Source organism: Protopterus annectens, chromosome 6.part0 (genome assembly GCF_019279795.1).
Source record: "Protopterus annectens isolate FY-2018-M chromosome 6.part0, PAN1.0, whole genome shotgun sequence".
In the NCBI taxonomy this organism is placed as follows: domain Eukaryota; kingdom Metazoa; phylum Chordata; order Ceratodontiformes; family Protopteridae; genus Protopterus; species Protopterus annectens.
The window spans coordinates 1,768,212,819-1,768,284,907 of record NC_056737.1 but is presented as its reverse complement, the minus strand read 5'-3'; positions in this window follow the sequence as shown (position 1 = coordinate 1,768,284,907).

Here is a 72,089-nt window from a genome sequence, read left to right as displayed (position 1 = left end):
TATGCTCCCCTGCTAGACCATTTGCCTTCTACTGAATATAAATTTTGTATAGGCCAGATCTGTCATTCCTCTACCTAGGATGGGTAAGCTGGCATTATTCATTCATTCCTACCTTCCTCTGCTGACTTCCAGACTGCTAAATGATCCTTTATGTGTCACAGTTAAGGATTTAATCATCTGTGCCACAGAGCCAGAAGCACAAATATTTCTGTTTTATCTCCTTTTTCACTTTGGTTTCAAACACCCTATTTCCCACTTATAGTGTTCTGGTTCTTCAGGTTCCTTTACTCCTCCCACACCTGACATGCATATTTTAAGTCTGTTTCAGCAGGCTCATTTGTGTGCCTCAGCCTGCCCTTTAAAGGAACACTGCTGTAGTCATCCCTAAAAGCCACTTTACCATACTCCTCTCTGCATCCAGCTCTGACCTATAGGAATGTGTGACTAATGATGTGGAGGAGTGGCAGAAGCATCAAAGACTGAAGCACCACTCAGCCTTTATGGGCACAGAAGAACCACAGACAGATAATCTAGACGTCTGAAGGACTCTGGAACCTGTCACGCTAGAGTCATGTTGACAGAGCTACCAGTACACTAATGTAAGAAGGTTAGTACCTAATTTTTTAGCTGGCAAGTTGCCTATGTTGGAGGTTTTGCTCTTCTCTACCCTCACCACCCCTAGCAACTCAAAGTCAGGTTGCTTGCTCACTGCTGTTATAAAAAAAAAAACTAAAAAAGGCCACTGGCAGCAATAAAGTTTCACAGAACAGAAGTTTATTATTCCAAAAGAGATAATAACGTAAGCACTTTCATCTTGCTTCAATGAGCAAAACTTCTTCAGACAAAAAAACTCTTCAAAGATACAACCATTTAAACAAACAAATCTAATCACCTGACTACATTAAGTCCTAAAAGGTAAACTTCCACATAAATACAATCATGAACAACCTTCCTACATTTTAAAAATATTATATTAAAAAGTGTATAAAAAGTGTAAAAGCACACCAGTATTCAAATAAGAAAGCATTCAAATAAGAAAGTAGTGGAAAAGCATTATGACAAAATTAATTAGTTGGACTGGTCCTAATATAAAACAAGCATGTGAAACAAAAACTGTCATACATTCACATCCTCTTTTTGCACAAAAATACTAAAAATACACCTGGTTACCTTTGTAAACTCCTTAAAAGACAAGACAAGGAGCACATATCATTCAATCCTGGTGCATTATAAGCATTTAATTTTATCTGCCACAATAATTCACATATTTCCAATTTCAAAGTAAAAGGTCCTCCTTTAGGATCCTGCTCTGTCTGGCCTATCACTTTGAAACTAAAACTTTGTTGAGGGTGTTCATGGATGTGCTTGGCCAATGTATTTCCCAACCTTAGTTTCTTAATACTGTAAGTGTGCTTATAAACCCTGTCCTTAAATCTACGGTTGGTTTTACCGACGTAAAAACAAGGATAAAGTTTACAGGTGGCCAGGTAGACCACACCTCTAGATCCACAATTAAATCTTTTATTGATATAATTCTTTCTTCCTCTAACAGTAAAAGTATTCCCAACTTCCCTAAATCTGCAATAAGAGCAACTCTCACATTTATACATTCCAGGGGCTCTCACTACTGAGATCATTCCCCTCTCTAACAGGCTTTTAAGGTTAGAACCTCTTCTGTATACAATCCTGAGCCTTGACTCAACAACAGAACCCAAGTCCTCATCTGAAAATAATAAACTCCAGTTTTTATACAAGATTTGTTATATAATGGGGGCATCAATACTGAATGATGTGATAAAAGTGACCTTAAATAAATCTGACCTGCCAGATTGATTTTGCTCACTATGAAATGTCATTGTACTATTAAGATCGAGTCTAGATGTGAGAATGGGACTGAAAACACTATTGGCCCCATTATGTTGCACTTCAGTCACCAGTTCATCCAGTAATTGCAGAGGATACCCTCGTTTTGAAAACATGTCACACAATGTTTGACATTCGACCCAGAATTCTTTATCATCAGACACCATGCGGACTGCTCTCACCAACTGGCCCTTTACAACAGATCTCTTCTATTGGTAAGGGTGACTACTGGTGTAAAGAAGGAATGAGTTGGAATAAGTGGGTTTCCTGTGGATTCTTGCTTTAAAAGATTTATTGTTTTTGTCTTTATATAATTCCACATCTAAGTATGCGATACTCTCTGTACCTGAACTGTAAGTAAAAGGCAGAAATTGCATAGACTCATTCAAGTAATTCACAAACTTTGGAATGTCATCAATTTCACCTTCAAACATAATAAAAACATCATCCAAATATCTAGTATAATAATAAATGTTACCCCATATGCATTATTATTGAAAACAAAGTGTTGCTCCCAATGGGTCATCACAAAGTTGGTGAAACTAACCCCACAGTGAGAGCCCACTGTAACACCTGTCTTTTACAAATACTATTTCCCTTCAAACATGAAATAGTTGTTAGTCAAAACCAAGTCCAACAGTTCTTGCAAAAGTTCAGTTTCCCTTGCCGTACTACCCTTTTCCATCATGAAACTAGTTACCCATTCAATGCCAACATCTGCAGGTATGACAGTGGAAAGATCTTTTACATCAATCATCAGGAATATAATATGATCCTTATATTCGAGACTATTGATGTTATTCAGGAAAGACCAAGAATCTTTACAAATATGGTCAACTTGTTCGACAAATCCTTTCAACACTGTGTCCACATATTTTGCTATGGAATAGGTAATGGGATTTCTCCCATTCACAATAGGTCAAAGGGGTGGTTCTTTAAGTCTTTGTGGACTTTTGGAACTCCAAAAATAATTGGTGTAAGGGGAGCTAAACTTGACAAATGATTATATAAATCTAAGGAAATTCTAGATTCAATAAATAAATCATTTAAGAATACTTTTACTTTCTGTTGTTCTGGATTCACTTCATTCAAAGAGGCTAAAACATAATTATCAGTGTTAAGTAATTTCAACATATGATCCTTATAATCATACTCATCGAAGAATACAAGACCCCCCCTTTATCGGGTTTTACAACCCTTACATTCTGAAATTTCAAACTATTCAATCTATCCCAATCTTGCTCATTAAAATTCAATGTTTTATTCAGGAATATAGATTTACTATAATCTAATGTGTCACATAAATCTAATTCACAAACACATTTGAAAATTGATAAGGTAGGAGGTAGAGGTAGATTAAACACACTTTACACTCCTTCGGACCTAAAGGTTGGTTTCTAAACATGCTTTCTAAGTTCAATTTATGGATAAAAAGTTTTGTCAACAATTGTTCTTGCCATATTCACCCTATGATCAGGGACAACTGTTAAGCCCTTAACTAGCAAGTCAGTTAAAGGTGTGTCAATTTCTACACTAGAGTAGTTAAAGATTTTAAAGTCACGTTCACTGTTAAACACTATTTTATATGTGCTGGTGTGAACATCACTATGAAAACCAGCTAGATTATCACAAGCCGGATCAACAGTTACCTCTGTGTTGACCAATTCCATCTCGGGCCCTTCCCATTGAGTGGTCTCGGGTTGCTCGTCAAGTTCGACTGTTGGCAGCTTCCCCTGTGAAACTTTTGAGGGCTGTTGTCAAAATTAGGTTCCCGATTAGAAGGGGCACAGTCCTGGTTGTTGGAACCTTGATTACCATTGGCATTAGTATTCTTTACCCCTATAGCTCCTCCTACTAAGTCTTTCCTTTATTTCTTTTTGCCTTATACCTATAACTCCTCTCCTCCAACCCTTTCTTCTACTATTACTTTATAACTGCCCTTACCTCTCTACTTGTAAATATGATCCCATACTTACCCACCATGTTGATATTCTTAGCATTACTCTCTACCTCCCTTTATTCTTCTTACCTTCTTACCTTCATCGAACACCCACTTAATAACCGGCCAGACTATATAAATAAACATATATCTAGCATCCACACTTCTCTTACCTCATTCTTAAATTCTACTTCCACCCCTAGCTTTCACCTTCCTAAATTCCATAGGCAATCTCACCTCACCTATGCCTTACCCTCTCATAAAAAAATGAAACAACTAACCCTTCTTAAAAGCAACTTCACATACAGACCAAATACTCCTACCTTACAAGATGGTGACATCCACCCCAACCCTGGCCCTACACATCCCTCCCCAAAAGTATCTAGGCCTAACTTCAATAACACCCTACTCATAGGACATCTAAATATACGAAGTGTAAACAACAAAGTACCCTACTTACATGCCCTCTTAGACACTCACCACTTTGATATTCTGTGCCTCTCAGAGACTTGGCTAAAGCCAGCCACCAAAGACATTGAGATTATTCCCCAAGGCTATAATTTATATAGGCTTGATCGTTCTAAACGTAAAGGTGGTGGAGTGGCAATTCTCTTTAAGAACCATCTTAACATCTCCACCCTCCCAGCCTGTCCAACCCAGGATGTTAGAGCTGAAGCCATCATCGCTAAACTCCAATTAAATGCACAAAAAGCCCTTTACATCATCTGTATGTATATACCTCCAGGCAACAATATACCTATCTTAGAAGACTTTCTCAGTTGGGTTTCCACTAACTACCCCCAAGAAACTGTAATTCTGGGTGACTTTAATATAGACTGGAATACTATTAATAGTGAAAACCCCTCCTGTCATATAAACCTACATGGTTTTACTCAATCTATTACCACTACAACAAGGCTTAATAAACCAAGTAAGAAACATAGTATCTTAGACTGGATACTCATAAACAAAGCCAATGTCTCATACAAAGTAGGAACAATGCCTGATGACCTTAGTGACCACTGCCTAACCTTTATCTCTAGAGAAAAGACTGACTATCAAAACCTCCCAAACATTAGAATAATACACTCTACCAAACACTTTAAAACTGACTCATTTCAAAATGATTTCAAAACATGCAACTGGAACCTCTTGAAATCACTTCCTCTTAATGAAGCAGTATCATTCTTCAACTCAACCTTCCTTTCCATTTTGAATAAACATGCACCTGAACGCTCTATTAGAATGAAGTCTAATATAGCCCCATGGCTCTCTAAGGAAACAAAGAAATTAATTCATACTAAAAATAAAATTTGGGCCAAATGGAGATACCATAGAATCAGCTCTGATTTTCTTCACTTTTGCCAACTTAGGAATCTTACAAAAAAAGCTATAATCTCTGACAAAAAAAAAAAAACTACTACTGTGAACTTCAAGAAACCCATTTTAATAAACCCAAACAATTCTGGTCTTCTATCAACAAACTCCTTTCACCTGGAACATCAAAAACTCCCTCCCCTCTAAACGCAGACCCAGATACCCCTAATCATACTGTAAACGCTTTTAATTCCTTTTTTATAGAAACCATTCAATCTCTTGCTAGACAACTGAACACCGATAACTTTTACCCTCCAAATAATCTAATTGACTCTCCCCACAACTTCACTCTTCATCCTATCTCTACCTCTTTCATCTACAAGCTTATTCTCAAACTGAAACCCTGCACCCCCTCTGCTGACAAACTCCCTTCTCTCTTTCTTCAAAAGGTTGCTAAACAGATTGCATACCCAATATCTATACTCATTAATAGGACTATCCAAGAGGGAACCATACCAGATATATGGAAAGTCTCTCACATTATCCCACTACACAAAGGTGGTAGCTCTATTGATTACACTAACTTTAGACCTATTGCTCTTCTCTCACCTCTAGCTAAGATAATGGAGAAATGTATCCATCAGCAAATTGTTCAGTATCTCTCTTTACACAACATTATAGCCAGCTGTCAACATGGCTTTAGACCTCACCATAGCACCTCCACTGCCCTCCTTTCCTTTGTTGATACTGTCAACAACTATCGTAACTCCAATCTTTTCTCCTCTGCTCTCTTCATTGACCTCTCTAAAGCTTTTGACATGGTGAACCACTCTTCCCTCATTAATATCCTTCAATCCCTCTCATTTGATAACCTGGCTATTAAATGGTTTACTTCTTATCTAAGCAACAGACAACAAGCCGTTCTTTGGGACAACCATATCTCTTCCTTATTGCCTGTTTCTATTGGAGTACCACAGGGCTCCATTCTTGGGCCACTTCTCTTCTCCCTTTACATAAACGATCTTAACACTGTAATCCCTCAAGCTACCTGCATCCAATACGCTGACGACTCCACTATTATTTGTTCAGCATCTACCTCCTCAGAGCTACTCTCACTAACTCAAACTACCTTCAACACTGTAGAAACCTGGTTTACTAGACGGTACCTCCTCCTCAATGCTAAAAAAACTAAACTGCTCCTTTTCACTCCTACCACTCGAGCCTCCCCATTAAACTTCAACATCTTGTCAAATGACACCACTGTCATCTCTCCTGACTTGACAACAAAACTAATAGGAGTAACCATTGATAACAATCTCACTTTTGATCAACTTACCAACAACATCATCAAAACAGTAAACAAAAAAATAGGATCATTATACCGTATTAAGCCATTTCTCACACCTACTACCAGGGCTACTATCGCCCACTCCCATCTGATATCTACTCTCTTTTACGCCTCACCTATTTTCACTAACCTTAAGAAGGCTAACCTAAATAAACTAGCAATTTGTTACAATAGCATTGCCCGCTTTGCCACCAGTAACCCTTTCAGAACACATCACTGTCATAACCTAAAACTCCTAGGCTGGCTAGAGCTACAAAACTGTCTTATGATCTCACAACTTACTATTGCCCACAAGATACTTTACCAACCTGATAACACCCCTATACTCTCTAAACTTTTAATCCCTTATAGCAATCTTACCTCCCTTCGTTCTTCTTCTAAACTCATGACCAAATCTGTAAAATCTCATAACTTAGCTGGTGACTCTCTGTTCACTAATACTGTAGGTAGGACATGGAATCTGCTACCCTCAGATATTACTCTAATCACCTCCTTACCACTCTTCAAACAAAAAATCAAACTGTACTTCCAAAATCACTGGCTTTGTTCCTGTTGGACTCCTGACTAACCTTCTTCATTCCCCCCTACTCTACCTTAACTATTTACTGTCTTATTAGCTACACATATACTTACTTTTTTTCTTGCCCTGTTGCTCTCCTCTTATGCTCTGACTCACTCCTCCTTTCTCTCCCCTGCCCTCATTTCCATCTTATTTTTTCTTCCCCTTCTAGACTTTTGTTTCTCTCTCTTCTCCTCTCTTGTATTTCTACATTAATCCCTTCTAAACTCTTGTTATACTTCTTTCTCTCCGGATTATTGAAACTAACTGCTAATCTTTAGCATTTTAAATTGTGATGCTACTACTGACCTAGCATATTTTTGTGTGTGCCTTAAGTATTTGTTGTTCTTATTACTAAATGTATATTCTTATTGTACTTAAATTTTTTATTAATATGTCTTGTAGTGTAGTTTGATGTATGGAGCTTTTCTCCCCGGGCCTCTACTGAAAATGGACATATATCCAGCTAGACTAGCCCGGTTAACAAATGTAAAATAAAATAAATAAATAAAATAAATACTAACATTTCTATTTCTGTTGTTGTTCCTTAAACAGCCATTCCCATTTGTACCTTCTAAATGTTGCTCTCTTGAATACCCTACGGCTTCAGTGTAACTATGCCCTGGAGATTGAATATGTGGCCTATCAGGAACTTGATTACCTTAGTTGCTATAGGAATGGCTTGAGGGGTTAAGCCATTCTTGTGTAGGTGGGGGGTTTGGATAAGTGGTTCCTTTACTGTAATCGGAACTGTCCCGTTCAAGTTTTTATTCTTAGTAGCCTTAAACTTGGTAATTTGGCCATTAATAGTCATAAAAATGTGATCTTATTCATACTTATATCTGTGATCTTTGATCAAGGATTTCAATTTCCTCATTCAATTTCTCAATAATAAAAGAATAATATTTTATGAACATCTCAATCAATTTGAGTCCTTGTTTGTCAAGCAAACAAGTTTGTGGTGAAATGTAGAATCACTGACTAAGCCTTTTGGAAAGTGACAGGATCTCAGGCTCTTTGGTACCTGGCGCCATTGCAAGCATTCTTTAAAATAAGCTATCTCTAATTGCAGTTTCTTTACTTTAAACAATTTAGTGTCCAAGATTTTTAAATTTTCTACAATATTACAGTTATCACCGGAGCAATTATTACCTAAGCAGAATATACCTTCTGTCAATACTATAGGCTGATCTAGCCAGTATTTTAAACTGAAAGAAGCAGTATTTGTATGAATGGCATTGGGTTGAGAAACCCTCTTTTCACTCTGGGCTCCCAGCCGAGTTGTAGGGACATGTGAATATAATGCATTACCATTACCGGCATCAGGTATTGACAGAGAGCTCCCCTGTGGGTCAGGCTCGCCATCCAACATAGAGATATTTTCACTGTCTCAAATTATTACACGTTGAGCATTGGGTTCCAGAGAACAGGAACTACTAGAAACATTGTTCACGATCGTCGTTAGAGCATCGAACTTCCTAGTCAAGGTAGAAACAACTTTAACCAACTGCTGAATATCCAAACGATTAGATCCAGAGGCATTTCAGTGTTCATTTTCTTGCGAAAATAAAGGTTCTTGGGTGGAACTCGACTCTGCTGCCATGTGGTCACACAGAAAACCACGGACAAACCAGTAAAAATAAAACCACCACAAAAAAACTAAAAAAAGGTAAAAAAGTAAAAAAGGACTAAAAAGTCATGTGATTAGATTTGTTTGTTTAAATGGTTGTATTTTTGAAGAGTGTTTTTTTTTTCTCTGAAGAAGTTTTGCTCATTGAAGCAAGACAAAAGCGCTTATGTTATTATCTCTTTTGGAATAATAAACTTCCTTTCTGTGCAACTTTATTTCTGCCAGTGGCCTTTTTTAAATTTTTTGCTCACTGCTGTTCACTGTTTTGCTTTCTTGGTTTCATGTTTGGCAAGCAAAAACTGCTTGCAAGGCACGCTACTTTCAACTGTGTTGGTCTTCTACCTTTCTGATTCTAAGGTGACTTTTCCCCTTTTAGTCTGTAGTATTGCATGTTAACTCATCTGAGTTTCGTGATCAGCATCTGGACTTGATTCAACAAGTCACATTGTTGGTGCTTCACAGCTGACCTCTGGAGTTGACTTCAGACCTGCTATGCTTCTGCATTGAGAATTCTGGTCCTTGGCTGTAACATTCAGATCACAACTCTCAACTCCTCAGCACCACAGTCAGGGACAAAGCCAAATATTTTTAGGGATGAAGAACCCAGATTAGAGACACTATTCAAATTCTAATACCACTGATTTAGAAAGTTGACAAAATAAAAGTAAATGGATTAACATTTATTTTATGAAGTAAAATAAGGATATTCCTGTAATGAATGCCATTATTTGTTGATTATAATCCACCAATTTATTCACAAAGTATTACTTATTTTCAGAGTAAAATTATGAGCCAAAGTTTTGGACATCCCAGAAAATTAGGAAAAGCTGAGATGCACAATTCAGAGATAAACTGTTTTTTTCAGGGGAGACACCAAAATAGACACTTATGTAGGTATTTGCTCAGAAGCTTTCCCTATGGTCATCTGGTAGTGATGCCACATTATATGCTGTGAAGTTATCAGGCAAAGACTATAGAAACACACCTCAAAAAATTATGTCTCTTATTCTTACAGTGAAGAACATCTTAAATATCAAGTATGTATGCACTAGATGACACACATTGTCCCTTCACTTTGGGCAGAGTTTATGGTTTTGATCTTGTATTCTAAACAACAGTCATTTATAGAAGTATGAACCCAGCACTTTCAACACTTCCAGCTTTGCAAAGCTAGACAATACCTTCTCCATTGATGGTCACTCACAATCTTTTTGTCTAGTATATGAGGGCTCTGTTTATCAACAGTTTAATGTTATGTTTCTTGTAATCCTCTTGGTGGCCAACCATGTCACTTGTTTTTTTATCGTGGTCTTCAAGGCTTCTGGTACTTTTACTACTTTTTGCAAGTTTCTGTGTGAGTTGGAGCTCAGTCAGCCTTGGGTTTTTATCTCCCCCCTGGTCATTAATATTAGTTTTCACACTGCCCAAACATCTTGCCATTCAAAATGAGAATCAAGTTTTTGGTCATATCCTTTTAATTTGTTGTTTTATTTTTGGAAACTTAATTCTACTAACTCCATGGATTGCCATATAATCTGTTGTGTGTCTTAAGTTCAGTCCCAAGATTTTACACCAAGTAGCCAGTTCAAGAACAGCAGCATCCTGTTCTTGCTGCTTGCATGGCAACTGCTTTGTCTGTTTCTCAAGAACATCAGCAGTGCTTTCAAATTTATTGCGTATTATTTCTAAAGAATCTAACTTCTGAATGATTGCATTTGCTCTACAAGTTATTTGTAAAACATATATCCTCTTAAAGATTGCATCAACCCCATTTTCCTTATTCTTTTTAACTCCTCATACCTGCAAGAGCAGACTCCTTTTGTTGGGAAGCCTATTTTTGTACTTCACAAAGAGATGGAATTCTTCTGACTTACTCTGCTCCATGGGATTTGCCAAAGTATATCGTTTTTGATTAGAAGATGATCACTGAAGAGGCCAGTGGCAGCTCCAGTTGCCTTTCCTTGCTGGAGCACAATATGAGTGCATCAGTTAGCTGATATGGTATATGAAGAACATAAATAAATAGATAGAATATGTGTAGAAGATACCTACTTTCCACCTCTGTACTGTATACCTCTCAAATGTACAGATTTTTATAGAACGTCCAGATTTTTGCCTCACATTTTTGGTCTGTTCCTCATAAAATTTGTGGTTTTCTGGCAAATCATTCAGGATTAAAGTCAATAAATAATGGTGTATATTTGAGTTTCAGACTTCATATCCTTTTGAAAAAACAAGCTAATGCAAAACATGTTGCACTAATAACTTTCTAAGTTTATAAGATCAATATTTAATATCTGTCCCTCATTTTGGGGCCTTTGTTTCCTCATTTATTTTGCCACATTTCTTGAGCTTACAGGTTGAGAGGTATACTGTACTAGCTAAGTGTACTTTTCTTCATAGTCCTGTAACCAAATTAAATATTATAGTAATGTTCTCAAATAACATGTCATGATGACATTTAACTGCTACAGAATGTACTTATCCAGTGATGTTAGGTAAAATGAGTCATATATTCTGTCTTACTAGACAGTCCAGCAAGTCTTTTAAACCTTACACTTGATGTTTCTTGATCTAGACCTGTGCATTATTATTTTCTACAACTTTCATGCTCCTTCATAAGCAGGCCACTAATATCCATAATAAGTTCTTCCCTTACCAGCAGCAACAGACAAGGATAAACTGACTGGTGTATTTTTATCTAATTATGGACTTTGATACTTTAAATCTCTTACTTCTCATAAAGCAATTGCACTTGGCATAGCTCCTCGTGGTCCCCTGCAGAGTTCCTAAGCCAGCAGAGAGCAGAAAAAGCAACTTTCTTGATCATAAGTATTTTTTAAACTTTTTAGTTTGCATTTTTCGATCTTTTGAGCTTTTTGACTACTGTTTGTGCCTATATTACTGTTTTATTACCTTATTTTCCTGTTTTTGTGAGCTTATATTGTTGATTGCACTTGTGGGCTAAAGTATTGCTTAAAAGTAACAAACAGGCTAATACACTCAAGTGTACCCACCTTTGATAGCAATTTAGTCGAAAACAAAGCATTTACTGCATTTTTTTCTGTTTGCAAAAAAAACAAAAAAATATTTCTCCTTTCCTAAACTTTCCTAGCTAGTTGTTCCAGTGATCAGATTTTGCTGATCCCTGGGCTTTGTATTTGGTTTCTGTGTTCCTCCATTTTCTTGTGTGGCCAGAGGTAGTTTCTTTATACACCAGTAGGAGTGGGGAGTACTGAGCTGCTTGTTTGTCCTCAGAGGAGTGGTTAGAAGCAGCAACTAGTAATTTGTCGGCCATTTTGGGTCATTTCCTGTTTTTTCCAGCCCCTTGCTATAAAGTATGCTTTGGCAGGCTTTTCTGGCATTAGAGAACTAGGCATAGCTCCTCGTGGTCCCCTGCAGAGTTCCTAAGCCAGCAGAGAGCAGAAAAAGCAACTTTCTTGATCATAAGTATTTTTTAAACTTTTTAGTTTGCATTTTTCGATCTTTTGAGCTTTTCGACTACTGTTTGTGCCTATGGTACTGTTTTATTACCTTATTTTCCTGTTTTTGTGAGCTTATATTGTTGATTGCACTTGTGGGCTAAAGTATTGCTTAAAAGTAACAAACAGGCTAATACACTCAAGTGTACCAGCCTTTGATAGCAATTTAGTCGAAAACAAAGCATTTACTGCATTTTTTGTGTCTGTTTGCAAAAAAAAAAAAACAAAAACATATTTCTCCTTTCCTAAACTTTCCTAGCTAGTTGTTCCAGTGATCAGATTTTGCTGATCCCTGGGCTTTGTATTTGGTTTCTGTGTTCCTCCATTTTCTTGTGTGGCCAGAGGTAGTTTCTTTACTCACCAGTGGGAGTGGGGAGTACTGAGCTGCTTGTTTGTCCTCAGAGGAGTGGTTAGAAGCAGCAACTAGTAATTTGTCGGCCATTTTGGGCCATTTCCTGTTTTTTCCAGCCCCCTGCTATAAAGCACGCTTTGGCAGGCTTTTCTGACATTAGAGAACTAGGCATAGCTCCTCGTGGTCCCCTGCAGAGTTCCTAAGCCAACAGAGAGCAGAAAAAGCAACTTTCTTGATCATAAGTATTTTTTAAACTTTTTAGTTTGCATTTTTCGATCTTTTGAGCTTTTCGACTACTGTTTGTGCCTATATTACTGTTTTATTACCTTATTTTCCTGTTTTTGTGAGCTTATATTGTTGATTGCACTTGTGGGCTAAAGTATTGCTTAAAAGTAACAAACAGGCTAATACACTCAAGTGTACCAGCCTTTGACAGCAATTTAGTCGAAAACAAAGCATTTACTGCATTTTTTCTGTCTGTTTGCAAAAAAACAAAAAAAAAAAAATATTTCTCCTTTCCTAAACTTTCCTAGCTAGTTGTTCCAGTGATCAGATTTTGCTGATCCCTGGGCTTTGTATTTGGTTTCTGTGTTCCTCCATTTTCTTGTGTAGCCAGAGGTAGTTTCTTTACTCACCAGTGGGAGTGGGGAGTACTGAGCTGCTTGTTTGTCCTCAGAGGAGTGGTTAGAAGCAGCAACTAGTAATTCGTCGGCCATTTTGGGTCATTTCCTGTTTTTTCCAGCCCCCTGCTATAAAGCACGCGTTAGCAGGATTTAGCGCGATTTAGCGAGGAGCTGCTACCGTTGCACACTAGGGCAGTGCCGGTTAATCAGATTTTAAACTATTAGGGCTACCTAAAGTCCACTCTTCAAATTTTCCCTTAAAACTACCTTCCTCAAAGTATACTACTGTTCTATTTAGTGTATCCTACAACTATAAATTATCTCTACTTGACTTCCAAGTAGACTATTCTCTATCTGTATAGCGAAGCACTTGCTCCTACAGTACTTATCACCTCGATACAGCGTTCTTGTTATAGAAAGTACCCCAAAAAAGCAAACCCCATTTCTCGGTCACCCACATCCCCCAGAACCTTTTCTTAAGTTTTTCTGTCTATTCCTTCTAGCATGTCGAGGGATCAGTTGCTAATGTCCTCTCCTGCTCAGCTGGTGAACCTGGGAATATTGAGGCAATGTTACAATTGCCTTATGTACACAGACAACCCTCTCCTCCTCCCACAAAACACAAATACATGCGAGAGATGCAACTATATGGCCAAACTGGAGGCTGAGCTCTCTCAACATAGGACTGGCATGACCAGACAGGAGGAGAAGGTAACCACACGCACTATAGACCCAGTCTCACATAATACCATCACAACCTCAAATCATACACATAAACACACAAAGACATACTCGGAGGCTCTGATCAAAAATCTACCAAAACAGCAGAGACCACCAAAGCAGGCACCCAAACAACTACCACCTCAGAACACAACACCTGCAACACATAGACCACACAGTCAGAGTGTCAAGCAGTCATAGCCCTTAAGGCCAAACACAATGCCAGACACACTAGTCATTGGTGACTCCATAGTCAGACACACTGATGTCCCGCTCACCAGACTGAGTAAGGAGAAGGTCACAGTAAGCTGCCTGTCAGGTGCTAGAATCCGCCACATAACGCATGCACTCAGGTCACTCAACAGCAGGTACAAGTACGACTCAATCATTGTCCATGCTGGTGTTAACGACCTGAGACGTACCTCCTTGGACCACATGAAAAGAGACATAGAGGGGCTCTCTGATTATGTAGCCCAAGCAGGTATGACCCTGACCTTGAGCAGTATCCTACCTTCACCAAGAATGATGCCACAATACAGAGATAAGATGATCAGCTTTAACAATTGGCTTAAACTCTGGTGTCATTCAAAGGGGATCCAATGTCTGTCTGCCTGGGATGAATTGCTGGACAAGCCACGCTGCTTCGCAAGGGATGGCTTGCACTTGTCACACCTGGGATTCCGGATTTTGGCAAAGGCTCTTGCCACCCCCATAGTGCCTTTTTTAGGCAAGGCTCAAATTCTAAACCTACCACCCTAGAACAAAACAAAGAAAAAAAAACTAAGGATAATGCTGCTCAATGCCAGAAGTCTCAACCTCAAGATGCACGCACTCGAGGCCCTTCTCAGTATGGAGAACATCGATGTCTGTGCTGTGACAGAAACCTGGTTCAAGGCTCCTGAGAGCACCCCAGCACTATCAGGTTTTACCTCATATCATGCGTTCCGGCCCCAAAACCCGGACAATACCAAGAAAGGAGGAGGGGTATCCATATTCATCAAGGACACCCACACCTCAAGATTGGTGGCATTGCACGATGCATCAGAAACCATCCAGGTGCAATTAACCATAGGCAAGACTGCTCTGCAATTTGTAGCATGTTACAGGCCACCCTCGCAAACTCAGGAACCTCATATGGCCTTCCTAAAAACACTAGAGGGGATAAATGTATCTCCGAACACCATCATACTAGGTGACTTCAACTACCCTAATATAGACTGGGAACACTACTCAAGCCCAAACACTCTAGCCCAAAAGTTCCTGGAATTCATAAACACAAATGCCATGGAACAACTAGTCACCATCCCCACAAGAGGAGAAAACATACTTGATCTCATCATCACGAACATGGGAGCACAATGTTCAATGCCGGAAGTATACCCCTCACTGGTGAGATCTGATCACAAACTAATCTCGCTGGAGGTCCTCATCCCGCCCCCACCAGAAATGAAAAAGACCACAGTAAAGAACTTCTCGAAAGCCGACTTCAGACTTCTAAAGACTAGTGTGGTCTCCTTTAAGGCCCCTGAGCCGGCGGTTAACATTACTCAAACCGCTGAATCACTTACAGATGCCTTCTACCAGCACCTGCAGGGCTGCATGGATCAGGCAATCCCAAGCAAAACAAAGACTCTTTGTACCAAAGGCAAGCATCCAGTCTGGTGGACCCCAGCCATAAACAAACTCTACAACAAAAGGAGAAAGCTACTACAGGATAGAGCAAAATCCTTAAAAGGTAAGACACCGCTGATCACTATAAGTAAAAAGCTAAGAGCTCTCATAAAATCATCCAAAGATAATTTTGAGAAAAAAATAGCTAAGGACTCTAAAGACAACCATAAGGCATTCTTTAGCTATGTCAGAAACCTAGGAGGAAACTCCCAGATATGCTCAGAATTAGTTCAAAATGATGTGAAGATTACTGATCCTACAGACATTGCCAACATACTGGCTGACAGGTTCAGTGCAAACTTCTCCCCCCCCCCTAAAGGAGAGATATCTATACCAAATGATTGTAGCCCCCCAAACATCTCCCAGGTGAGAACTGCTCTCTCCAAGGCAAAGAACACAGCATCCATGGGACCTGATGGTGTCCCCGGCTGTGTGCTCCATGAACTCAACGAGGAATTAAACCCACAGTTAGGACAGCTGTTTAATCTTAGTCTCACCTCCGGATCGCACTCCAGGAGTGGCGCACAGCGACTGTGGTCCCACTCCACAAAGGCAGTGCCTCCACCGACCCTGGAAATTACCGTCCCATTAGCTTGACAAGCCTTATCTGCAAAGCCATGGAGAGGATCATAATGGATCTCATAAATAAAGACATAGGGAACTTGCAGACTTTGGATCCAACCCAGTTTGGCTTTGTCAAAGGCAGATCATGCCTTCTAAACTTGGTTGACTTTTTCGAAACAGTCACCAAGGCCATTGACGAGGGAAAGGCAGTCCATACAGCCTACCTAGACCTGGCGAAGGCTTTTGGTACAATACCTCACTCAGGTATCATTGAAAAACTCATCAACTTAAATGTAAACCCATACATTACAAGATGGGTTGCAAACTGGCTGAGTGACAGAACCCACAGGGTCAAAGTTGCTGGCGCCATGTCAGACTCAAAGCCTGTCACAAGTGGTGTCCCACAGGGCTCAGTCCTGGGCCCACTCTTGTTTGGCATCTACTTTTCTGAAGTACAAGCAAACACAGGAGGGTTATGGCTGACAAAGTTTGCAGATGACTGCAAACTGGGCCGTAGTTGAAAACACATCCGACACAGATATCCTTCAGAAGGGTCTCACAGAAATGGATAACTGGTGCCAGAGCCATGGCCTAAAGTTAAATGCCAAGAAATGCATAGTCATACCCTTCGGGAAAAATAAGGTTACCCCTAGCTACCATATAGGTGGCAATCCCCTGAACACAGAAGAAGTTATTAGGGACCTGGGAACCCAGGTTGACAGTAGCCTTTCATTCGACACTCATATTGCTAAAGTAGTTAGGAAGACCTTCTACATTGCCCACCTTATCCTGAAGGGATTCACATCTAGATCAAGGGAAGTCATAGTCTCCCTATACTCATCACTCATCAGACCAATGATCGAGTACAATGCCCCATTCGAATGTATCTGACCCGACACTTGCAGCAGCTGGAGAGGCCACAAAGTTCCTCACCAAAAGGATAAAGGGTCTCAAAAATCTGTCTTATGCTGCCCGACTGAAAGAACTCCAGTTATATTCAGTTGCTTACCGCTTGCTCAGAGGTGACCTGTGCCTGACATACAAGGCCATGTCAAACCCAGATTTGATGAACATGCTTCATCTCAAAAAATCTAGATCCCTCAGAGCCACAAGGGCGGGAGACTTAAACCTCGACATGGTTATTAATAGGACGTGCTGGAGGGATAGATTCATCACCCAAAGACTCCCTATGCTGTGGAACAAAATCCCGGTTTATGTGAGGCAGAGCACCTCGCTTGCCTTGTTCAAGAGGAATCTTGACCAATGGATGGGAGATCGCAGATACACCCCAGGGGTTACCTCAGTGTCACTGCTCGACAGAGGCACAGCAAAATAATGGGCATAGTTTCTCCAAACTAAAGGGGTGGCGTAAGCCACAAAACTATGGGCTAGGCTTATAAATGCCCTCGGGCAGATAGCCTAGTATGAACCTATGAACCTATGAACCTATGAACTTATCAGGCATCCTCATGGCAATGTATAACAAGACCACAGATTACCTAAATAAAACCTTTACCATCAAAATTAATAAGGCATCCTCTACAGAAGTGCAGTATCAGTAGAGGCTCCTGAAGGTTAGGGCTCCGGACTCATAATGTGCACACATTTTATTAACTACCTATCTCTAATATAAAACAATTATTTTATAATCGGATTACCTGGTCTTATTTAAAAATATCTCTTTACTCTCTACCAAATACTTTTACAGAAAAGAGGTTTAACAAATCTTGCATATTTATATCTCTTAATCGTCTACAGGTTACTCCAGCAACAACACTGGGAAGGCTGGGGATGTACAAACAGGGTTTTCTCACTCTGTTTTGACTCACATTTCATAACTTGAATGACCCAGCAGACAGCTATTTTATGGCATGATATGATATTGGGAATAGATATAAATGCATCTGTTAATCAAGTTACGGTCACACATAGTTAGTTTTCATCTTTAGTATTTGCAGACTCAGTTTATCTAAAGCTTTACATTCTGATTCTTGTTGCCTCCAAGTGTCCAAAAATGCCACCTTTCATTTTGTTTTCCACACCTAAACTGTACCTTCAATTTAGAGTTCCAATGTATTAAGTGACTGAGTTAAGAGGGTACAAGATTCTCATTTCACATATGTGTACTGGTATTTAAATCACCATCCGGAAACAGGCACTTCATTTTTCCTTGGTGTCTGTCCTGATCTAGATTTATTTTTATTTATTTGCTTACATGGTGTTTGATAACCTTTTAAAGTAGACTTGTTCAAACTGATCCTTTTTTAAGCTATGACTTTGGCCAGAGGGGAAATGTAGTTGCAATTAATATAATTTACATACAAAACACTTGTTACAAAGTACAGCTAATATAAAAATCACACAGTGAACATCACCAATGTGAGATTAACTTATGAACTTTTTATTCAATGAACAATAGCACAGAGAGAGCATTATTAAATCCATTCCCCAATGACAAAAGACAAAATGCAGAAAGACCAAAGTCAAAAGGCCATGTGTCGAAAACCTTGCAGCATATATGACAGAAGCATAAAATACTTGATAAGCCAGTGTGTAAAACATACTGAAACACTAGATCTTAGAAAAATTAGTCTACTAGCTAACAATATTTTAAAAGCTGATAACATGATGGTGTAGTCTCTACTAGCTTCCCTACCCTTGATCAGGTGTAAATATAATGAGATTAAAGCTTATCAAGTACACTTCCCTGAGTTACAAATCATCATTCACTGTTTTCAATGAAGAATTGCTTTCAAAGCAGATTGTATTAGTGCATTTCAATCTTCTATAAGGTGGTGCAATCCTTGAGTTATGTAGGGCCAGGCAAGTAAACCCCCCACACGGAAGATGCAGGGGCTCTTGCCTCTATGCAAAAATGATTTTATTTCATCTTTCTGAAGCTTCTTTAAATGTTTTATTTTGTCCAGCTGAAGCTGGAATCAAAGTTAATTCATCCTGATCTAGAGGAACCATCTTCAGCAATAAGGAAGACTAATGATGTCAAAGCCAAATATGTGTGCAACAGTGACTTACACACCAAGAGCATTGCATGAACAATATAAAAGTCTATCAACAAAGCAATATGTAAAGTTAATGTTGACTATGTATGCCATTCAAAAAAAATGTCTGGAAAAAGTTTCTAATGCCATTTTTATGCTTCAGCATATACAAAGAAAGACAAGAACACTTTCTATATGGAAGTATTCAGGGTCTGAAATCACACCGGCATTATATAGCTCTGTTTTGATGAATTTTATTTATTTTGTTTTTAGCTATTTTTGAAAAGTTGCAAGCTGCCAATTTATAAAAGTAGTTCTGTCCCTAATTATACACTAACTGTAAATGGTAATATATCTCTACTGCTTCAACATATTCTTATGAAATTATCCAGACAAAGACCTCTTGATGATCCCACTTTCATTTTGTTTTGCAAAGCTGAATAGCTTTTAGAGTGGAGAACTTAGACAAGAGAATCTCATGTATAGGCATGCCTCTCAGAGCATGTGAAATAAGTGTATATTGCTATAACAAATACAAATGACAGCAATATTATTTTTGCCTAGAAAAGAGTATTAATTTGGTTTTCATTTCATAAGAACACACTAGTAATATGACTGGGACACATACCAAATTTAATAGCTTGAAAAACACAGGATGTAGAATCATGAGTAGTAAACAGTATTACAAGGAGATACAGTTGTGTATGTATCGCAGCAACTGGAATGACCAGCTAAGTGCATTTTGCTTCTGGAGAATGATATATTATTCTGAGACATTTGCTGAAATTCTTTACATGGAGGTCACAAATCCTGTGGAGGGTCTGTATTCATGAGAAATAAATGGAAGTTTTACTTCTGATGTAATGACAACTCATGAGAGAAATATTTTAGGCCATTGTTGTACTCAGTAATACGCAGATGTTGATAACAGCACCCCTAAAAAAACAAGGCTAATTCAATTTGCCAGACTGTACCAGTAAAAGAACATGAACTAAAGCCACTGCTGCCTGTCATTAAAAGGCTCTATATCAGCTTCCCTTTGAGATTTCATTACAAAATTTTCAGCTGTTCACAAAGGAATGTTCAGCTAAAAACGCATTTAAAACTCCAATTCTAACCTTAGAACTTTCAGTGCAGCTCCCATCTGAATTTCATGCTACAACTTTACCACCCTAAAAACATGGCTTCACAGCCAAGGCATGTTACAAATGAACAAAAAAAGAATACTCATTCCCAGTTACACAATTTTAGCTTGAAATCAATTCTTACCTATTCTTTTCATTATCAAGCTGTATGCTCTCACACTTAGCATGTTACTTACCTAACAGTCCTAAGATGTTGTCATGACAATTGTAAACTGTTTTGCTCTGCCTCAGTTATTTCTCATTAGCCAGGCTAAAAAATTTCTGTTACAAGCCTTCTGTTTTAAATTTCAATTTTCCAAAGACTTTGAATGCTTGTCTATGCAACTGTCCATAAAAACAGGTAATATCTGAGTTTTGTTTTGGGAAGAACTCTTTTGCCTGCATTCTTCACCACTATAATAATGCTGTGTTTTACTTTAAGCAAGTTCTTAATCAAAATGGTGCTGTGTAGCCTTTCAATATTTAATAACAAGAATAATTTTTCTACATTTTACCAGATTCAGTTTGTTCAATACAGAACCATTTCATAACTGAAAACAGAGTTCTCTCTTCAGTATAATTTCATTTGCCACTGGCAGTCCCCCACAAACCATTCAAATACATATTCTTTACACTTTTCTTCAACATGATAGTAGAAGCCACTGGGCAAAACTTCACAGTACAGCCCCAGCTTATATTTGTCTCCTTTCTTCATTTACATTGGTTTCAGATATACAGTTCCTCACTCACAATGTTTCAGCTCTCCAGCATCTTCTACTCTTTCTCAATCTGAATGTGTATTTTTAAGTAGGCCATGGCAGTGCAGCGATTAGCATTGTCGCCTCACAGCAAGAGGTTCTCCCATTCGATTCTGGGCTGGAGCACCTTCTGTGTGGAGTCTGCATGTCCTCCTCACAGTCGAGTGAAGTTAAAGACATGCAGATAGGTGCAAGCTTGAATGGGCATGCCTTCTCTGAAGGTTGGGCATCAGGCTGGCAACTTGGCACTGTAAAAATCCACTGCCAATCATGAGCGGACCAGAGTTTCGCTGTGGCAACTCCTAACCGGGAAAAGCCGAAAGTCTTTTAATGTGTATTTTTAAGCATGTTTCCACTGGCCAAGTTGTGTTCCACAGCCATCATACCCCATAACTGATAATTATCCAACTTTCCTTCTAGTTTAGTGATCCCACATTGAAGATATGAGATTATTTATTTTGATTAAGCTTATCAGAGCACCATTTTGACTTCATTATAGTTTATCATTTGCCCAAAGTCTTTTGCCATAGCATTCTTGTTTATGCGGTTACAGCAGTGGTAAAAGTATTGTTTTCTACTACTAGTAGGAAATATTCAGATAAACTGAAGTCTCTTTTAGACAAACATGTCTTTAGTAGATTTCTGAGTTGTAGACTCATGTCCTTGAACAGATGTCTATGGAAGAGGGTAGTTACAGGTAATTAATGCTGCTACTTAATGTTACCATTTTGAGCTTTCAGTGAGTTATATTGGTGCGGAATGGCTTCCTCCTGCTGCAAGTCTGGCTGGTGTTACATGCACAGGATAGCAGTTCTACTATTCTGTGGTAGAAACGTGAAATAAATAAATAAATAAATAAATAATATAGTCAGCCATTCTGGTTGAAGCACTGCCTGTGTTATACTTTTAATTACAAAATCACCAAGTCTTTGATTCTGAATTAAGCTCCATTTCTTTTTTGGTTTAACAGTGATAATTTGAAAATGTTCCAGGTTGTTTAGTTGCTGATTTGTCAATATTTTAACATTTGCTTGTTTATTTATTTACTTATGTGATTGGCCCTTGGACCCATTTTCATCCATGAATGGGTCAGTGGCAGACATGCAAAAGAACAAAATGACACTGCATTTGAAAATAATATGCTAGGTCACTATAATAAATTATATGCCAATGCTCAGTGCAATAGAAATGTAACAGAATAGTAAGCAGTAACACATTAATGCAGAATAAACAATGATAAGGTTAAGGTAATTGCACAATACTGATTTAATCAAATGAGGATATCAGTAAGAGATTGTTTCTGTGTTCTTTTAAGCTTTTTAGTCTAAACATTAGTTGGATGCTGTGTATATAAAACACCAAAGGCCATCAAGTTAAAAATGTTAGTTTTATTCCCAAAACAAAACAAATGCAGCAAATAAGTCAAAAACAGAGACTACTTGCCTGACAGTACTTGAGTTATGGTCCATGGACTTCACAATAAAGGGCTACAATCACTTTTTAAAAGCAGTTCTTTTGAACTCAGGTGCACACAAGGAGGTGACTCTCTTCTTGATCTCCATTCAGTTCCTTTTGGAATATGTCCAAGTTTTTACACACACCGTTCTCAAAGTCTCTTTTTAAAGGAATAATCCAACAAGAACTACTGATTTTGGTAAAAATCCTCCTCAGTGTGAAGGTGTGTCTAGTTCGATAGATCTATAGCCCACTCTCTTGTATATCATGTCTATGGTGCTGCTTATTCAGTAAAGTGGGTTAGCTAATACATGATATTGCTATGATATCTTTAGTTATTAAAGTAATATTGTTTATTTACAACAATTTGACTTCCTTTTACATCATTTTGTCATAATTTAAATAACGTACAGTTGTGTAAGTTGAGCTTACCATAACAGTAGAGGTTCGAATGATCACTGCCACAGTAGCCTTAACTATATGGGTTATAGCCTACCAAGGATATAACAGCCTTTCAGTTTCCAAAGCTTCAGGGTACTTTCCATATTCCCAAACTGTCAGGCAGCTAGAGCTGAGCTGATTAAAAGAAATGCTTGGGCACAAAGCCCTTCAGAGCTTTCCTGCAACCAAAGAGAGAGGGAGGCTGAGTCCTAAAAGGACAAAGCTAGGAACAACAATAAATAAATAAATAAATAAATAAATAAATAAATAAATAAATAGATAGATAGATAGATAGACAGACAGATAGATAGATAGATAGATAGATAGATAGATAGATAGATAGATAGATAGATAGATAAATAAATAAATAAATAAATAAATAAATAAATGTCCACACCTTGGCATGCAAAAACTCACCAAAAAACAAAAGGGCTGGAGGGAGGGAGTTGCTACTGAAGCACTGATCATTCAAAAATCTACTTTTATGGTAAGTTTAACTTAAAACAACTATACTATATTCATCATACTGATCACTGCTACAGAAGCCTTAGCTATACGGGTAGATTACCTCAGCTAACTATATTAATGGGAGGTGGAAGGAGAAGAGTCAATGATCTCCTGGAGAATGGTCCCAGCAAAGCTTGATTTGGACCTAGTGAAAGAATCAAACTTATAGTGTTTCACACAATTACATACACAGCTTCTAAAATACTTCTAGAATCCAACCTTATCCAAAAGGCCATAGATAAACTCAATACACTGGTAGAGTGGTTGTTGACCCTGCTAAGAATACTTTTGTTATGGTAAGAATAACAAAATGTAATAGCCTTAGACAGCCATTTGGAAATAGTCTGTTTTGACAAAGGCTGTCCCTTCTTCTTACCTTCACAAGAAATGAAGTATTGATCTGAAGATCTGGAAGATTTAGTTCTGTCATGATTGTACTTGAGTTGCCTGTGGACATCCAGTGTACAGAGTATCCTTTCTCCCTCAGTTTTAGGTTCAGGAAAGACAATGGAAGATGGATAACTTGGCTTAAACTAAACCTGGATACCACTTTAGGCATAAAAAAGGATTATTTCTCAAATAAACCCTGTCTCTATGAATATTTGAATATTGAGATAGGGTTGTCTCACCATAAGAGCTAGCAAGTCATATTGCAGATTCTTGCAGATGTCAGAGAAATCAGTAAAACTGTCTTCCATTTTAAGATCCTCAAGTCAGGCAAATTAGCAAGTTCAAATGGAACAATTGTTAGCTTCTGTAACACACAATTAAGATGCCAAGGAGGGGCCACTATTTCTTGGAGGCCTCTTATGCAAAATCCCTTTCAAGAACATTTTGACATAAGACTGCGAGAATCTACAGGCAGATATGCTGAAGTGGCTGATAAATGAACCTTGATAGAGCAATAAGAAAGGTCATAGAATAGTAACTCAAACAAATATTGTAAAACCAGAGAACAACTATCTTGGAATGGGTACTGGTTATGTGGCTGGCACCAAATAGAAATATTTTCCATTTGATAATATATGGTTTTCTAGTTGCAGACTTTCTTGTCTCCATTAGTACCTGCTGTACGTCCTCAGTAAATAGGTGCCTAAAAGGAATTAAAAGCCTATCATCCAGACAGTCAATTGAAGATGATTGATGATGGGATGTATCGAACATTCTTATTTTTGAGTGAGTAGATCCAGTCAGTGAGGAAGCTTTTGTTAACTGCCCCTGACCATTTCCAAAGGAAGGGAGAACCGTGGTTGCCTGGGCCAGAAGGGGTCATCATAATAATCTTGTGGGAATCCACTGGTTCTTTAGAAGTACCCTGGATGTTAGTGGAAAGGGTAAAAAAGCATACAGCAACATTCCAATTCACAAAAAAGAAAAGACGTCTGACTTCCAGGCCTTCTTGCATGGAGTCCTGCAACTGAATCTTGCCAGTTGATTGTAGGAGGCTAAGATGTCTACCTGAGGAACTCCCTACAGATGGATCAAATCTTGGAAGACTCCTAATCTAGTTTTCATTTGCAAGGGTCTGCCCTGGACTTGCTCAGCTTGCCTGCCTCACAGTTCTGCTCTGACAGAATGTAGGATGACTGTAGAGTGAGATTGTGCTGTGAAGTTATATCCCAAGCTAACATGGCTAGTCTGCAAAGGGGGTATGACTTGGTTCCCCATTGTTTATTGATGTACCACATGACTGTGGTATTGTCTGTAACTACTTGAAGAGGTCCAGGGGACCAATGATGATTCAGAGAGTTGAATGCCTTGATCAGGGCAAGCATCTCCTTGCTATCTAACATGCTTACATTTGTCCTTGGTGTCCCACACAGCCTGCATTATTATCCCTCCTAAAACTGCTACTAAAACAAAGTCTGAAGAACCTTGTGGTGACTGACTGCTTTGGAGCAGGGAGGGTGAAGGGGAGAACTAAATTTAGGCATATCTGTTGTCTCCAGCAAAAGATCTCTCTTCTGACAACCCCCAGCAATGGGATTTGAAATGATAAGGGGTGTTGATGTTGGGGCAAAAGATATTTCAGATACCACTGCATCTCATGTGGAGTCTTGCTAGGGGTATCATGAGAATCATAGATGACATGAGACCCAAAATCTATAGGTATTCCCTCACATTGACCAAAGTCTGAATTGGAAATCTTAGAAATAGATCTAAATAAATATTTTCTTTTTTCCCTGACAAAAACTCTGCAAAGATAAGTAAGTCATGTAAATATGGAAAAATGTAGATGCCCTGTAGCCTGCCATGAACTATAACTGGAGCTAGACGGTGAATGAGCACTTTTGGTGTAGTGGATAACCCAAAGGGTAAGGCAGAGAATTGATAGTATGATCCAGTCACACTAAACTTTAAGAAACATTTGGAGTCTTGTTGAATAGGGTTGTAATGATAAGTATCTTTTGAGTCTAGTGTTACCAGGAAACTGAAGGATGAAGAATTTGGGAACTATCACAAACAGGTTTAGGAAAGAAAATCCAGAAGTGGTCTTCAAGCATTTCCTTTCTTTGAAACTAGGAACATCCTTGCATAAAAACCCTTCTCTCCTTGGGAAAGGAGAACTGGTTCTATTACTCCTTGGAAAGGTATGTGATGAAGAACAGTTGGAAACAAAAGAGACCGATCTGGAGTATGAGGAATGACCCTCTTTGAAAGGATAAATTCCCTTCCACTATCATCTGTAATCTTGATTAATGATTTTCAGAACCCATTTGTTTCAAACAATCTGCTGTCAAAGAGAAAAATGGAGATTCAGACATTCTAGAAGAAAAAAAGTGGGCAGGGTGCGAGGGAGCATACAGTCTTTTGACTAGTCATTCAGACTTACCCTGTTCATGATTTTGGGAGGTTCAAGACTTGTTTTTGGAAACCCCTTCCCATTTCTTCTTAAACTGTTTAGCTGAATTTTGTTGAGACTGTTCATTCTGTTTTTGCCAGAGCTGAACGAGGAGATAAAAAAAATCCATTGGACAGTTTGGAAAAGGAGGGCTGAAATATCTAAGAGATTCCCTGGATCAACTTGTCCCCTCATCACAATTTTTGATCACTTCTGCAGCAGAGGTGGCAAATACTAAAGCTTTCTACAAGGGAGAATTTAAAATCTCATCTTTAACATCATGTAGGAGATTCTGAGAATGCAGCAATGGCTCTCTCTTGTCCACTGAGGGAATCCAACAGCCATAGAGGACATGGATAACCCTGGTCCATATCTGCTGTAGCTACTACACCAGAGTAATCTGGAGTAAAAATTAGTTGTCTGAGGTAAAGCAAATGGCCACAGCAGAGTCACCCACCTGTGAATGAAGCAAATTTGTAGCCTGCCGTGGTGGCAAATTCTCTTTGCTTAATTTTTTTGTTTTGTGGCTGGAAGGCTGTTTGACCATGGAACTGATAGACTGTTCCATGATTAAGCAAATAAACAATGCATGTTTGCCAGGGAAGGCAAGCAGCAAATGCTGATAATCACTATCAGTCCACAAAAGTTAATTTTTTGGCAAAAAAACCCACAATAAAATGCACTTTAAAACACTATGCCAGCCCCACAAATGAAAAATAAACACAATTTCTCTGCAGAAAAAATGTTTTCAGTTACTTTACACAACTTTTAAACTGACAGAAAATACAAGTGTTCCATTTAAAAGTACATTACAGTCTCAAGATAGTCCATTAAAACAATACTCCATCCTAGCTTAAAAATAACTTTGCTGAAGAGAAAGGTAATAAAACATCAACAATATTGATGGTCTGGAGCCAATGATAAAGGACAAGGGGTTGAGTCCAAACCATGCACTTCAAAATATAACTTGATGGAGTCAGTAGTTAAGATGTTTGCCTCACAGCTCCAGGATCTTGAGTTCAGTCCTAAGTTCTGGTCACTGACTGGAATTTGCTTGTTCTGTTCATGTCTGTATGGATTTTCTTGAGACAGACTGTCCCCCGGATTCACGAATCCTCCATGTAAGACTTAATAAGTCTTACTGGGAGGCTGTAGTTGAACGGTATGATGTCAGCATGCCATGAATATGCACGAGGGCACGCTGACTCAACCGTAAGTCTTACACGGACCATGTAAGAAAGCAGGGGGTGTGTCCGACTGCCAAGCAGTCTAAATGTCCAAGCCCCTGCAAGTGATTGAAAAGTAAAAGCAAATACACAAGAGCGAGTCCACTCAAATGTCCTTGCACCCAACACTACACTCCCTGATATTGTAAACCCCCATCACAGTTATAAAAAGTAAAAAGTTAATTTTATTTTTTTAAATACCCGAAATAGCTGCCCGTATTTGCGTGTGTGTGCGAGGGTGTGTCCATTGATAAGCTAGAGTTGGCAATTCAGACATGGAAGAGCTTAATAAAGAATGTGTATGCAAATTGCACCAAATAACAATAGTGTAATGGTAGGGCATTCGCACAAAGAAGAGGCGTTCACGGTTCGAGTCCCACCACCCTCCTTCGTATTTATTTTTCAATCAGTATAGGAAATAATACCAGACAAAAATATGTGTAAATAGTAGTAAAACACAGTGAAATGGCCAATGTAACAGTGAACAAAATAAATATTTTAAATGATCCTGATATATAATTACCTGCAGCTAAACAGCGCCTCACCCAGTGCAATAGAGTTGCCCATAGTTTAATAATGGTTAACCCAGCACAATAGAGGTGGCTATAGTGAAATACCGTGCTAACCAGCACAACCTGTTTGTGCGGACATGCGCGCCACGCCAACCAGGGCACCGTAGGGCACCGAGGATCAACGTAGAGCAAAGTTGCTTAAATTCATCCACAGCCCCCCAACCTGTCTGGACATTATGAAAATAAAATGAATGACAAGGTTCGAACCCAGAACTCTGTGCATCATAAGCAAAGCACAGAACCACTAAGCCATGATAACTTAGGGGAAACAGCTACTGTTAACAGACATATACTTACTAATGGTAGTTTAACCATTACTAAGCAGGTCTCCAGTCAGCCGAGAATTAAAAAAAATGGCCAATCACAAAAAAGTGCGGGAAATGTGGCATATTTAAGCCCCATACATGCCATAACTGATTGTAGCTCACATCTGCAGTTAGAATGGCTGGTGTCAGAGAGGGAACACACTTCCGAGCGCAACGTTGGGGCATCGAGGAGTCGAAATACATGGTTTGGCTCCTTGTCCACCATCATGAGTCAAGACTCCTGCAGGGCCAGTTCCAAGGGATGGAGTACAAGGCAGAGGCTTGGAACCGGTTAGCTCATCACCTCACCAGTTCCACTGGTGTTCCTCGGACTGGTGAGCAGGTCCGTCACCACCATGCAGACCTGAAGAGATGGAAGCAGGACCGCCTGAACCAATGGATACAGGAGGCCAGTGGGATGCAGAATGCCCCACAACTGAATATGTAGCCATGGAATGCAGTATGTAAGAATTGATAATTGAGTATGTATAATGGATAGGTATGTCTCAATATCCCTTCATTTACTTTACAGCTGAAGGTGACTGTGCTGCGAATCAGCAAGCCTATGCTGATAGGCTGCTAAGGCTGCGCCACCAGGCAGGTTATGAAAGAAAGTGTTGTAGTCCAATAATACAGCCATAAAATTGCCTGTATAAGTCCTCTGCATGTACTGTCAGATAAAAACGTCAGAGAGGTAGAAAAAGAGTGTAGTAACCCATTAAGAAAGGTAACATATGTCTGGAATACTATCTCTGCAGGCACTGCCATATAAAATAAGTGAGTGAGCCTGAAGAAAGAGTGTTCTAACCTATTAATAAAGGTAAAATATGTCTGGAACATGTCTGCCATATTCACCGTTAAAACAAATAAAGGAGTGAGCTTGTGGAAAAGTGTGTAATGCCATTAATAAACATCTAAAACCCAGAGTGTGTCTGTGTCACAGAGGTTGAAATATTGTTGTACCCTTGCATTATACAAATAGTACTGTTTGAAAACATGCTGGCAACCCAGAGTTGTGCAGTCCCATATAAAGTGGGTGATGGAAGTGCTAGTAGCTGTGAAGCATATATACAGTCCGCAACGGTCAGTTACTGGCTGGCATGCATAAGTAAATCTGGCACACGTGTAGCATGTTAGTTTATCCCCAGAAATGTGAGTGTGTTTCAAGAAATGCAGGGTTCTGTACAAATCTAAGTGAAAATGTCATGTGAAAACATCCCAGATATGTAGATAAAGAAATAGAAATGCAATCAAGAAATATGTAGCAGTAACATCTGTATCCTGGACAGTTAGTATGTCAGATATAGGTCAGGCATATATTGGACTAGCCAAACCCATTACACAACCTAATGTATGGTGGCAAGTGTAATAATACATGTAGGGGATAGACACCTGCAGTCACTAGGAATGTAGTGTAGACTAAAAGGTAATTATAAGATGTTAACCAAGATTTTTTTCTACACCCTACTGTATGTGCATAAACCATGCAATTCCATACCTCAATGGGTATGTGTAATCTTAAAATTTGTTGGGACATATGTCCTATTGTTCTATAAATATTTGCATTCACATTGATGCATGTGCCCTGTTTAAACACCATAATCATGGTGGCCTGTTGCTACCAAACATCCCTGCATGCTGTTAGAATATCCACTGTGGTTCAATATATGCATGTATTATGCTTGCTGTTCAACTGTTGGAACCTTGGTGTGTTGGGTTAATGGGAATATTACTGCATGCTGTTACAACTAATCTGGAAAGCTGTTGTTTATGTTGTAATTAAACACACCTAATCACAGAACGTATGGGAAGGCCGGTCCCAGTGGACTCACCTGTCCCTCCTCAGCTGGCGAGTGCACCTGGCACTAGCAGGTCCGGTGCCCAGTCTGGGCTCCCCTCCTCTGTCGGTCCTGTGCCACCTTTGGGTGGAAGCACTGCAGGGGATGGGGCTCATCCCCCCATGCAAGCATAGGTGGAGAAGGGCCACCTGTCACCCTTCGAAGGGTCCGGGTTGTGGTGCGTAGGGAGATCCAGCGTTCAGTTGCTGATCCCCTACACCAGCTCAAGGCGAGAGTGGCGCATCTCATGGGTGAGCCTACCCATCCTTTGAAGCCCCCAGCACAGCCACCCTCAGGGCTGTGAAGATGCAGTGGTGACTGCCCATGGGTGGGGATCTCAGTTCCACTGTTACCATCTGTGGGCTCACAGGCTTGCGATTTCCAAACATCCGACCCCGTCAATTGTGTTCACCCACCCCATGTGTCATACACCGCCCCTGTATATGTCTTGTCTGTCTTGTCTGTTTACCTCCCTGGACATACCTACTTCCTTTAACTCACTTCCCACTCTCTCCTGAAAAAAAAAAAAGGGCAATCTGTACCCACACAAAACTTACGCCCCATACATAGCTGCCCATTTTGCACACATGTCCATTAGACATGTAAACTGATAATTATAATTGGCAGTACAACATACTTTGTTGTCCTCACCCCTCTCCCAGGGGTGGAAGGTTTCAAATATCACTCCAAATTTATTGCATATGCACAGCTGTTGCTGGTAAAGAAATGAACAGCTATGGATCTTCCCTACACCCATCCTGCACATCCCGAGCTTGTTTACCTTCTGTCTGTCCCTCTTTGTGCCCCCTTTTTCACCACTTTCCTATCTCCCCATTTTCTTTTCCTTAAAAGAAATTAGCATGGGGGTTAGCGGGAGTAAGCACTTTTAAGCGGTAGTAAGCGGGTTTAAGCGAGTGTGCGCATGTGTGCACTTAGCTAAGCGTCACGCAAACCCGCGCAAACCCACTTACAACTGCTTAAAAGTGCCTTAGTCACTCTATGGCAGGGCCCTTGTTCTGCTCAGCAGCCAAAGAAAAAAACTCTGCCAGTCTTGAACCCCAGACCATTGACACAATAGACTGCATGAATTACCACTAAGCCACAGCAGATATACAAGTAACTGGGTTCTGAAATAACTATATCATGTATTACAATGAGGGAATGTAAATGGAAATCAGGAATGGTATAACACAAATCATGTTCTGTGGGTCTTTACCAGCAGTTGTTGTGGAATTGCATGACATGACTGTGAAAGGAGAACCAGCCATCCTAGCAGGGAATAATGTTACAGTAGCACCTTACAAACACCACACAGTATCAGACCAGGATAAATACTGGCCACAGGAATACAGTGCAATAACCACATTTGTATGGCAGTTAAATGTCTAATTCAGAAAGAAAGTACATACTCCCATGTATCCTGTGTTAGCATTTGGAGGGGTGAGTACATGTCTACACTGAGAAGTGTGTACTGGAAGCAACAACATTCAGGTTTGAGTACAACATGCATATCACTGGCTACAACCCTAGCTTCAGATAAGAGACATATACCAACCTTCTGACAGACACAACGGTGTCCAGAGCAAACAAACATGGGCCCCACCTTGGACAGCTGAAAGGGCTATGCCTACCTAACCTAGCATTTTATAGCAGTGGGCTGCAATCGCAGTGAGTAATGCAATCACCACACAGCAGGCTGCATGCAATTACTGAATGGTGGGCAGCAATTGGTGCAGAGGCTGTCACATGCACAAGTGCAGATACCTAGAAAAGCAGGCTGTACCTGCAGTCCACACATGCAATTCTATCATTGCAGGTGCTGGGAGATAGAGAGAGAGAGAGAGAGAGACAAGGACACAGACACAGACAGAGACAGAGACACAACAGAGAGAGAGAGAGAGAGAGAGAGAGAAACTGAGACATAAACTGAAATAGACGGGGAAAACCCAAAACAAACAACCAAAAAAAAAAAAAAACCTACAAAACCGTAACACAAGGAGCAGGGAAATACAAAGGTAAGGTATGTAACTCACATGTATGTGTTGACATGTAGTAGATGTTCCTGAAGAGTACTCTACACAATGCAAATCATCCATGTGTGGCAGCAGTACGTATCTATCTGTATCCGCACATGTGAATAGGGCAAGGGACATACTGCAACTGTTAGTGAAGGGTGGACAGATATCTGTCATTGAAGGTTGATATGTGCATATATCTATGTAGGTCGTAGTGTGTGGCCTAGAAAACAGCATGCAGTGCTGATATATGTCATGTGGTGGTTAAATACTGTGGGATTGATTTGTCAGATCTGCTGTGTTACAGACAGTGAGGCCTGCTAATGCTACATGGGCTGAGGACACCCACATGCATTCTGTACAACACTGTGCACTATAATCACATAACTGTACATCCCTCAACTGTCACATAAGTGATATCCCCACCACAAAAGGTGGACTGTACATGTGCCTATATGTACATCCATGTGTACAGCAATGGATGTGTACATGTATGTGTATAGATATGCATATATATATGTATATATATATATATATATATATATATATATATATATATATATATATATATATATATAGCCATATAGAGAGAGAGGGAGAGACAGAGTGACACGGGGTCATATGTACTTCAACAGGTGTGTGGTGACCAAGGCATGGACTGTAGACAAGTGCTGATACTGCAGTGCCATTCCTCCTTTCCAAAACAATGTACCCATTAACTACCACATAGGTAGAGATCTACCTAACAGTGAAGGTGTGATGAGGGAACATGGGACACAGGTGGACAGTAGCCTCCACTTTGATGAAGACAGTGCCACACTACACCTGTAATCAGTCTGTGTGTTATGTGTCATGACAACAGGTGTGTCATCTATAAAAATATAGGGCAGTGTTCCCCTCTACCCATCACAATGCCCTATGTGGTATGTACCTCACATGACAACTATACCAGGTGAAAAGGCCACTGACATACCTCCCAAAGGGTAATACTGGCCGCAAACAGATGCCCTATGCAGACTGACTCACAAAACCACATCTACACTGTATTGCATACTGGCTACACAGAGGTGACCTCTGCCGAACATACAGAGGTATGTCACACCCATTGCTGGGTGACAGCCACCATGGCAACATATCACAATCCCTCCAGGATACACACTCTAGGGCCCTAAACCTTGTCAGCTCACTAAACAGCACATGCTGGAGGGATAGGTTCCCATCTCAGAGATATGCCATACACCGAAATTGACCACCTAGCAATAGCAAACAAGGCTCCTCCTTAGCAGTTGTCATAAATACCCCTGATGATTGTGTGGGAGATTGGTAATACACCCCAGGAAACACCTCTGTGGTTCTGGGTGGCAGGGGCAAGTGAAATCAAAGTACATGTGTGTCAAAGGCCAGGGTAGCATATGGCTAGGCTGCCGTAGGCCCTAGGGCCAACAGCATATTACCTGCCTATGACACTATGCATTCACATATGTACTCAATGCAATACCTGCTATGTGAGGTTGAATAAGTGTAACGCTGAATGTGTGCAAGGTCTATAAAGGTGTGATAGCTTAGTGTGAAGTTGTATCTGACATGGTAGTGTCTATCCTAGCTGTGAGGACAGCAAATGATGTGTAATGTACTGTTAGGCAGACATAGTAGTACGTCAGATGATGTGACATAGTTCCTTGTTGACGAATGTGGTGTCTCTTTGTAGGCAAAAGCAATACATGTATGCTTAGTGAGTGGTACTGGTGGTGAATCCAACTCCCATATGAACTGTAGTACTACCAGAAGCTGTAGACCTAAACAGCACAGTATGGTGTGTGTTCACATTGCTTGGAAACACTGTCATCTGTGTTTCCTGTAGTCTGCACAGCAGACAAAACTCATGCATAAGGGTGTGTAAGTAGTGGCACACAGTACTGTATGGTACACAGTTAATGCTCATCTGTGTTGGCATACAGTGGTGTGTTGTATGTTTGTCTGATGTGTGTGTAATCATGCCTGTAAAATGGCTGCAATCATTTGTGTGTTACAGGGTATATGTGTGTATCCAGCAACATATATACTCTGTTACAGCAGTATGCCACCTATAGTAACAACTGTACACATCTGTTAGGCAGGGCTATGGCATCAATGACTAGGGTGGTGCTACTGTACCTGTACTTTACATCCATTGCAATGGATGACATCTCTGTTTGTGCATTGGTGTGATATACACCCCTGTCTTGAGGTTGTGCAATGTGTCACAAACAGTGTGTCAGGTACTGTTGTATAGTGGTGTGATATATAGAGTGTGCCAGGCACTGTTAGTTATTTGTGGCCTGAGAACCACTAAGTGGTATTGAATGTGTGTAACCTCTGACAGACAATAGGATGGTAAATATGTCAGTAAAGTGATATCTGTGGTTATAGGTATAAAGTGTGCCACAGGACTCGCTCACACATATTGTTCATATCTTTTTTAGCCAGATGGCCCACCAACACAATCCATCATACACATCGGATGAGGAAGAGGTGATACTACAAAGCCTATTGCAGCAGTACATGATGCTGTTCTCCAGATGCAGCCAGCACCAGCAGGAGCAGACTGCACTGTGGCAGGAACTTGTTCATTGGGTAAATGACATAGGCATGCATAACCAGACATATGAGCAGGTACGCCATCACTGCAGTGATTTAATTAGACATGTCCGGCGGCATGCATCTGATATCCAAAGACAACAGCATGCCACAGGTGGTGGGGTGGCCATTCATCCCTCCCTCACCACAGTGGAGGAGCTGCTCCTACGCATGGTGGCTCCTGGACAACAGCAACATCAACCTCTGACATGTGTTGTCATGGAGGCCGAAGCCACCCAGCACGTCCACCCGGAGCAAGCAGGTAACATGCCCTATCTGTAGATGACAGTTAACTGTAGTGTTAGATTATGTCTATGTGAGATTTGTACTGTGTGTTTAGCAGATATGCTGCCTAGTGTTGTGCAATACTGATATTTTGAATAATATCTCCACACCTGTGACTGTTGACTGTTGTTATACTGCAGTTTAGCATACCCACTGTAGCAATGCCACAGTTGTGGCCGCTGACTAACTCTCTCATATTCTCATAGGTCCCTCTGGTGTGACAGCAGGGCAGCCGATCCATGCTGGTGAGTGTCTTATAACTGCAATGTTGGTAATGAAATATGCATGCCATAGGTGAGGTGTAGGCCATGTACATGTAACACACCTACGCATAATGCATGCCATGCATGTTTGCTGTAAGATGTTGCACAGCTCAGTAATGTCAGTAGCTGCCTCACTGACATGCAATACACAGAGCATAAGACACCGTTGTGGCAACCCCTTACTGCACATTGGATAGGCATAATTGCAACACCTGTACACAACATAACATGTTTATCATACGCAGTACGCAAAGACATGCTACATATGGTGTAAACACACACCCACTGTAAGATTACACCTTAGTATCCCACATATCATCCACACACACATGATGTACCTCAGGGGTAGAGGCCTTTCATGGGGCTGTGCAACACTCTTCAACACATAACACAGTCATGTTAGGCAATGCTCCCTATTGGGCACCTCATACACCCATGTACAAAGTGGCTGTGTAATAGTGAACATAGCCACAGCACTGCAGTTCAGGTACAGCATGGTAGGTGGTGGTCTGTCACACAGTAGTAGCCATGAGTGACCACAAGTTGCATGATGATGATGATGATGATGGCACATGGTAGTACACCCCATGCAGTTACAGTGACCACAGTACTACACATAGCAGTCTTTGCTTTGCACCTCATTGTTGTGTGTGTGCAAACATATGCACCTATACACAATATGCATAGCATGTTGTGTGTGCACTTACATATGCCAGTATACACAATATGCACAGCTGTCGCCATCTGTACAAAGAGTCACATATATGTACTGGAATGCTATTGGGTGTGTAGGTCACATGACACACACTGGGTATGTGTGGTGTTTAATGTTGCAGTTGTGTAGCATGCCATGTCATGGCTGGCACCGACATATCTGCAATATGTCCCACACTCACCATAACCACTGTACAATGGCCATGTCGAGCATTGGGATTACTTCACATCTACATGCACCACTCATCCCATGTCTGTGCGTTGCATGCATTTGCTACATCTGTGCCCACTATTATTCGCTATGGACACAGACACTGTAAGCAGACATGGCAATCTATGTGCCACACAGATAACACATGCAGCCATGGTATGTATACCATTGAGTGATGGTGCACAGGACATTGCAGAGCAGATAATACTTGCACAGCAATGTTGTGCTGATGTACACATTGTGTTCTAGGGTGTAGTCAATCACTGAACAACTACACACATGCATCACAGCCATGTATAATGTCATTAAATAGGGCCGTCAACACTTGCACTGCATGGTCTTGAGCAACACATATTCTGCATGCTGACACGTGTGAGGTGACTGTTTGCCCTGTGATACTGTCGCCCACCTTCACCCACTATTGTGTATGTGTTGGATTGCTGGTGTGTGTGTGTGTGTGTGTGTGTGTGTGTGTGTGTGTGTGTGTGTGTGTGTGTGTGTGTGTGTGTGTGTGTGTGTGTGTGTATGTGTGTGTGTGTGTGTGTATGTGCTGTGGTGAGCAGTGTATCTGTGTTCATGTGTGGATGTGTGCATGTGCTCATGTGTGCATGTGTGCATGTGCTCATGTGTGCATGTGTGCATGTGTGCACGTGCTCATGTGCTCATGTGTGCATGTGTGCATGTGTGCTAACATCATGTACAGATTGTGAAGTGTGTTTCCTGTCTTCCTTCCACAGGTGCTGAGTTAGGGGTGTCTGAATTCAGCAGGGAACCTGATGTCACTGCCACTAATAGTGGAGATGATGAGACATGTATTGTGGTACAGGAAGGTCTGTCAGGGACTGTCGTTGGTCCACCAATTGACAGTACACAGAGTTCAACCCCATCTATGCGCACACTCATACTGTCAATTCATCCCTCATCACCAATCACCATAGCTGAGGGACAGCATACAGTCGGCATTGACCAGGAGAGTGTAGTTCCCATGGCATGTGCATCCCCTCACAGCAGCCATAGCCGAATTACTGGAACGGTACCACATAGGCGGATGTCCAGGGGTTCTCGGGGGAGCACCACTGGACGTATTGCCCCTGGCAGATGTGCCCCCAGAGGTATTACAACCTCCGATATGTTCCGGACTGTAATGCAGGCACAGGCCCGTATGGAACGGTACACCCGACAGTGACTAGGGGCGCAGAGGGCCCATTACACTGCTATCAATGACAGCATCCGTGACCTTGCCGGTGCCATCCGGAATTACACCGAGGTCATTTATAGCCATTGGAGGGAGACATTAGATGTCCTCCAGAATGTGTTAGCCATGAGCCAGAACCATGCGGGATGGATGGGAAGCTGACACTGACGCATGACAGCAACAGCATCAGCTGGCAGTCATCACATATAGACCATGGATCACAGCCGCTCTCGTAGTGGCAGTAGCAGCCCCAGCAATGCTGGGGCTGGCCTGTCCATTGACCGTCTTACTAGACCACATGCACATGGCACTGGCCAGTCCCAGCAGGGACATGGGTCCAGTCATCATACCTCTGCCTCTGATGATAGCACCCAGTCAGGGTTGGTACCCGATACTGCCTGTAGCACCCCTGCCAGGCACAGGTACCATGTCCATGGCCAGAGACAGTGATCTGTATGGGCTAGCAGGTACAGTCTGTGGCTGTCCCACAACTGCCTGTATATGGCAGCCACATGGTGGAGTTGTGTGCATGCAGACACACACACATTAACCAAACAACTAGGGCTCACACATACACACACACACACATTACATCAACATTGGCCCATGCTGTACTGTTGTCCCCCCCCCCACACACACACTGACATGTCGATTGGGTGGGTCAATGTTGGGCTCTGGCAAACCAACAACACACCCTGTGCATATGATGACACCTGTGCCACCTTCTGTCATCTGTCACATTGATGCAGGGATAGGCTAACATGGTTCTGATGCACAGGGTGACATTATAGCAGTGTAGCAATAGTAGCACGTTGCCAACAGGAAAATGTACTGATATCCTTGTAGGTATAGCTGAACAGGCATTATGCATCACAGCTCTGATAGTCATTGTAGCATTGTTTACACCAGTGTTAGGTCTGAGTATGTATTGTACACCCATGTGCCACTTGGCTGAAGTGTACAGTGTTGCCAGCATGTGTTAGTGAGTGGACAGTACATGTGTGATGTGTGCATTACAAATTATCAGGTGTACATCTGTGAACATGGTGTGTGCGCACTGTCTGCATGTACATGCATAGTGGACACGTGGGATGTGTGACACACCCTGTTGTACACATTGTTAACATATCATGGTATCTTTCGATGGCCAGTATGCATTCTACTACAGATATGTACTAACATGGGTACACATGTGTGTATGACATGGGTTGACACTATGCTGTGGGTGATACTGTTGATATCTGTCAATGATCTGCAGTCTGGTAGTATACACCACCTCAACAGCATGACTATAACTGAGACATCATACTTGGTGAGTGTAAGATGCTAGACAAGGTCAGGGTCATACCGGCCTGGGCTACATGATCACACACACCCCCCCCACACACACACACACTATCAGTGTTTGCAGGATTCAAACCCCTACCTAACTATGTTATAATACTACAGAGATACACATCATTATTAGATGATGAACTGACAAATGACACACAGTTGTAGGGAACTCAGTAACAGTTGGATCCTTCCGGTACTATACTATAACAGTAACCAGTGGTATTGACCGCCACACATTCCAGGGACCACACCTGTGTGGCATATAGCCCTCTTAGGTACATGCAAACACACTAGGGATATGTCCATCCACATCTGGAAATGCATGCATTGGCCTACACTGCATTCCCTGCATGGGATGCATGTCCTACACAAGGGTATCATACAGACAGATACCTGTTGTCCAATACATGCTGTATAGTTGTAAGCCAACTATGGCATAGTCACCCACATTTACTAGACATATTATCCCGACAGTACCAAATAGGTGGTAGCCCTCAACATGTATGTTGGGTACCAATGTGTACAGACAGATACGTGTTATGTCATCTGTCCCTTGGTATCCACATATCCATAGGTATTGTGGGGTCCATCGGTGTTTCACTTAACACATTAGAGGCCTGCATGCATATCCACAAGGCTGTTGTACACCTATAATGACTGTCCATTACTGCCAGTCGTTGTTGTGTATGAACATGTGTGACATATACCCCAGGCAATTACCCTCACTCACAGTATTCTATAGTATGTGTCGTGGGTGTGCGTGGCACAGATGACCTTGGCCATGGATCACTACAGTGGCCGGGCTTGTTGCATACATACATATGTGACCTATGATCTGAGAAGCAGCGGCACAATCTGTCGAAGGAAACAAATGTATTCATGCAGTATGCAGGCTTCACACCTATGTACTGATTGAGGTCACATGTACACATATTCATTTGCCACGCAGATACCCGATGTGTGCAATGCACATACTGTTTTAATCATATGTCATACCGTAGTAAAATCAAAACCCACACTGCATTGACCACCTGTGGCGCACACACAGCATTTGCAGGATTCAAACCCCTACTTAACTATGTTATGATACTAGAGAGATATGCATTAACACGGCACGCTATATGCTTTCGTGGGTGGTTGGTGTTCTCCAGATATATTTGTAGGATGCTGACATAATCAGACATTCCAAAGAGGGATGTACCTCTTTTATTGTGTTTTTCCAGTCTCCAAAAAAGCTACTCCTCACAAAGGAAATCACACACACCTGCCCACACACTGTCAGCGTTTTCAGGATTCAAACCCCTACCTCACTATGTTATGATACTACAGAGATACACATTAACACGGCGCGCGACATGCTTTACTGGGTGGTTTCTGTTCTCCTTGAATATTTGTAGGGTGCTGACATCAGCAGACATTCCACAGAGGGATGTACCTCTTTTAATGTGTTTTCCCAGTCTCCAAAAAGGCTACTCTTCTCAAAGGAAATCACACCCCCCCCAACACATACACTAACAGGATTCAAACCCCTACTTAACTATGTTATGACACTAGAGAGATACGCATTAACACAGCGTGCTATATGCTTTACTGATTGTTGTTTGTTCACCTGATATATTTGTAGGATGCTGACATCATCAGACATTCCAAAGAGGGATGTGCCTCTTTTAATGTGTTTTCCCAGTCTCCAAAAAGGCTACTCCTCTCAAAGGAAATCACACACATACACACTGTCAGTGCTTGCAGGATTCAAACCCCTACCTAACTAGGTTATAATACTAGGGAAATACACATTAACACGGAGTGCTATATGCTTTACTGTGTGATTTCTGTTCTCCTGGTATATTTGTAGGATGCTGACATCATCAGACTGGACATGGGAATGTGTGTGCACTTTCTTTTATGCAATCCCAGGAATGATCCATGTGGGTCAGCAGGTATCAACAGCTTGAACAGGACCCTGTGAGTCGCACCTTGTGTGATCTATCTGTGGACACATTGACATCCCTTCATATGTCAGCACATATCTATGCACAGATTGTTGGTTTTGTGGATATGGCGTGTCTGTGATGTTGATGAAGAGCTATGCAAAGTCTATGTGGGACATGTGTAGCTCTGTTCAGTGATGTATGTCCTGGGTGGCTGCCTTGCAAATGGTGTAGCATGTTTGGGAACCATGATCTGCACATGAACATACCACAGTTGGTAGGGTTGTGTGTTTGTCAGCTTCCAATACCTCTGTTTATGACTTCAGTCATGATGCACTCCATGGCCTTGCAGATCAGACTTTATAGGCTTACTGGACTATATTTCCCATGGTGTGCTGTGCACCCACACTTGTGGGGAGTGCCATATGTTGCTGTAACACATTCGACAGTTCCAGACCCTGTGGAGTGGGTGAGGCTCAACAGACTTTTCAGGTGCAGGGTCTGTTTGTTCTGTAGTGCATGCATGGCACATATTGGGAAACATTGTAATCCAATTGCTGCCATGCTTTTGGCTTTGGGGGGAGCTGGTCAGACATTGTACACGTGATATCTCCTGGTATGATGTCAGGGACAATTGTCAGTGAGAGGTGGTTATGTAGATATGGGCCTATCTGACAGGATGTCGACATTGTCATTAAGGTACAGTTGGCCCTGACTCAGGACATATATGAGTGTACATTACTATTTATGACATAGCTGAAGGACATGTCATGATTCTCAGTCTGGACTCCTTCTCAGCTACTCTTTACAAAACACCAACAAACCTGAGCACTAATCCCGGTAATACTCATTTACACAATTAATACCCTACAGATCCTTTGTGATCAGGCTACAGAGTATGTCATCATAACATACTGGCATGTCCAGGGGTTGGTTTTGTGTGTAGTCTCCAGTCCAGCTAGTGAATATTGTGGTTATGACACAATGTCACATCTGCCTCATGTATGCAGACAACCCTCTCCTCCTCCCAACACACTCAGATATATGTGAGAGATGCAACAATATTGACATGCAGGAGGCTGAGCTCTCTCGACCCATGACTGGCATGGTCTATCAGGTGGTGGAGGTGACCACACACACCACATATCAGTCTCACATACACCGATAGCGACATAAATCAAACCACATTATCACAAATACACATACTCGGAGGCTCTACATACACTCTGCATAAGCAGCAGAGACCTCCAAAGCAGACACACAATCAACTGCTACCCCACTACAATACCCACATATCACATAGTTCACAATGTCAATGTGCCACACAGTCACTGCCCTTAGGGCTAAACAACACACCTGATACACATGTAATGGGTGACACTTAATGTCAGACACACTGACGTCCCACTCACCAGGCCAAACAAGGGAATAGCCACTTAGAGCTGTCTCTCAGGTGCCAGGATCCGCCACATAACACATGCACTCAGGTCACTCCAAAGCAAGTCCAGGACTGGCTCCATCATTGTCCGTGCTGGTGCGTACAACCTCAGATGTTCCTCCCTGGACCACATGACATGATACGTAGAGGAACTTTCTGATCATGTAGCCCAGGCCGGTATGACCCTGACCTTGTCTAGCATCTTACACTCACCAAGTATGATGTCTCAGTATACCAACAAACTGATCACGTTTAACAGTTGGCTAACATATTGGTGTTATTCAAAGGGGATACAGTGTCTGTCAGCCTGGGGTGACATGCCCGACATGCCACGTAGCTTCCCTATGAACAACTTGCAACTGTCACCCTTGGACATTTGAATACTGGCTAAGGCACTTGCTGCCACCATACTGCCTTATTTAAGCGGGGCTCAACAGACAGACCCACCTCCATAGACATTACAGAGTACATGACAATGAGGGTAATGCTGCTCAATACCAGATGTATTACCCTCACATTGACCACACTCAGGAGTCTCCTCAGTATGGAGAACAGCAATATCTGTGCACTAACAGACCCAATGTTCAGGCTCCCACATGCACACCAGCACTACCAGGTTATATTTCATACCATGCTTTCTGACCACATAACTCGGAATGGCCAACACAAATAGGGGGAGTATCCATATACATCACAGCACAAAGCATCACAGACCATACATATGCACCTAACATTGTGCAAATCTGCCTTTTGGTTTGTTGCCTGCTACAGACCACACTCACAAACTCAGCAACCACACTTGTCTTTCCGGGGAACACTGGACAATATGACGGTCTCTCCAAACACCATTATATTGGGTGACGTCAAATACACACACATTGACTGGGGATAGTAATCAGGCCCCAACACCCTCACCCAACAGTTGCTACAATTTGTAAACTCATATGCTATGGCACAACCGGTCACCACACCCACAAGACAGGACAACATATTGGACATGATCATCACCAACATGGGGATTCTATGTTCCACACCTGCAATATACCCCTCATTGGTAAGGACAGAACATACTTTATCTCACTGGACATCCATATCCTGTCCCCACACCCATCCTGGGTAATCTTGGTGAACTTCCCAAAAGCAAATGTCACACGTCTCCATACCACGGTGGTATCCTTTAGAGACCCTGGGTCAGTGGAAAGTACATACACAGTCTATGGACACCTAGTTAGCTGCATGGATCATGCTTTCCAAAATAACACCTGGACTCACTACTCCAATGGCAGGGGACCTGTCTGGTGGACCCCGGCCATTAATGCGCTACACAACAAAAGGAGGAAGCTACTACATGATAGAGCACAATCCCAGACAGGGAAGGCATCTGTGATCTGTACTAGCAGACAGCTACAATCACTCGTGTATTTATGTCAGGGCCACTTCTAATGGACAATTGCACCAGACACATTTGACACTCACAAAGCCTTCTTCAGTTAATTCAGGTACCTGGCTGGACACTCACTGATATGCTGTGTGTTACTGCATACTGACTGAACATACCCTGAACCCACAGACATTGCCAGCATCCTGGCAAACAGGTTCAATGCAGTTGTCTCCCCCCATCCCCCCCTAAGGAGGTACTGTCCATCCCAACAGAGTGTAACCTCCCTGACATCACGAATAAACAGGTGAGTGCTGCCCTCCCCACAGTGGACAACACAGCATCAATGGGACCAGACAGTGTCCTGGTCTGTGTTGTACACGGCCTTCATGACAGACATAACTCTCACATTACGTCACTGTTCGATATCAGGGTTATTGCAGGATTCGTACCCATGGAATGGCGTACAGCGATAGTGGTCCCACTCCACTGAATACTGCCATAACAGACCACAGACAATATTGGCCTATAGGGCTAACTAGCCTGCTCTGCAAAGCTATGGAGTGTATTGTAATGGGACTCATGCGCATAGACATGGGAAACCTACAGACACTGGGACCTACACATTACAGCATTGTTTTGAGGAGATCTTGCCTGTTGGACCTGTTTGTATTCTTTAAACAGTTACCAGGTCCATCAGTGTTGGGACAATTGTCCACACAGCCTGCCTGGACCTTGCACAACCCTTCAACACAATACCCCACACGGCCATTATGCATAGACTCACCTGCATCAATATCGACACATATCTCACACGATGGATTGCTACCTGGATCAAGGATAGCACCCACATGCTCAGTGTTGCAGTTGCCATGTCTGACTATACACCAGTTACACATGGCATCTCACAAGGCTCAGTCCTGGGACCTCTCTTGTTCAGTATATATTTGTGTGATGTACAGGCTATCACAGGAGGGATATGGCTGCCCATGTTCACAGATGACTGCAAACTGGGTGCCATAGTCAACTCTCCAGCCGACACATGCATACTCATACAGGGTCTCACAGAGATAGGATGACTGGTGCCTGAGTCATGGCCTACAGCTACATGCCATTAGTTGCATAGTCATCCCCTTTGAGAATGACAACATGCCCACACATTACCACATAGGTAGTAATCCATTACATATGGCAGTAGTTGTTACGGGTTTGGGGACATGACCTGTTCGTACTCTCACCTTTGACAATCACATTGCCAAAGTGTTTATACATTACATCTACATAGCCCGCCATATCCCACATGGTTTCACATGCTGATCATGTGTGGTCATTGTGCCCCTATATTCATCACAACCATGCTTGGTTACTATGCCACATTTGGGTTGTACCTTACCCGACACCTGCAGCAACTGTAATGGTCACAAATGTTACTCATCAAGCAGATGTAGGGACTCACACAGATGCCCTGCACAGTTCAGATACAGTAACTCCAGCTCTACTCAGTCACTTACCACCTACACAGATGTGTTGTTTGCCTGTAGTTTAACACAATATCTGACCCATAATTAATGGACATGCTCCACCTCAGGATATCCAACCCCCTTGGAGCTACACACTCCAGGGACATATACCTCAGCACAGATTTTGATAGGACATGCTGGGGGGACAGACTATTATCCGTAAGGCTCCACTCACTGCAGAGTGCAGTCCCAGTTTTGCATAAGCAGAGCCACCCACAGTCCACCTACAGGTGACATATTGACAAGTGGATGGGTGATGGTATGTGTACCTATGGGATATCTTCTGGGTCCCTGCTAGACAGAGGCAGAATACACTAAATGAAAATGGGCTATCTTGTGTGACCTACTATTCATGGGCACAGTGTTCTGATTTGACTGGGTTGCAGCAGCCAAACACACTCTGGCTGTGCTTGAACATGCCCTAGGGCAGATAGCCTAGTATCAACCTCTGAACCTATGACAATGTTTATTGCTGATACTGTTTGCAAGTTTTTATCATCTTTGCTTTCCCACTTTCTATGAACCACTTAGGTATCTGCGGAACATATTTGATCATGACAGGGTTCCACTATATTATATATGCGTCTGTTGTCATATAAGTGTGTGCACAGGGCAGATTGCTGGATAGTGAGAGGTTCCTGGGTTAACACATGCAACTGCCTGATATGTGTGGCCCACTGCTGTACTCCGACATGGCCTAGGTGTGTGAGCATGCCCAGTTCAGACTGTCAGTGTTCTGTTGCTTGACATTTGTCTCATGTATTCAAGTGTGTGAGCATGCCCAGTGTGACCTTTCTGTATGTTGCTGTCTGAGGTCTACTACATTTGTTGATGTATGTGTACATGTCCAATATTAACATTTGTACTGTGTGTGTTGAAAGTCAGGTTCTATTCTTACTGCAGGACTCACCTTTGTGTCATAACTCGACAGGGATTATGCTGTGCCTGCAGGGTTTCCATGGAATACTTTGCATAGACTTATCAACATTTCTTCATACAGGTTAACCACTGCAATGCTGTCATGGTTTAGTGGTTCAGTACTATAACTATAGTGCACAGTATCCTTGGTTCGAGGACCATCACCGCTTATAGTTTCATACTAAGCAGACCAGACTGCATAAGGGCCAGTAGAGTAACTATGAGCATGTTAGCTTTTGTTCAGCTATGCCCTACTTAGACCCAGCTTGTCCAACATTGCTCAATATTAACCATCATTGCTGGACGTTGGCCAATATTACTCAACATTGACCACGTTTGTACTAATTGGTGTGTGCGATTTGGTTTACATATACTACATAGTGGTAAATGCTGTTTAGCACTGCTTTATATTGCTTAACACATGGCAATCAAGCCTCAGGTGTTGATGCAGGGCTGCCTATGTCGAATGCACATACTACACTCTCTATACATGTTTGACTGCAAGTAGTGTGAACGTAGTCATCCCTTTTACTACATGTGCAGGTCAGAGAGAGGTATCATTTTCAGAGTTCCTACTGAGCCAGTGTATGTGCTATGTATTGCCTCTTTGCCAAGGCCAAGGCATACTGGGCACGCCTCCTTCTGCCTACTGGGGCAGGCTCAGGTTGTTCCTCCTCTGAGTCATGCTTTGCCTGTGATGTCCCTGGCAATGGTGGGGTGCTGTTTGGCCCAGGCATATGCTGGTCCTGTTGCAGCTGTTTTCTCAGTATCATATTATGCAGCATAGCACATACCATGACAATTTGGGTACATGTAGTTGGTGAGTACTGCAAGGCTCCACCAGATGTGCCCAGGCACTGGAACCATGACTTGAGCAGCCCAACCACATGCTCAATTACATTTTGTGTTTGTGTGTGTGCCTCATTATGGCGTTCCTGTTCAGGTGTGTGTGCGTTTCTGATGGTTGTCATCAGCCATGGCTCCAGTGCATAGCCAGCATCCCCCACTAGGTGTCCATGTGGGATGTCCCCATTGGCAAATGTCTGGTACAGCTGCGTCAGATGCCAGATATGGGAATCATGGTAGCTTCCAGGGCAGCCAGCACACACATTCAGTATTATGCCCTGGGCATCACACATGACCTGGCAGTTGATGGAGGGGAAGCCCTTGCAGTTGAAGTAGACCCTACCCCGCTCACCAGCTGGTGCTTTGATGCATATGTGCGTGCAGTCTATTGCACCCACTACCTCAGGGTATTCTGCTATTTGCTGGAAGAGACACACATTGCTGGCCAATACCTCACGGGAATTGGGGAAGTATACATGATCACTGACATGTGCTGACATGGCATCCAGGAACTGGTGCAGAACACTGGATGCTGATCCCTGTGATATTCCTATCATATCACCAGTTGGTCTCTGGAAGGTACCTGTTGCTAATATTCTTAGGCCAACACATAACTTAGTTTCCACTGGGATGGGTTCCCCTCTGTTGGTTCTGTGTGTGAGGTGTGGCCTGCACAGCTCAACAATTTGCTGCAAGAGGTCTCTGTCCACTCTATAGCGCTCCACTATCTCCAGCTCATGTAGCCCCTGGTAGGTTACCCTGGACCTGTACACTGTTCTCCGTCTCCTCACTGTGGGTTGTCCAGCAGCATTTGCATCATCACCACCTTCAGCATGTTGCATATATCGCCTTATAACAGCAATGGCAGCCCCTAACATTTTTTGCCTCAGTACATCTTTTTCAGTTTTCACTGCTATTAGCTTACTGCAGTGTTGCAGTGTCTCTTGAGAGAAACATAAGGAACTGTTGTTTGCGTGTTTTAAGTGTTGGGCTGGGCTGGGCTAGTGTTCTGCCTGGGTAATTGCCTGACTCTGATTGTTTTCACCTGCTAGCTCTGCTAGTACTCCCTGGTAACTTCCCTACTATTTGGTCTGCTTCCTTTTTCCTTTCTGTTTCCTGAGGGGGGAGCGCCACGCACACAAGCACAAACACGCGCACAGCAGCTAACATGCACTTTCACATGCTTACACAGACTAAAACCTCCTTATTCCTGTTAAAACGCATGCACACCAGTGCAAACTCGCTTACAACTGTTTGCACAGCTTTACATATACTTACTCAAGCTTACACACGCGCACACACGCTAACACGTGCGCACACTGTCTTACTCAGGTTTACTGGTGCGCACACATGCGCATGCACGCTCAGCAAGAAACTTTGGTGTTATCCACTGCATACACCTTCCATTTCTTGACTTTACCTGGTCTACCTGTTGACACACCTCTTTCAATAATATGTAATTGTCGGCTGACACATGACACTTTGCTCCAATGAGCTTCACTCCTTTCATACATACCCCCCTCGTGATGTCACCTATCTTCTACTCTGTTACTCCCCTTATCTTACTCCTACACTCCACTGACTGTGCTCATTTCCTATGTAAACTTGCGATTCACTATCCTAACTCTCATTTGCATAGGATTGCCTACTAATGCTTGGTTACATCTCTTAGACTGAGCTTCCCCCCTTAGCAACCTCTACTCAGTGGCCATGTTGTCTTCATCCTGCCATTCACTTGCATTGTAAATTCATTTTAGCTATACAATCCACATTTGTGGATCTTAATTATTAATTTTCTGGTTTTTAGGGCGCAGTGCATTTACGCGGCACCGCTTTACAGTAAAACCCCGGAGATCGGGATGAAAAAAAAGTTATTTCATTTCTATTTTGAATCACTTCCCATTGCCAATGGCCGCATTTTTGGCCATTGGCATGCTTCCTCCTGTAAATGCATGTTTTTTTTTTTTGCAGCTGTCACGGCTTCGTTTTGCTATTTGCAGAACCGTTCTCAGTTATCAACTGAGTACATTTCTGCAAATAACACTACTCCTACTCAGACAGGTTCGGGTTTCCTGGAATTCAAATTTACCCCATTTGCATAGCTTTCGCCTGCAATTGACGTAATTTGCATATCCAAGCCCTGTCCATGTAGGACTAGTTTAACGAGCTCTGTTATATGCCCCTACCGGCTCTTCCTGGATCGCTTGGCAGACATGTTGGCTGCATGGAGACTTACTCTACTCCTAGACTCCGTGTAAGCCTTCGTGAATCCGACCCTGTCTCTTTCCAACTTTCTAAAAGTATATAGATTGATTGGCTACTCTAAAAGTGTCTAAACAGGCTACATTTTCCATTGCCTTTTTGCCTGTGTTGTGGCTGAAAAGAGTCCATGAAGACCAGTTCACTTACTTTGTTAACACATGAATACATTAAAATAAAAACAAAGCAAGAGTTCTACATTAGTTCTGTTTTTCTTTATATTGGCATAAGAGGAACATTAGAATGCTCATTGCAAAAGATTTCACATGTATACCTTGGATATTTTCAGCAACAGTACATTCTCTATGACATGTGGCTTCAGTTTCGATCCATAACCATTAGACTGTATTCTGACTATAAAAGAGCAACTCACGTGCTTTCTTCTATTCTTTTTTGAGTCCATACTAAATTTTCACTCTAAGTAGCTTTGTAGTATTGGCATAAAAATGCCTTATTTTTGTAGCACTAGAAGCAACTTTATTCACTATTCCTGACTGTGATCTATACGTATAGGTGTTTTCTCTGTGGAAAAATCACATTAACTGAAAAAGTCACCAGTAATTTTTGTTACAGCCATGAAATTGATCTAAAGAATACCCAACTTCATTATTTTTGTACTTGAAGAAGCACGTAACATGATATGCACTTAGCTTCTTTAAGTAAAACTGACTTTAGTAAGAAGAGAAAAAAGGTAGCTTTCAATAAATTTTTGCTAATACTTTCTGAGACATGTTCTATGACTAAAATAGATAATGCTAAACTTAAACATAATGAAAATCACAGATAAGTATTTTGAAATGTAGAAAGACAGAAAAAAGTTTTATTCATACAGCCAAATGCCTTTCTGAAGGGGCAAGACATGGGCACTCTCAGACTCCTTTTCTAGATGCTGAAGTCAAGATTCATGCACCCCACATCTGGAGATCATGCCCTTACAATGTTCCTAATGTCTAATCTACCCATGTTTTTATATAATAATCCATGGAAAGCAATACAGTAACTCATTTCCAGTAAATGAGTAAAATTATAAAATTGTTAAGATTTAAGGAAAAGAAGCTTTGAAAATTAATGTAAAAAAATGTCTATCTCTGGATTTGATTTCTAAATGAAAGGATCTTGCCTTGAAATCTTCTTTGTCATGTCTTCAGAAACCAGTAATGCTTTTCCTTCTCACTTTTTTTTTCTTTTGTAGCTATGAAGGAGACACCTGGGAGGCCAGATAGATGTACCTGATTCAGTAGTAACCATACATTGTACAATCAGGAGAATGATTCTCATATGTCTGAGGTTTTTAGTATCCAATGGTCATGCATTAGTCCCACAAAACTTCACAGGAATATTTTGACTTAGTACAGAAGGCTGCATTAAGATTCAGAACTGACCATGGACCTTTTATCTCTGGAAAAGCTATGAGAAAGGGCATAAAAAAGAACCATGGCATTTTAGATTAAGAGCTTTAAGACTTGAAAAGGCAAGCATTGCTTCTCCACTCAAGTATAATGAATATGCAACTCTGATTGTGCCTATTATAAAAAGGAATAAAGCCATACCTTGTTTGGTGACTAAAAGAAAGCTGTTTATCATGCTACAAGGACTGAAGCATGACAATTCCCTTGAAATGAAGAGCTGCACAGCCATGTTGTGTTATAGAACTGTGGCTTCCAAAATAGATTTCGTAGCTGCTTATTAACAAGTATTACTAAGTGATAACCCTAAAATGATATGATAACTAATACATACACAGAAGTCTGTTTGTGTATAACATATTATCATATGGTGTTAGCTTTAGACCATCTATTTTTCAAATAATAAGAGAAACATACTTAAGGATTTGAATGTGTTTGCATAGATGGATGATTTGAGGATTATGGGAAAGAAGGAAAGTGAGCATTTCAGTCACTTGCGTAGAATTTTGTAACCGCAAACTTATGGACTTAGAGTTAAAAAATCAATATTTGAATTTGGCAAATCACAGACTGAATATCTGGGGCATGTTATGAACTGGAACATATTATTACCAGAAAAAGGAAACATGGGCTACACCCTTCCACAGCGTATATGTTTTGCGGTTATTCATAAGACACCCTTACATTTGGGAAAGAGTTAGAGACATGTCTTGCTGGATTAATTATGCAACATTGATGCCTAATCAATGTCAAGTGTAGTGCTAGCATTGCTATGCTGGTTGATGAAAGATACGTGGCAACTGAAATAACTTATATGCTTTCAGAAAATGAAAATAAATGTGACGTGATAAGATGTCGAAACAGTATGATCATGAGTTACCAATATCATGATTGTGATGTCTCGGATCAGTTATTCAACAATTCACCATCAGGGGATGAAAAGCAATTATTTATACATCAACAACTGTTTCTCCTGCTCAGAAAAAGTATTCTCAGTTTCAAAAGAAGCACTTCTTTTAATTTTGAAAGTAAGGAAATTCCATCAGTAATACAAATTGATTGCTGACCATAAACCTTTATTAACATTTTTGCTGAACATAAGAGTTCACCTACAGTGACATTAACACGAATTTAGAGAGGGGTGTAATCTTGTCAGGCTATACTGTCAAGTTTAAAAGAGTCATGACAATGCTGATGGTCAAGAGTTATAATACCTGAAATTTTAGATAATACTTCATGCAGAATTAGAGTATACAAATGGATTGTTTGTGAGTTACTTTCAGCTGTCAGGTCAGTAACTAGAATTAATTCAGGAATGTCAGGGACATTACATTTTCTGATACTGTCTTGGCAAAATCAGCAACAATAAATGCTAATAAAAGTTTGAAAATGTTTTTTCAGAGGGAGAATTAAAATTTCAGTAAAAAAAAGTAAATGTCCTATAGACACTACAGTTATAGTGAGCTTTAAGCTGAAAATATAAGTAGTGGGCAAATTCCATACAGGTTATCCTGTCACTGTTTAAAATAAAAGCATTAGCTAGAAGGCAACTAATGGCATAAACAAGAAGAAGACACTGACGCTCTGTAGAAGTATTATATGTATTATATTCTCTGTCAAATGGAAGATGCCAGGACAAATGCCATTACCATGATGGGAATCTGCAGATACATTTTAGACAAGATTATACCTTAATTTTGGAGGGCCAGTTATAATTTATTCATAATCACAGTGGGTGCACATTCAAAATGTCTTGATGTCATTTGAATGTCTGAAATAATCGTATCCTAAGCTATCATTGCCAGCCTGGTTTAACCTAAATATATCATTAACAATGGAAACAAATTTACATCAGAGGACTGGAATAGATTTGATTAAATTAAGTCTCAGTGGAACTGTTCAAAGGAAAACACTGCAAATATTTCACTATGGCAAGCATGCTAGGACAGCTCTTTCAGCAAAGAAGATTCAGTGTATCTCTGAGATATTAACAGAGAGGGTCCAAAGATCATTCATTCATTCAGTCCATGGTTATCCAGTTAATCATATCTAGGATTTGCCTATTCTTTTTAAATAAATTTTGTGTCTATCGGCTTTTCTTGGTTAGGGGTCGCCACAGCAGAACTCCGGTCTGCTAATGATTGGTAGTGGATTTTTACGTACCGGGTTACCAGCCCTGATGCACAACCTTCAACAAAGGCACACCCCATTCACGTATGCCTCCACACAGAAGACGCTCTAGCTGAGAATCGAATGGGACAATGTCTTGCTATGAGGCGACAACACTACCGCAGCACCACCACCGCAGTAATATTCTTTTTAAATAAATATATTTATTAAATCACAACTAAAACAATGACGCATGTACACATACATTAATATAAAAGAAAACTATAGGAGCACTTGTATTATGTACTATACACAAATCTTTCCTTTTAACAATTATCATTAACTCCAACACTTAATTGTTCAGTTTTTTCATTCTCTTAAACCTCATACCTCCATCTGAACATTTTTCTGCATGTTGTTGTTGTCTTTCAGCTTTTCCCAGTTAGGGGTCGCCACATCGGAACTCTGGTCCGCTAATGATTGGCAGTAGATTTTCATGGTGCCGAGTTGCCAGCTCGACGCCCAACCTTCAACAAAGGCACGCCCATTCACGCATGTCTTTCGGAATGCCACTCGACCCACAGGGAGGACATGCAGACTCCACACAGAAGGCACTTCCCGCACACTAGCTGAGAATCGAACGGGAGAACCTCTTGCTGTGAGGCAACAACAAATTGTTCATATATATTCCATTTACTTCTACTTAACTTGCTCTTTCCTTTCTCTAAAGATCTGACTTCAGTTATTTTACTCCTTAACTATATCCAGTGCTTCAGTTACAGCTGGTTTAGATTTTGATTTCCATTTTCCAGTAATTGCTTTTTGGTGGGCACTAGCATTAAACTTAGTAATGCCGTACTGTGTACTGGCAATTCAGAGCCTACATCCCAGATCAAAATAATTATTTTCTTAGGTATATTGATTTGCCCCCTCAATATTTCTGACAAAACTCTCTGTAGGGAATTCTTAAAATCTACCAACTCATTTTATTCCCAGAAAATAATTTACAATTACCCCCCTCTCTCTGTATACATATATATATATATATATATATATATATATATATATATATATATATATATATATATATCTTTCCAATGTCATCTCTAGCATTTGTTGTCTACCTGAGGAAAAATTATTTGAAGCCTGCTTGGAATATAGAAATATACAGTATATGCAAACTCTTCCAAGCAGCAATCCTAAACGTTTTGGTGCATACTTGGGAACCATATAGATGGCTTTTCCCTGTTCATTGTTCATTGGTAAATTGTGTTTCCAGTCTCTCTTTCAGATCTTCTCACACCTCCTCTTATTGATGTTTATAGTTATCATGCAATAATTTATATACCATAATTATCCACTTTTTAACAGCATTCCAATCAATGGGTGCAACACAATGAAAATGTTTTCAGATGGGGTACCAGCCCATCTCATTGCGCATGATGAATCTCCAGTTTGGTTCTCAGATGAATGCCTTCTGTAGAGGTTTTGCATATCCACCCTGTTTTTGATGTGTTTTCACCAAGTGGATCTCCTCCCACACCCAAAAAACATGCTACAGATGAACTGGCATGCTTTCAGATTGCCCACGGGTATACATATCATGAGTGAGTGAGATCCAAAATTGATTCCAAGAATTATTTTGAATAAACACGTACAGTCCACCTTCATGTCAAGTTCAAAGGACTGAATAACAATTTTCTTAAAGGTGCCACTGACCATTTCAAACCTAAGCCATCTGTAGTTATGGACACTTCTACTTCAGCTGTAGTGAATCCAGACATCACAGGTTGGGAAAGTGAACTGTGGACATGTCATTTGAAGAGCATAGGTCATAGGTTCGTAGGTACTAGGCTATCGGTCCAAGGGCCTAAGTAAGTCTAGCCAACAAGGTTCCCTGGCTTATGCCACCCAAGAAAGTTATTTCCTGTACCCCTGTCGAGCAGAGTCAAAGAAGCGATCCCCGGGGTGTAGTTCCTATTTCCCATCCACTCATCAAGATTTTTCTTGAAGAGTGCTAATAAGGAACTTTGCTTGACATAGATGGGTAGCTTGTTCCAGAGTATGGGAAGTCTTTGGGACAGGAATCTATCCCTCCAGCATGTCCTGTTTATTGTGGTGACGAGGTTTAGGTCTCTAGAGCATGTAGCTCAGAGATATTGGGATTTCTTTAGGTGTAGCATGTCCAACAGCTCTGGGTTTGACAAAGCTTTATATGTTAGGCAGAGATCACCTCAGAGTAGACGATATCCTACAGAGTAAAGCTGGAGGTTTTTGAGAAGGTCATTGTAGGGCATCTGTTTGAGGCCAGTAATCCTCTTTGTGAGGTACTTCTGTGGCCTTTCCAGCTGCTGCAGATGTCTTGTGAGGTACATTCCAAAAGGGCCGTTGTACTCTATAATGGGTCTAATGAGTGCCGAGTACAGGGGAGCAACAACCTCTTTATTCCTGGATGAGAACCCTTTTGTGATGAGGTGTGCCACGTAGAAGGATTTCCTGACTACTGTGGTGATGTGATTATCAAAGGAGAGACTACTGTCCACCCGGGTCCCAAGGTCTCTTATCACACATTTGGCGTTAAGTAGACTGCCACCTATGTGGTAGTTCATGGGTACAGAGTTTTTACCAAAGGGGATGACAATGCACTTTTTGGCATTGAGCTTGAGGCCATGGCTCTGACACTGGGCATCTGTCTCAGTGAGGCCCTTCTGTAGGATGTCCACATCATTTGGGAAATTGACTATGGCTCCTAATTTACAGTCATCTGTGAACTTTGTTAGGCAAAGGCCTTTTGTGTTGGCCTGTATTTCAGAGAAGTAGATACTAAACAGGAGAGGTCCCAAGACTGAACCCTGTGGTACTCCACTTGTCACTGGTTTGAAGTCAGATTTGGAGTCTGCAACTTTTACAGTGTGGGTTCTGTCAGTGAGCCAGTTGGCAACCCATCTTGTGATGTAGGGATTTATACCTAGTTTAGTGAGTTTGGCTATAATTCCAGAATGGGGGATGGTGTTGAAAGCCTTGGCTAGGTCAAGATAGGCTATGACTGAACATGGTACTTAGGTGAGGAGCCAGTTCGTTCTGAAGTTCATGTAAAACGCAGCCTAGGATATTGTCCTGTCCCATGGATGCTGTGTTTTTGGCTTTAGAAAGTGCAACTTTTACCTGCATAGTTGTGATTACAGGGGCTCTGCATTCTTCCTGTATAGATATGGGTCATTTAGCAATTCTGATGTTTCCAAAGTCTGCACAATAGATTGTTAAACAGAACAGTGGGCTTTTGTGTCAGGCGGCCAAGATTCGAGTTAGAAATATGGAAATTGACAAAGGATTAGAAAAAACACTACAAGATCTGAACTACTAACTGACTAGTGCTACTAATGATAGTTTTAAATGTTTGCATGAATGGGACTGTCGAGGTTCAGTCACTACAGACACCATCTCATTGATGGACTGGATGTCGCCTGTGGATAGTGAAGGCCATTTTATCTTTGTCATTTATTAAGTAGAGCTAAACTAGAAGGTGTGGTGTATTGAGCAATACACATAGCTCTGCTCAAAGGCTATGCTCTATGTGCTGGCAATAAAGTGGCTTCAAGGATATGCTTTGGTCTCTGTGTGTTGTTCTTCAAAGTATATAACAATAAGTCAAAACTTCAGTTTCTTCCTTAGGTTTTTTTATGATGAGAAAGAAGGCCACAATTTAGCAAATATGTTATCACTCAATGATATACAGAAACACTGATGCACATTACATCAATTTCTGCATGTCAAAATCAATAATAACACACAACTAAAAAAAAAAAAAAAATACTAAACTGATCACAAAAAAAGAGAACAGACACTGTCTTTTTGTGATGACTTAAAAAATCCACCAAGGATTTGGAATCACCATGTGTTCCCTTGAGTGCATTCAAACCCAACTCCCCACCCAAAGAGAGACAAATGGATCACACTCCTTTACTCCTCCTCCTCCTCCCCCTGTCTGGCTCCACCAGTGTCAGGTCTGGTAACTGAACCCCGGTTATCTGGGTCACAGTCAAGCTTAGTGTCAGTGATTTCAATGCAGAAATCAGTACTTACTTTTATAGGTGGGCAAGTGCATGTCAGATTACTATTACTGAAATTTTGGGAAACTTTTCAGTGAGCACAATGTCAACAGATGCCCCACAGCAAGATTGTGATATCAAGGAAAAGAGAGTATTCAGGCAACAGCTGCAGGACCTACTATATAAATGAGTCAGTGGACCTGAATGCACATACAGGCTCAGACAGAACAGGATATGAATACGATCTGGATCCACATGGGTGGGGCCACAATTAACTGCAAGAAGTGGTTAAAGAAGGGTCTAAGTTCAACAGAGGCAATGTTGAAGACCTGGAAGTTGACTGGAGAGAAAGCACAAGAGTTCAGAGAAATACTCAGGGCTTTACTACCTCAGGAAGAAGAGAAGATAGGTATATTTGAAGAAGAATAGCAACACCTTAATAAAGTATGTGTGAGGGCTATAGAACACATATGCAGCTGACCCAGATAGGGAAATAAGGTGCGTAAGGACAGATAGTGGCCAAATGTCGAAGTCCAGGAAGTCATCAAAAGAAAGGAGTGCAGAAAAAAAAAAGTGGAAGATAGAAAATGCAGACCAGGTTAAGAAGTAATACTCACTGCCCAACATAGAGACTGACAGAGTAGTTGCAAAAGCAAAGAACAAAGCATCAGAGGCACTATATAAAATATATATATTTCTATAAAATGACTCGGCAGATGGCACAAAGAAACTCTCATCAGGTTGCAAGGTAAAGGCAGAAGATAAAGAAGATAGTTACTCATCAGAAACCCTTCATAAAGGATGTCAGCAATAACCTTGCCCAGCAATCCAGAGCACTCCACAGATGCTGTACTTTCCACAACACAGCCTATAATGAAAAACGTAGAGGAACCCACCCTAGAAGAAGTAAGAACATCTCTAAGGAGTATGAAGTCAGGGAAAGCACCTGGCTCAGATGAGGTCACTGCAGATATGATCAAGATGCTGGGTGAGTTAGAGGACAAATGGCACCAGAAAATATTCATAGCAGCATGGAGCGAAATGGGGTATCCCAGATAATTGAAGAAGAAGCACTGCAGTGCCAGTCTACAAGATCAAATGAGACATTCATAACTGCGGGTAGTATAGAGGTATCAAACTCCTGTCACATTGCATCAAAGTACTGGAAAAGGGTGATTGATAAAGGAATATATACAGTAGTAGAAAGTAAGATGGGAAATGAGCATTTCAGATTCAGATCAGGATGCAGCATGACCAACCTGATGTTTGCAGTGAGACAGTTTGTTAAGAAGAAGTTAGAGATGAGGAAAGAGGTCATCTGGGCATTCCTAAACCTCAACAAAGTATATGAGCAAGTCCCAGGAAAGCTGAACAGGGCAGTCCTGCAATGGAATAAAGTCCGAGAAACATTGGTAGAATTAGTGCAGGCTGTGTACGAAGACCCAATGACACAAGTGGAAATGGTGTTCGGATTCACAGTACAAGTGAGTGTGCACCAGGGTTCATCTCTAAACCCACTGCTGTACCACTACTAATGGACTACATTAGCAAACAGATCTAAGGGGAGAGGTCAATAAAACTGCTGCATGCAGATGATGTGGGGTTACAGGATGACTTTGAACTCTCACTAAATGATACTGGAATATAATGCAAAACTGAAGACACTATGATGAAACTGAGTACAGATATGACAACTGTAATGGCAGCAAATGGGAGAAATCAGAAGAAGATGAAAATTAAGATAGAAAGTAAAATAATGAAACAGTGTAACAATTTCAAGTATCCAGCATCAGTGTTTGAGGAAAAAGGATGTCTGAATGAGGAGGTCAAAGAAAGAATCAGTGGGGCTGCAGAGAACTGCAATAGGGTGTTAGGGGTAGTGTGTGACAGAGAATGTTAAAGATGTTTAAAGGTAAGGTGCACAGACAGTGGTGTGATGAGTAGTACTGTATGGTACAGAAACCTAGACAATGAAGGCAGAACAAGTGAGGAAGCTACAGGTGCTGGAGATGAAGTGTCTGAGATGGGTGGCAGGATGCACACCTTGGAACAGATGAAATTATGACATCAGATAAAAAACAAATCTAGTTCCAATTACAGAGAAGGGCAAATAGAACAGATTGTTGTGGTATGGCCACATGTAGAAAAGCAGACGACAATATGGTAAAGAAGGTTAGGGATAGACAGGAAGAAGGCAAGAGAAAATAAGGGAATCCAGCAAAGATATGGACGGATTGGGAGAGAGAAGACCTGTGACAGTCAGGCATGATTGTCAAAGGGGGTAGAAGAGTCATATTGAATTGAGAAAGATGGAAAGAATTGACACAATACTCTGACCCCATGCAGAAAAAGTGAAAAAGGGGATTAATGATAATTTATGACAATTAAGTAAACACTCAGTAGTTTGACTGGGGATATGAGGACCTGATTGATATATAAGAAATGCACCTCAGTTGAGGAGATGGGTAAAAAAAATGCATCCTTTAGTCAGCAAGGAACAACTGCACAACAGGGGTTTTCCTAGCATTATACAAGGGTATAAATGAGCTCATGGGGCAAACTATACCTTCAAAGCAGGTTCCACAGACAACAGGGGTAGTTACTTGTTCCAGTACATGTAAAGATCATTCATTGGGTTAGATGTTCTTAATGTAACCAAGTGGGGCATGTATAGACCCAAAGTCCACATAAACAGGGGAAAACAAGCTGCATGAATGAGGTAAAACAGCATTAGTGTTGGTTTGTCTTGAAGCTGCTGTTGCTCCAGATTATCACAATGGCCTGTAGCATATCCTGGTAAGGGGAAAATAAATTATTGTCACGAGGGATACTGGGTCAGTTATAATTCTAGTTAAGTCTGCAGTTGTTAGACAGGGATATTCTTTGGCCAGGCCATCCACTCCAGTTAGGACCATGGGAGTGACACCTTTTCAAGTGACATTGGCCAAGGTGGCAGTTTCTGGTAATATCTCAACAGAGCTTTTGATATGAAACAACTCTGATGATGCAGTACCTTGTGCATATGCATTTGCATGTAGCCAGGAGTGAAGATAATCATGTGGTGAAGGATAGGAGGGGGGAACCAGTCAGCATCCACAACTCCAATAAAGATTGGTGATGTGGCTATTAAAGGGTACCAGAGGTTTATAATATGTTTTAATAAAAGTTTGTTTGAAAGCATTGCTTTAATATTGTGAAAGAGAATGCAATTTGTTTTTCTAGAGTCATTGAAGTCAAACTGAGATAATCTGTCTACATGTCACCTACAGGTGTTGAATACAGAGGCTTAGTGGTAGTCAGACTACAGTATTCTCCAGAAAATGATAGGAGTAAGATTATTTGTATGCAGTCTGGGTTATTATGTTGTCGAGTTTTTAAATTATTCTTATTGTCTTCTCTGCAATCATAATCCTGTTTGTACATTTGATTGCTTTTCTTTCAGTTATATTGCCTTATGTTCTATTGTGTAAATTTCATTTATTAGTCATGACAAAAATGTAACCCTACAGCTTCTGCCTTTGTATCTGTTTTTTTTTTTTTTTTGAAGAGAAACTGTTTGGCTGTATGTTACCACAATTTAATATATTAGTCAGTACATTGTAAGAGCATTCAGTAACTGAGGCCTTGGTGCCAGTTTGATCTGGCTGGTATCAGAAAATACTGAAAAAAGCAGAAAAATGTCATATCATTTGAGAGATAGCAGTAGCTCTTCATGGTAAACGTGTGTGTGTGTGTGTGTGTGTGTGTGTGTGTGTGTGTGTGTGTGTGAACGTGTGTATGTGTGTGTGTGTGTGTGTGTGTGTGTGTGTGTGTGTGTGTGTGTGTGTGTGTGTGTGTGTGTGCACGCGCACGTGTGTGTGTATGTCTAAGAAAATAGTTCTGGATAAATCTCAGTTGCTGTTGGTAAGACTGCAATGGAAGTTGCTGTGCTCACACTGAGGTGATTGAAATCCTGAGGAGCCAGTGACTACAACTCTCTTCTGCAGCTTTAAAGGGCAAAGCTTATTTAGGTTTTCAGGTTGCGGGTCATAGCTTATGGCAGCAGTGCACATTTTCTGCATCATCTTAAGGCCAGTTTCCCTTAGTTCATTGTCTGGTGGCCAGCAGCACATATCTTGAGATTGTACCCCTGTCCCTTAAACATTATTTAGTAGCAGATATTGAATTCAAACTCCATGCTCCTGACAAGCTACACATTAACTGGAGGCACTGGTGTGGGATTAAAGCTCTTCTGCAATTTATACATTATTTGCTGGCAGCAGGTGGAACTATATACCTGTGTCATCACAGAGAAGACTAGTATGACCAAATTAATTTTTAGTAGTTAGTTATTAGTGGACTTTTGTGCTAGTCGTGGATGTCCATAACAAAGTAATTGGTACCACAGCACCTAGAGCCAAAAGTCAAGAAGTGACTCATGAAATCTGAAACAATATGCCCTGGAGACTTGGATGAGCAGTTTGGACAATTCAGAAAAGTTTCAGAAACTGTCATTATACCCTGTTTCTTAGATGTTAATTAGAGGTGACTTTTGGTGACCTTTGCTGTTCTACAATGCAATGTATGTTTGAATTCTACATAGCAGACTATGCCTGGAATACACTGCTGGAGTTAGCTAACAGCAAATTAGTGACACCAGTACTAAATCAGAAGTAGAAAAAGTGACAAATGCATTGTACAATCCCTTCAATGTTTTTTTTTTTTTTTTTGCAACCAAGTAAGCCTATAAGGCATAAAATACAACTTTTGAAGAGCGACTCAGTACTAAAATTTCTCGAGTGACCAAAGAATGTTTTCCTGTAGATTACTTTTTTCAGTATTGTATACAAAGCAAATGAAGACTATCAGAATCAAACCAAAAAACAACAGGATCAGTCCATAGCAGAATCAAAATATCATTTGTTAATTTTCTTAAAAATAATCTTCGTACATGCCTGGAAAGTAAAAATTATCAACATGGGTATGCAGTATTAAGGCTTCTTGAAAACTAAGAATGTGCAAGCTTGGTAACTGAACCCATGAACTCATGGATTTATAGTAGATGTACATTTTTGCAAATCTTGAAGGAAAAGCTCTCAGCAGCTAACACATCAGGTGAGTATGTAAAAGTACCTACAACAATGGCATATGCTGAGGTTCTTAAAGGATACAAGAACCTCCAACCAGATCCATAACTAGGGCAGGGTAAAGTGAGTGACTAACCCAGGAGAAAGTTGTTGGGGTGTTACTGATAGGGTACAAATATGGTATTGGTATTTATTTATTTAAGAAGCTGAGAGGTGATATCTTGGCTTATTAAATGAATTCTGATACTGCATTTGCACTTGCATATAGAAGTTGAGCTTTTTAGTAACCCCAGCAAAGTGCTGGTTACAGTTCAGAATGGCCTTCTTTGTTTTTATTCTTAACTTTGGCTAAAGGGCATGCAGTGCCAGTCTGGGGAACTGCCAAGGGCAAACTCTAGGTAACAAGAGTTTCAGCCAAAGCCCAAAGTAACTTCTCACATGTCCTACAACATGCTTATGTATTCACCATTATGTAAAGCTAAGAACACAAGGTAATGGGGGGGGGGGCAAGCCTAGGTTAGTGCTTAAACCCATTACATGCATGCTGTGATTAGGCAGCCCAAATGTTTTGGTCACTGGTGACTCTATAATTTCTAGAACTGACACTCACTTCAAAGGTCTCTTATCTGTTTACCCAGGGAAGGGAAAAAATGGAATCTCCTGAAGTTGCATACCTTTTTCTTCACAACCATTTGACAGAATTACATTATCTGTTTAATATTAGACACGCTCTAAATTTCAAAAAGATGACTTACATCATTTGGTCTCATTGGACAGCAGAGAGTGTTAAGACTATGAACCACTAACAAGCTTTATCCTACAATTATGGGTTTGAGTCTCTCAGTCTTCAGTTGAAATACTGTGCAACTCCAAGCAAGTCACTTTATCAGGCTAGTGCAGCACATTTCCTCTAAAAGAATGTTAATAGTGAGTGAATAATGAATAAATAACAACAGTTAACACTGTTACTTTATTGGGTAAAACATATGATTTGTACCCCTCAGTAGTGGTTTTATAGCTGTCTGAAAATGCAGATGTAAAGATAGGAAAGTCAGGAAAAGGGATGCATATTTAAAATACACTGTCTCATAAATTATTGAAGATGAATGTAGCACCACTCCTGTCAGCATTGTGCAGTTGTTCTAAGTGTCAGTGAAGAAATCCAAAGTAACCCAAACATTCAGATTCCCAATGTCTGTCGGCTTTGGGCTGCTCAGGAGTGTCTTCCCATACTACTGTATAATGCTGAGAACACCACTTACCAGGCAGTGCACCCTAGGATATCTTGAAAATAAGTATTTTGTGCTTTATTTGATTACTTGGTTACTGAAAAAAACATGTATTTTTGATAATTGACATGCTATTACCACATCAGGCAATAATTTGGAAGCAGTATGAATTAGATATAGCTCAGCCTGCATTCTTTATAGTCTGCACACACACTGATCTTCTGAGAACTTAATACTTAACAAATCTGCATTAGTATATTTAATTTTTCCCTGCAAATTCCATCAAAAGTCATCTGCCTGTATAGCTGAACTTTCTACATTAAAAGTCGCCCCCTGTAACACCATAGTCTGGGGCTTTTAAGAAACACAGTGATGTCACAATAGGTTCATAGGTTGGTACTAGGCTATTGACCCTAGGGCCTATACAAGCCTAGCCATAACAATTCCCTGGATATTTCTTCCCACAATATTTACTTCCCTGAATTTTCCTGGTTAGGGGTCGCCACAGTGGATCACCTGACTGCTCATGACTGGCAGTAGAGTTTTACAGTGTTGAGTTGTCAACCCGACGCCCAACCTTACCCAGAAGGCACACACATGTACACACTCATGCCAAGAGCCAATTTAGAGTGTCTAATCCACCTACATGTGGGACGAAACTGGAGCACCCAGAGAAAACCCACACGACCACAGGGAGGACATGCAGACTCTGCACAGAAGGCACTCCAGCCGAGGATCAAACTGGAGAACCTCTTGCTTAATTATTATTACTTAATATTTAGCTACATGGTTCATGAATTTGGAGTCTAGACAGTGTTTTAATGTTCATGGCTTCAGTAACGTATAACTGAAAAAAAAAGGAATGCAGTTTCTGATGAGGAATACAATATGACCTCATCCATTACCAAACATTATGCTTTGTATTACTTCCTTGTAGATGCTGTGTGCATTTTAAACATTTGTACTTACTACACATAAGTTGCAAAATCATGAAATAGAAAAGGATTAGAATCTTTTCTTCCAAGTAAGCACATAACTATAATAAGGAAGTAAAAGGCTTTCAAATGCTCATCTTCAGCATAGCAGTTGTTGGGAGGCTTTCTCCTACTAGTCTTTAAGCAAAGAGCGTATTTGTATTTAGATAGTTTTGCTATTCTTAAGGTAATAATGCAATAGTGCCAGTGGATAAAGTTTGCATTTATTTTCAAAACTAAGCATGAGGTATAAGTTAACCTTATGAGAAGGAGAAGAGAAACAAAACATTATTCTACTGTTTAGGATGTTACATAAAATCCTGCAAGGAAAGCTTATTGTGATTACAGGCCCTGTTTCATTCTTTGCGCAATAAGTATAGCCAGTTATTTGAAAATTAGTAATAATGCGGCTAACTAGAATATTTTAAGTGATCAGAATTTTATTGCATTAGCTAAATGCTACCTTCAAGATTCATGATCATGGTTGCAAAGTCATGTTTTTGAATTTCACATGAAAGAGGAGGCAGTCCCTGTCAACATACCTCTCCTATACTGTAGGTTTTGTTCCCTGCTCAGTCTTTACTTATCTCATCAGCTCTGCTGCTGAATATTAGGGAAAGGTGATTTCCCCTATAGCAACTAATTTCAAACAGAGTGCAGATTTGCACTCCAAGGAAATTAAAAACAAAGGCTGTCAGGCTAATACCACTCAACTTCTTAGAGCAAGAATCAGGGACAAAGCCAGAAATAATGGAGGAACAAAGGCCCCAAAATAGGGACAGATTTTAAAAATTGCTTTTATAAACTTAGAGAATTACTAGAATAACAGCTTTTGCATTAGCATGCATTTTTCTGAGGGATGTAAAGTCTTAAAGTGAAATGTCTGCTATTTTTTGTAACTGAGATCCTTCAATTGTTTGCTAGAAAACCAATTTTTTTTTTGAGGAGTAGACACCAATATTAATCAAAAATCTTGACATTCTTTGACATTTTGGACAGTTGAGAGGTATGGTCAGACTATTACGCTATTATCCTCATGGGTCTACTTCTAAATTTCAAACTTTTGAAATGTCAACTTTCATATGGTTGAGACGATAAGATCGAAGTTTTGAAACTTTGAAATTTAAATAAAAAAAAATAAAGAAAAACAAAATATCACCCTGCTAATTAAATATATCAACTCAGAGATAGCACTACAGCGAGGAAAATGGTAAAGATACCGTTCTGCGCTGCACAGAGATCTCCATTTAAACGGTTTGAAGTTTCAAAACTTCAATCTTATGGTTTCGACCATAAGAAAGTTGACATTTTGAAAGTTTGAAATTTAGAAGTATACCCCTCCTCAAAGCTGTCTGGTAGAAGGCAACAACATCAACCAGAATTGTAGAAAAGTCATTGTTATATCATTGGCTATACTGGATGAAGAATCCCTCATGCAGTGCCCAGTGGAATTTGCCTTAATCTCTGTAAAGGTGTACAGCTGTTTTCATTGTTGAAAGTGTTTTTTCGTTGTTTTGAGAATCCACATTGCTTAGTGTCATATTGAAAAAGTTTGTTTCTTAATTCCTACCAATAGGGTATCTCTACATTTGAGCAGCAATTCTCCTGTGATGAAGTTTATGGTCCGCTTCTTCATGCACAGTAACTTGCCAATCGGGTGTAGAAACACAGATTTTTATGCTCAGTGGAAATGCCATGGAATGGTGGATCTTTTTGTAATGCTAATGTTTCTACAGTAGCCAGAATTGCTTAATAAATTTTACACAGGTTGTAGTAAAGGTGTGAATTTATATCGATGTTAACCTCAGGGCAGGTCCTTGCCAATAGAAGTGATATCCTAGATTCCAGTTAACTCTGCATGGAGAAAAGAACCTTGTCTTCTCAGCTAAGAAACAAGCTGACAGGTACGGCAACAGAGTATATGTCAAACTGTCTCATCTTGGCACAGATGAAGAAATGAGGACATCAGAACAGAAACCCAAGTATCTCCAATTGCAAGAAAAGGTCAAAGAGAATAGATTAAGGTGGTTTGGGCACGTGCAGAAAGCAGAAGACAATCTGATATGGAAGATTTGAGACAAACAAGAAGAAGGCAAGAGGAGATGAGGGTGTCCAGCAAAGAGATGGATGGATTGTGTGAGAGAAGACCTGAAACAGTCAGGCATGACTATTGAAGAACGTTAGAAAGTGGCATTAACTTGAGAGAGTTGGCAACAGTTTACACAACCCCCTGAAAAAAGGGAGAAAAAGGGTTGATGATGATGATGCCTCCAGAAGGTTCGCTGCATTTCTGGAGACAGATGCATATACACAACAGAAGCAGTTCAGATGAGAAACAGCAACAATTATTTTATTGTGTTTATTTTATTTTATTTTCATTTCTTATCCATGGTAGAACACTGATCCAAGTGGACTCAAAAACTGTGAACCATAAAACTAGTAAGAAAAAGCAAACCCACATCAGAAGAACTGCATCAGAAGAATGGACCCACATCATTAGAACCATGAAAGCACTTAGTCAGTGTGGATTTTTTTACATTAAAGCTGATGGTTCTTCTGATGCATGTCTGCTTTTTCTTACTGATCCAAGTGGACCCATTTCAGGTTCTTATTTGGGGAGTACAATAAAGACAAAAAAGCAATATTTAACAGAAAATAGTTACTCTATATAAAACAAATAGAAACGCTTTAATCTGCAGTCCAGAATATTTCATATTAATGGAGTGTTCCATATTAATGGCAAGCACAAAACAGGGAAATACTTACAAACAAGATTAGTGTACAATGGAGTATTCCACATTAACTGCAAGTGCAAACAGGGATAAAAAGATTGTAGTACCACAGAGTTTTCCATTAACAGCAAATGTGAATAGGGAAATGTGTACTGACAAGACTATGGTCCATCCATCCATCCATCCATCCATCCATCCATCCATCCATCCATCCATCCATCCATCCATCCATCCATCCATCCATCCATCCATCCATCCATCCATCCATCCATCCATCCACAGCCCCTGCCCCCATTTTTACACATGGGAATGGGTGTTGCTTCAACAGTGACAATCATCTGGAGTCAAGGTTCACACCACCAATGGCGTATTCCCTCTTCTTCAAGTTATTTCGATTTCAGTCTGAACTGGAGTCCTGGACAATCACACATTTGGTGCCACTGAAGCAAAAAAAAAAAATGAATGAATGAAAAAACAAAACAGACTGCAGATAAAGGTAAAGAACTATTAGGCTTCTAGGCTTCTTATTAATTGGTGTTTTGTATCTTTCATATACTCTCTAAAACATCTTTTCAGAAACTGTAATAAAGAGCTGTACTAGGTCCTTGCTACATGACCTAGCAAAGACACTGCAAGCAGCCTATAAAATAATTTAGGTACTCACACTTGAGATCGCGGCTGCTTAAATGAGTGTCACTAGTCTTTGCAGTTGCAAGGACTGATCAGCACTCTTATCCAGTACACCATTGACAGCATTCACACCACTCAATTATAAGGACTGAGAGGTACCCCTTCTATATTGCCTTACTAAGGCCCCTAACAGTTTGTACTTGGGTCAGCCACACCCTTTACCATTACCCCCAGTTATGGCTTTCATCTCATGAGTTGGTATATAAAAGTAGCAGAAGACAAGGGGTGCAGGGGTCTTTTCCCCTCTGAAAAGTTTTGAAGTTATTTGTTATTCTCGTGCAATACCACTTTATTTTTTTCATTCGCATTATCAGATCTCAGATTTCTGATATGAAGCCCCACAGGATGAGCTGGGGAATGGTACTCAGAATAGGGCTGGTGATTGGTACTGTGGATTGGGAAGTCAGATCTGGCCCTTCCAAACTTACTACCACTATGATCCCCACTAGGAAAGGCAACTTAGAAAATGTATGAAAGACATACTCAGCAAATTCATTTCTTGGATTCATTAATCACTAATGCTTGCTTGTAGTTAGGTGGCCACGGTGGTACAACGGTTAGCATTGTCACCTTATAGCAAGAGGTTCTCCAGTTTGATTCTCATCTGCGGTGCCTTCTCTGCAGAGCCTGCATGTCCTCCTTGCAGTCAGATGGGTTTCCTCTGGGTGCTCTGGTTTCCTCCTACATCCCAAAGACGTGCAGTAGGTGGATTGGACACTCTAAATTGGCCATAAGTGAGAGTGTGTGCACAAGTGAGTGGCACGAATGAACTACTGTGGCAGGTCTAGCCAATCAATGGTGTAAACCTTGGCTCGAAGTGACACCATGACCCAATGTGCAAAATGGGAAAGGGGTTGAGGATGGATTTACAAAGAGCAACTTGACATTTTCTTTTATCTGCAGACAAAAAAAAACATCCAACCCATTCCTTTAGGTGTATTTCCTAAATCATACTTTGTGCATATTATATGTATGATACTAATGATATATTCAGAGAATTATGGGGCTGAAAGCGTATGTTTTGTGCTCCAAACAAAAAGATAATGGTACTATTGTAACTTGTGATATATCTCACTGTAAATCACTGTGTATTGACATTATCTAGTATTAACATGCTTTGTCAGGTAATCTACAGTCTGCATGTTTCTCCCTCCACTGTCATACTACATGACCCAACAAATAAATTAACCATACAGTGCTACTGTGTCAGACCTGACAAGGGAAAGTTAAGCCTAATGGACTTTTCTGTTAATAAGCTCCAAAAAAAAAAACAGAGATTTTATTTTTATTTTCCAGGGACTATCTACTTAAGATTCTTACAATTTATAGGTACATATTACCAAATACAACCCTTTCTGTGCTTTTTTAAAATCCTTTTAAAATGACAATGGCATTTTTGCAAAGTTGACAGCAAACTGCATTTAACTAGTAAGCAGTGACCTACGGTAGTAAATAGGACACTGAGAAATTTAAGAAGCTCTCTGCTTAAAAAATTCAGCAACTGATTAAAATATGAGGAGAATTTAAGCCTACCTTCTGGTACACATAAACGTTACTGATATATTATCTGTATACAAATTAATGTACTTCTTATCTGTTGTTACTGAGTAACCGGTAAACATTTCCAACTGATTTATGAACGCACTTAATGGATTTTAATTCTGGCAACATGTTACACGTGCTTCTATAGTCCTACTTATTTTTGTTGTGTGTGTGCATGCATGTATTAATCTAGGTTAGTGTCACAAGTTTCACAACTAAAATAATGGAACACATCACAAACATTATAAATAAGAATATGAAGAATGTTCATGGAGAAAAGTGGAGTTTTACCCATTCTTTTATTTAATCTAGAAGGAGAGAGAGTTGCTCAGATTTATATGAGAGGGCTTTAGCAGTGAGGAGGCTGGTCCTAAGAGGGGTCTTCTGTAATGTACACCACTGAGCAGAGGAGGTTCAGTCAAGTTATTTGGGGAGCTGTAACATCAGGTTGGGTTGCAGGGGATGTTCTGCATGGTATGGTGGCTTGGACACTAAACACGTAACTGAGCTGTATTTCTTCCAGTGGTATGATAAAATGAAAAACAGCATCTCAATAATATCGGAAAATATAATTTTCACATAGCATACAACTTACCTAAACTGATATTTTATGTGTGTATATATAAACAAGGGGTTAAAAGGTCACACAGACAAACCATTCAGTAAGAACTGCAAGACAAACACAGACAAGCTAGAATTCTCACTGTCTGATACCTTAAACCTCCTGTAGTGGAGGTCCATAGGATGTATGCAAACTACCCCTTAAGAACATCAAGTGCTAATGCTAGATGGATTCTGAAAGTCCACGACTTGTTTATTTTTTAAATCTGTGTGGTTACATTCAGGCCAATAAAGCAAAACCCCACTAGCTATAGGCATACATGGTTCAGCCTTTTTATTGACCTTATCAGCATAGCATAAGTGATTAGTTTTGCTTCAGAAATGTTTCAGAAATGCAGAGTCTTAAATCCAGCTGATGCCCATAAAGATTAAAGATCTTTTTGCTGCAGTTATGCTCTAGACATTTAAAGCAGGCTTTCTGATTTGGAAATGCATAATTTTTGCTTTGGTTTCATTAGTGGAATTATATTTATTACATTTAAAAAAATGCGTCTTTATATAATTAATTCTGAGCTTCTCTCCAATTACTTTCCGATTCTGCATCATCAGTTGGCACTTTCTGATGATATCATAAGGAAGCAAACAGTGGGTAGTTCAGTACCTCAAGGTACTGAATTGAAGGGACTCTGTGCCAGAAACAGATAAGATTCAGTATATTTCTATACCACTTAACATCATTATCTATTCTGATCATAGACAAAGCTTAGCCAAGGACTGAGAGGAGCAGCTGAGTCCAGTCAATGTTCTTCAGTGCAGCAGCTCCATCTGTATGTCGCACATGGCATTGCTGTCAGAGAGACATGTCTGATATATAAGTGGAATTGCATGGGCATGAAGATTTCTAGCAGAGGAGCCCTACATGTAGGGTGTCATATCTATCATATCTACATTCTACCTGTATAAGATGAGGAACAGGCTGTGACACCCCTGAACTGGCCCAGTAATCAAGGAGCCTAAATCCTCACCACTAGCACCACCAGTGAGGGACGTGCACATTGGGAGGATGACAAGTATACACGCAGCAATGTAAAATTTCTCTTAAGAGCACACATAGAGCACAGTCAGTCTGGGGCTGGTTTCTCCCTCTTTCCCCAGATCCCCAATAAGACTCCCCACTGGCACAGCTATAGAGTTGAGTCCTTAGCCGGGGTTCCAAGCCAAGTCCTCCCAGCACTCTCTCTGTCCAACCAGTGCTTCGTGTCCCTGCCCAAGTAGCTGAAACACACACACACACACACACACACACACACACACACACACACACACACACACACACACACACACACACACACACACACACACACACACACACACACACACACACACAAACTTTGAGATTTGATGTATACACGAACACACACCTGGGAAAAGCTGGCACAGGTTTACTAGCTATGCCCCCTTTGGCCCAGACCATAAAGTAGTTAACACTGCCACCAGAACCCCTTATCAGCTACTTTAAGGCCCTTCCCAAAGAGTGAGCAATCTTACTGTGTAATGGTACTGTTATCCAAATGGTAAGTGTGACCAAGAATATTTTGGAGTGCCCTGTACAGTGTCACCAGATACATATGCAAGTACAGTACTCTAAGAACTTAAATATCTCTAAACAAAATGTCCACAATTAATAGGTTTAAATATATTTAATAATAAATAATAAAAGAACAAGACAATACTCAATACCTCAGTACAGTGACTACAGAGTTCAGAATCACAGGAAATATTTTAAAACAAGATTGCAGGATAGTCTCAAATAAATACAGAAAACATCTAAACTAATCTTACTATATTCCTATCTCTAAGAGAAATCATTGTAATCTAGTTACTTATTATTAGCAAGGCAAGTGCTGATGAGAGGATTTTTCTAGGTCCAAAGACAAATGCAAAATGCACAGACTCTCTCTTAGAAATAGTTCTTAAATTAACATCAACACATTACTGCTGGGTCAACTGGATGACATTACTATTTGTCACCTGCCTTCAGTTCCCAGGCTAACAAATACCAACAGAATTTAACATTTCTCTGTGAAAAATATTTATCTCTCAGATGTTTGCCTAGAACTGGAAGTCATAAAATAATTAACACTTTTACATTTGAAACATAGTAATTATTTCTGTTTCAAGACAATAGAAATAACTTCTAGCTGTAGACATCCTGTCTTCTTGCTGTATTAACTAACTTTATAGCACATCATAAAACTCTTTACTTTTCAACTTATTTTCTTAGAGTTTTGCAAGTTAATTCTGTATGTTCCAGCTTCTACTATTAAAACCTACATTTGCACAGGCATATAGTTTATATAATTTATGTTCTTTCCCAGTAGGGTACACTGTGGTTACATTCTTGAATCTCAGTACATAACATACAGTTTAACACACACTTCTGCACCAGTAGTTTAATATACACACATATAGTTCTCTTACATTTGTAAGACAAGCCTATGGATCATATTAATATTCACAAATGACATATGATTATTTACAAAATTCCAGATAGTTTGGGGTGGCAGCCTCACAATTCTATATAAATCATATTAATATTTTCAAGTGACATACAATTATTTTAAAAATTACAGCTAGCTGGGCTGGCAGCATTTTGGTTTGTCACCCAGGCTTGC